Here is a 72,089-nt window from a genome sequence, read left to right as displayed (position 1 = left end):
TAAGTAATGTGAGTCCCAGGGAAGAGAGGTAACAAATGGAGGCAAACATAATTTAACATGAAGTGATCGGCTTTTTGTAATTTTCAGCTCAGAGCTGAATCGTTTGGGCTGGAGAGGTTCCTTAGCTTGTGCTGTCAGATGGGATAAATCTTTGTGCTTACAAAAATGAGCAGTGTGGGGTTTATGTGAGCATCGGCCGTTTCAAAGCTAGCACACCCATTCCACACTTCTAATTCTGCAAGAGCTCTCATTGATTGTAATAAGGATGTCCAGAGACAGTTTGTCATACCTGGTCGAGAACTGGCCACATACAGGGTGCTTGACATGGGCGGATTTTTGCAGCAGGTAGGGTAACAGCAATCACCTTTAGGGGAGTAATTGGCTTAACTCTTGCTGTTGGTCATTAATCATCTCTTCCGAAATGAGAAGATTTGGTGAGTCTGTCCCATAGTTCTGTAATCTCATCTGACTTTAGCTGGCTAGAGACCCAAAGTGATTTTTGACTTCTTTATTCTTCTCAAAATATAGCCAGCTATGAAACTGTATATAAGTGTTCATGGTGGGTGTCGGGGGATGTCTAACAAATGCAGCGTTGAGGGCTCAGTAAGTCATTTGTGCATATTCTCTGCAGAGTGGGTTTTGGAATATTTTATTTATTTATTTTTGTTTTATAGGACTGTGACATTCATGGTGACTTATTTCTCGTGGGTTTCTGCAGTTCTCACCTTTGGATTCACCTGATCTCACCTGCAAAGCAAACTAGTCAGACCTCGCAAGTCTCTTAGCCAGTCCCTGGCTTCCTGCTTAGTTCATTATTATTTTTTAATGGTAGTTGTAGTTGACATGAAAGAAAAATCACTGGAAGATGTTATATTAAGTTTAGCACTGATGGGGGTGATTTAAGACAGGAGTCTTTCATGAACAGAAATAATGACAGCTGATTTCAGAAGGCATCAGAAAGCATCAGCGGGGGAAAGTACTGTCCTATTATCTAAAATACACATGATGGTCTGTCTTTAAGCATGTCTAATGTTAAAGCATTTCCTTCAATAAGAAAACCTGAAGGTTGCTATTTTAATATCTGCAATTTTTGGGGTTCTATTTTTCTTAGATATTCTTTACTTTTTAAAAATTTGCTACAATACCAGGCTTTTTCTGTAACAAGAAAAAGCAATTATTGCTCTGTTCATTTTTTTAAACTAGCCTTTTATTACTTTTAATACATGTCCCAAATAATCAAATACAGAATTCTTTTCTGTATCAAAAATCTGGTATATTATTTTTTGGAAAACAAAAGTCAGTGTAATTATTAAGATGTAAATTTCTTTTCATTTTCTGGAGGTGAGTAAACTTCTGGTTTTTGAGAAAGAGAATTTATAAAGCCTATTGATTGCCTAGAATAGTGACTTGTATTGAAGATGCTAGATTACGCAACAAACTTTGTTTTGTTTTAGACATTTTAACTGTGGGTTGAAATTCTATCCAGGCTCCAAGAAGGCAATTTTCTTATATTTTTAAAAACTCATTGGAAGAAGCTTAAAGATTCTCCTCCATGGGACTGCAATTTATAAAACATTTTTAATGTTACATTTATTAATTAGCTATAGATTAGGGCATTTTTGTGTGTGGAGGTTTCTTTAAATAGGAAGGTAATTTACATAGTATTCTGGTTGAAAACAAGCATTCTCTATGCTTATTTTAAACCAAATCTATTCTAAATAATTCAGTTTCAACCTTAGGTCTTCTCTATGTGTATTTCTTCAGTGTTTTGCCCAGTCAGGGCTTGTTACTACATAGGAAATTTGATTAGAAACACGGATGTAAAGTCCAGTTCTTAGTGGGGAAAAATGTTCCTATATATCAAGAAAGTTACAATGATTTACCGCATTGAATAGAACAATAAACAAGCTTTGTTTCAGTAAGTTCTGGTGTAAAGATATTGTTGCAATTATTAAAATATATAACTTGTCCTCTCTTTTCCTTCCCTACAGGAAAAATGAAAACAGTCCAAACAAATGGTGAAATATTAAGTTGAGATGATTTTTTTTCTATTCCAATTTTAAATGTGCTCAAGGAAAATTAAATGATGCGGAGTGCAGTTCCCAGTTCCCATTGTGCTGCGGTGCTAAATAATAAAAATGAAATATATTTTTATAACCCCATAGTGCAACAGAGCAGTCGTTGGCTGGACCACATATAAAAAAAAAGCCTTGTTTTGCTGGATTTTGCTGAAGATGCTGTCTCTATTTATAACCCCAGTGAAGCCTTTTGGGGAAATCACTCCTTGGTGCAGCTATGCTTCTGTTGAAGGATTAAAAAAAACAAAAGAAAGAGAAACCTATGGTATATATAGAACATACCGATCAATATGTAATGAGAGGGCTAGATCAATGACTTCTAATTTTCTTGGTTTTGCAAAATGTCAAGTGTATGGATGTATTGGCAGATTTCAAAGAAGTTTCTAACTCCAATAAATACCAGATTCAAAAGGGTGTTATTATTTACTTTATGAGTATAAATTTTTTTTTATTGTGAAAATACTGTACAGAGGAGTTACAATTACATGGTCAAGATAATGAGTACATTTTTTATCAAGCATTGTAGCCTCCACTTTTTTTTCTGGCTAAGCTCATAATCAACAAGCGCCTTCAGTGTGCAAAAAGGAGAAAACTGACTATGTTTTTCTTTTCCAGCAGTGAAAGTGCTGACGGCTCTTCTGGAAGTGCTATTCATGCACATGGTATAACATTTCTGAGTCAATGAGTGTAAAATGGTGGTGGTGCAACCATCTTTTCCTAGACAATAAGGAAGCCAACCAACCTTTTTTTTTTATATTTTCAAGAGTCAAATAGAAATAAAAGTCCATCTACATTAAATCCTTTCAAATGGATTACATCTGAGATTCTACTTCTAGTGCATTGTGGGTTGTGTGCTTTGCTCCGTGTGTTGTCTGCGACATGGTTCTCTTTCAATAGACGTCAACCAGCCTACCCTTTCTCTTCCCCTTTTTCCCTCCTCCATTCTCTCTACCTTCCCTCCTCCTTTTCCACCATCTTTCTTTTTTGAGCATTAAAAATGTCATACAATCAATTTTTGCTTCCCCTGAAAAGTTTGACCAAGTAGGACACATAGACAATTTAAAAAATAACTTCTTCAAATTTCCCCATTTACCTTCTTGTATAGTTTCTTCCACTTTTTCCTTCATTGGACAGTTTTCTTTCACAAAGTTGACATAAGACCATATAGTTAACTTGACTTCTTTTTCACTTAGTGGATGTCAAGTATCGTATGGTCTTAGTAAATAGTTTAAAACATGTTCCTCAAATGATTTATCTACCCAGAAGTGTGACAGCTGTTCAAAGCAGAGTGAAAGTGGCCTTGTATCAGTACTTGCTCCCTTTTTAACTTTACAATGCTATTCTTGCCCTCTCAATCACTTCAACCTGTCCCGTGGAAGCTGGCCTTCTTCTGGATCTCCTTAAACATCCTTTCTAATGGCCTTCACTTCTCCATGGAGTCAGTGTTTCCCACTCATCTCATGAAAACCATTCTGCTCAGACTTCTGTCTTGCTCAGTGTACACAACCTGCTCTGGAAGTCGCAGCCCCCACCAAACAGCTGGGGAATGGCTCCCCAACAGTGGGGTTGTGGAGTCCCAGGGTGTGAAATGTATTCCTGGAGGGGTATTTCCTCTGACTTCCTCTTTTGAGCCTTCTGCCTTCCTTGGCTCTGCCCTGTTCCTCTGTTCCCTTCTCCCATGCTCACTGGCCCTGGCTTCCACTGCGCATGTGCCTGTGATCTTCATACGCAAACTTTTGTTTGCTGGGGTAACCTAGATGCTCCTTAGACAGTCCCAGCTCTGAATGGTTCCCAAACCCACTCTGCAGAGAATGTGCACAAACTGCTCCCTTCTCTCTGTTCCGTTTGCTCCTGACTCCTTTTCTCACCATCCTGGTTTCAAAATCAGAATTTTGGGAATCTTCTCATTCCTTCATCCTCATCGCCCTTCCAGCGTTCTGACAAAGAGAAGTCTGCCTTCCTCTTCTCTCCAGAGTTACTGCCTTTACTTCAGACTTTCTTGCTTTAACTCAGAGTTCTCCTAACATCCACTCTTCTGTTCTCTGTTCTCCTCAGTGCTAGTGATCTTCAGCCGGTGGTCAAATTCTACTGAGGGGTTAAGACTTCAATTAAATGTCACCGTCAATTTGAACACTCTTTCCTCTGTTATTCTCTGCCTGCCATGACGAGTCACTCAGATTTCCACTAGATTTTAACCAGCACAAAGTAGGGGTGACATGTATGAGCATATGTCTCATTTGTCTCTGTATTTGTTGTGCCTGAAATAGGGAAGATGTTTAGTAAAGGGGAAATGGATAAATTGCTGGTCTTATCACATTTGATCTATTTGATTAAGTCATCCAAGTATTTCTAACTTACTGCTTGCATCTCTTCCTGTCAGACCTGCCCTGGATCATCATTTAGATGTAGTGTTTCCTAAATCCCAGAAGTGAAACTATTGGATAAAAAAGAATGTGTTTTTTTTTGATAAAAAAGAATGCATTTTTAATTGATATATCTCTATCTCTATCTATCTGTCTATCTATCTATCTATCTATCTATCTATCTATCTATCTATCTATCTATCTATCTTATCTATCTCTAGCTATCTATCTTTGCCTGAATGTACATCAGAATGTTTGCTATTTTCAATAGTTCAACCTAAGTTTGAATAAGTTTTTGTTTTTGTTTTTAAAGAATAGAATAACGCCATCATCATTTCTTTCCAATTTCCCAACTGGGCAACTTTTGCATTGGGTAATAGCAAGTTTCTATTTACCAATTGACATGGAACCCTGTAGAAGTTTGTGACATTCAGTCATCCCGTGCCCCCCAAATGCTATTGGAGATACAGAAGAGAGCATTCAATACGAGCCACATAGGTGGTGGAGAAAAGTTCATTTTTCTTTCTTTCTTTTCCTTTTGTCACAGCCTAATAAATTCCTACTGGACTTTGATTATTAAGACACAGTGCAAAGCCTACCTTTTTAACCTTCCTTTCTGAATAGACTATTGATTCAACTTAAACTGCTTTTTAAAAATTCAATATGCGCATCTAGGGAGTTCGCTACCCCAGTGCTTTACAGGAAGGTTGTGAAGATTAATACGTTTATAGAGCATTATGTGCTTCCTGGATGAAAGGTTTGGTATAAAATACAACTCCAGTATTGTTATTTAAAAGCAAAACTTTCTTTGGGGAAAGAAAAAAGGCTTTCGCAGTAACTTTTGATTAAAAGTTATGTACTCCAGTCCTGTTTTCCGAAGGCGATCTCCAAGGAAGGCTCGCAAACTGTCCACCCCACCTTCTGCCGATTCCATGCCACAGAAAGGAAAATTAGGAGGACTCATTTCTGTGCTCCTATTTCAAGCCAATGCGGCCTTGAGTGTGCTTCAGCTTGTCTTACTGGCCCTGCCTGTGTTGTGGTGCTTTACTTACGTTGGGAAGCGGTTCTTGCCTTGTTCTAATTATATAATTGGACCTGAATTCAAGCAGATCGTCCTATTACAACCTTCCCTTCTTTCTCTTTCTCTGTTTCTCACTTCTTTCCTGCCATCCTCCATCCTTCTCTTCCTTCCTTCCTTGTCTCCCTTCCTTCCTCTTTCTCTCTCCCTCAAGAGATCCCAGGTGATCAGGAATGCATGGGGTTTTGGTAGCCATGGTAACTGCATCATAAACTTTGATGGATGGCAGGTGCTTTGGGCGCCTCCACTATTAGAACCTTATGGACACTGGAGGTGTTCAGCCAAGAATGACATTTGCCCATAGGGATCATAAAACAAAAAGAACCTTTACTCTTGATTTGGCAGTGAGGAGATAACAGACATGAACTAACGAGGATGTAATGAAACTGGATAAAGATGACTCTGATTAATACTGCTGAAAGGGAGAAACACAAGCCAAGGCAGAGAGTATAATTTCAAAGGTAAGGCAGTATAGTTATTCTCTACCCTGTAGAGGTATCTGATAACTGACACTTCATTAGTATATGATTATCTATCACTCTTGATATCCTGAGTTGTATGTGGGTCAAAAAGAAAATTTCAAGGAGTAGTGCTAAGTCCAGAACTTTTAGTAATTGTATTTTCATTTGACAGAAAACATCTTGGTTATGTTTTTAGATGACTTGAGAGTGTGACTGAGGAGATAGTAGCTGTCCTGTTAGATGAGAGAATAAGGATTCAATACATTAAATTGGATATAACCCATGTACTTATACTGGACAGAATGGTTTAAAGGGATGGGCTAGTGGTCACAAGCTAGGAGACATATTATAGAAAGATGTTCAATATGTGAAGGAAAACATACCAGCGTTAAAAATACTGTATTTAGGAGATTGAGCGCTACTTAATGAATCAGGAAATTCAGAACTGGTAGGTTTGGATTGAAAAACCAAACAACGTACCCTGTTGTTTTGGAGTAATGGAAAAATACAGAATTGAAGGAAACATGAACAAAGCAACCTTAACTCTGTCTTTTGAAACTGTGTTTTTGTCACTCACAGCTCCTGACCAGTTGTTCCTGGGTTAAAAAAAAATAAAATGGAGAATAAAGGTTTAGAAAAGCTGCAAAGACATTTTGAAGCAGTGAATTCTGGGAGGTGTTAGGGAAGCAGGGTGTTAATTTCGAAGACAGGCAGAATAATGACTGAAACTACCTGGAGCTTCAATAAACTTTAGGGCATGTTTCTCTTTCTGACTCATAGAACATAGCATTCTGGTGTGACAGGGTACAGTGGCCTACCATAAGGACTGCATATCTCAGAATGTTTCATCATAAAGAAATGACCCATGTTTGAGGAAATCATATATTTAGCCTGAATTAAGCATTTTTATAGAGTATTACATGCATTGAAATGTCATTTGGTACCTCATTAGTATGTATAATTTTTAATGTGTCAGCTAAAAATAAATTTAATTTAAAAAAGCCCATGCCTCCTAAGACCCTCAATTTTCGCTGTGGGATTTGTCTATAAAATTTCATGCAATGCATATCTATGAAATTAGTTTAATCCGTAATTTACTAAAAAAATTGAGCTCCCGTGAGATTTCAATTGGGCCCAGCCTTTGTGATCAAATGCTTGTGCTGGCCTTAATCCACCTGAGTTAATTTTTTCCTTTTATTTCTCTCCGTACCGACTTTTATCTTCTTTAGTTGAGGCATCCACACAAGAAATGCATCGGACTGTCGAGCTCTGTCATCATATGAGTGATTAGAATAGTTTCCCTGACAATTTAGCGTTTTATGGAAGAATCTAAAGTTGCTCGGAGCCAATATCGCATTTTATTGAACTTAGAGAGTGTTCTCCTTTTATCGCAAGCCATTATTTGGAGCATTTCGATCTCAATCAGGGCTAGGTTGGCTCATAGAACATGAAGCCCCCTAAAGCAGTGGGAGTGAAAAGCAGTAACTGTAGACAGTGAGAGGATCTGAATGAAATCAAGGTACAGAGGTACTGAAGATAGTGAGCATCCAAAAAAGTCCTCTAATCTTCATGTACCAGGTGTCAAAAGGAGGATTGCTCTTCATGACCAAGGTAAATGGATGGAATGAATACTTTGAGCCCCAGGGCCAGAAATCTCCTGAGAGACATCCTGGTCAGAGCACTCTGAACAAACTGTGCAACCAGTTTATGGAAGGGGCATACTGGCATGTGGGTGGATTTGAAGCCTGTGCTTTTGGGACTTCTCAGCATCTGCTCCCTGGAGTCAGTCTTTTAAACCAGAACTCTATCCAAGGCTTACTTCTTGCTTCTTGGGCAAGTTGGGTACAGGTGCTCAGAGAAGGGGGGGAGGGAAGGTTTTCTTCCTGTTTTTTTTTTTTTTTTTAATTGTGAAAATGCCATACAGAGGGGTTACAGTTACATGGGTAAGGTAATGAGTACATTTCTTATCAAGCATTGTTGCCTCCTCCTTTGTTTCCCCTTCCCATCCCCCTGTCAAAATTGTAAAGTTTGATTTTTGACCTAACGTCTTGTACATCTCATTGTTGCAGTGGGTCCACCTGTATCCCTAGTTAAACAATTTTTTTTCCCTTCCCCTCCACATATACCAACATCAAATACAGTGAAAACAGGGGTTATACCGTGGGGGAGGGACATACAAAACAACAAAAAAATCATCTTATAAATATGTTAGAAACAATCACAAGAAAGAAAACAAAATTGAGTCCTTATCTTGGAGTTCATTTCGCCTAATATCAACTTATCTGACTGTTTCTGCCTGACTCAGACATATATTAGTAATTGCAAATAAGGGAAACCATGGGACCTATGTTTCTTTGGACCTGGCTTATTTGGAAGAAGGTTTTCCTAGAAGATAATGCTACAGTGGTCGAATAATATGTATGAATTTGTATATGAAGCAACTCTTTCTGATTTGAATTTCTTTGTGCAATCACCCTGCCTCAACCCACCTCACTCCCCCATCTAACTGAAGAAAACTAAATTACTCATTAAACACTGGTCTCTAAGATATCCTGAAACTCCCAATATCTTCTCTTATCCTTTTAGTGTTCTACCATGGTGAGCACCCGGAGGCCTCATAGAAGCTTCTAGGGTGGTTTTGTGGTTGCTAGCTCCAAAACTTAAAGAAGAAAAAAAAAATCACTGAATTTAACCTCATCATGAATAACAGAGAGTTACAGCCCCTCTCGTTTTGGAAACACAAGGTCACAGCAATGTGTTTGTAAATAAGTTTTAATTTCTGAGAATCAGTGTTTCCCACATTGTAGAGCTCGAGCGAGCCAGGGCATGTTCTGCTGCTACGTTCGCCATTATTGAACTCACTCTGGGGACAGGTAACATTTTAATGTTTGTTCTTTCCAGAAGTCTGAGACTCAAGGGACTTATCATTCTACGTTAAATCAAAAAAAACCTCCAACCACATTCATGGTAATGAAAAAATCTTTCACAATGGACAGTTTGAAAGATGTAAAAGTTATTCTCTGTCACAGAGATTTTATGGGGGAGACTGGTTTTAGCTGTGCCTTCTAAGCGTTCCAGTAAATCAACAGTATTGAACATGCTTAAAAGTGCTGGTGCGGCATAGAAATTATATTCACCTAGAATTATGATTTTTTTTATTTTTTATTTCTTCAAGAACACTTTACAATATTGCTAAGACTCCTCCATGCCCTGCAATAGAGGCGAGCATATTCTTATATCGGAAAACATCCATAAGACATTCTTATGGAACAGAATGGGTGAACACTTGCTGGCTGCATTGGGATTTATAACACATCACCGAGAATCACGTTTGAAAGAGGTTTAGAATCTTCATACTTGAAGGAGAAGCGTGTGGGAGATTTATACAGTTTTCAATCTAGTTTATACTGGACATGGTATAATACTGTGGAGTATCATTATTAAGCAGAGGCTTTCCCGAGTAAAACTTTAAATGCTATGTAAGGAATAAAACTTGCTGTGAGGTTGTATTCCATCAAGGCGGCTGGCTGATGATGTACTGTAATTTATTTATTTATTTTGTAATTTGAAAGGCCCATTGAGGGGAGGGTTTGGGTTGGGAGATTTTGGGGGAGAATGACGGAAGGAGTGATGTTGTTCAAGATGCATTGTGTTCATAGACTGAACCTCTTTGCACCACCTCGTAAAGATCGTAAAGATAAGATGAAAAATAAAAGAGGCTTTTGGGGGAAGTTTTATGTATGAGTTAATCCTGGAGCAAACAGAGATTGGTAGGAAGAGCCAGACCAACTTCTGAAATAGTTTTTTGCATAAACATCGCCCAGGAAGGCATAATTTGAACATTTCTGAAATCTTTCAATAAAATGACATTTCTTGGAGAAAAGCTAGTCTCAATTTTTTTTAAGTGCTTTTAATGATGTACTTGATTCCCAGCTAAGACCTGCGAGGAACTTTCTTACCTTGCCATTTAAATTATAAGGTTGGCAGAGAATTTAGGCCATTAAGTCCAAGTTCTTAATTTTACACATGAGAGAACGGGAGCCCTTACCTGCCTAAGGTTCCAGGGTTCCACTCGCTTCATGGAGAAAACACTGAGGGTTAAAACTGACTGAGCTGAAAGTGACCTACGTGACTTTCCCCAGAGCCTGGCCTAAAATAAGGAAGTTTATGTACTTATTCCCTTATATAACTGTAAACCCTCTGTGCATCACTGTCACAAGAACATTAAATAAAAAATAAAAAAGAAAGTTTAGCTTGGAGAAAAGAGACTCCAGAATTTAATGATGTCATACACATACATGCATGTCTATGTTAAATGTATACATACATGCGTACATGTATCTGTGAATATGATAGGATCATGTCAGATAGGTGTACAGGAACTAACCTCTATCCTTTATCTTCATGACTGCTTGCTGGAAGATGATTTAAAAAATTTAAATGTCAATTTCTATGTATTAAATAACTTAGAACTTAGTTGTTCTGAAGTTTTCCAAATTCAAGTATGTGCTTTTAGCCCAGTTTGAGCGTAGTTGACTGTCATGCTTGTTCCCAGAACTCTTCCGTTGAAAAGTCTCTTTCCTCTCTCTGTCTCTGTCTCATCTCTGTCTCTGTCTCTCTCTTTCTCTGTCTTTCCGTCTCTGTCTCTGTCTCGTTCTCTCTCTTTCCACTCTTTCTCACTCTCCCGCAGCACTAGTGATACCTAGGGTAAAGGACCTGCAGCACAGGGCTGGGCTGGGTGTGCTTATCAAATCCTGGCTTATTTTGGGGACAGATCATAAATCTCATCACTGTGTCTTGGACATTGACTGTCTTGATTATCCAGTGCAGTGGGCTGGTAGTGCTGGGATGCCTGGATGCCCATTCCTTGCAGAACCCTAGACAAATCCATGCTACCAGCAATTTCTTCACCTTCTTGTGTATATTCTCAGTTCCTTTTCACTGTGATTTTCTGGAAGAGAGGAGAGGAGAGGAGCAAGAAGAGAGAGATAGAGAGAGACAGACAGAGACAGAGATAGAAGGAGAGGAGAGAGAGTGGAGAGAGAAAGAAGAAGAGGAGAAGGAGAAGAAGAAAAAGAATCAAAGGAGGAAGAAGAACAGGAGGGTAAGGGAGGAGAGGGAGAGAAGAGAAGACAGAAGACAGACAGAGAGAGAGAAAGAGAAAGAGAGAGAAGAGAAGAGAAAGAGAGAGAGAGAGCGCACAAGAGCGAGAAAGAGCCAGTCTTTTGTCACCCTATTAAAATGGAGAAACTAGACCAGACAGCATCTATGTGCTTCCTTCCTGCTCTGCCTTCTGGTAGCTGTGCTTCTTTGCTCTTTACGTATGATTCTCCGCCCTTAGTGGCTCTCACCAATGGGTGTATGTGAACATTCTGTCTCTAGTCAATTCCTTTGGGAACAAGGAACTAGAACTTCCAAACCTTTGCTATCAAATCTCCCTGCTCCCTGAACCAAACCTCACCCTCAGTCTTCCAAATGTTCTGTTGAGGTAATTGTCTAAGGAACACCGTCCTTCTCCAAAACTCCAGGTCAAAAATCCTTGCACTTTCATGTTCTCAAAAGTTGACAAAAGCCAAAGGATTAGTACTGACTCACCAAATCTTTGCTGGATTTAGGCTTTCATACCAAGTGGTAAGAATCTCTTTTCAACTCAGTCATTTTGAAATAAGATTTTTTTTTAATTTTAATTTTGACAGCAGTTTCTTTCATGATCTATGCTCTTTTAGTCTAGTTAGCCACAAGAGGAGGAGGAGGAATCAGCAGGGAACCTAAGAGAATAAAAAATGAAAGTTTTATTGATGTTTTATATCCCATCTTCCCGTGGCTTTGGATAATCTAGTATACAACAGAGAGAGACAGTAACCATATTAAACAATTGCAAAGATTTTTTATGGTCGGTGTGCTTAATACCAGCCATGGATCAAGCAGTTTAGAAACCAATGGGAGAAACAAAGAAGTTTTATTACATTCATGGAAAAGCTTTGGAAGACAAAGCAAGCCATGTTTAGATACCTAGGGAGAATCTTTCAAACATGAGCCAAAGCTGACTTCAAAGTGGATCACACCACAATAGAGGGAGGCTGACAGACCAAAGCAATGTCTCCTTCAAGTCGTAGCTCACAATTAGTGGGCACTGATTTACCCAACAAATATCTCTCTTAGTATTTTGTGTGTCTGGAAGAGGGAAATTCACCCAGAATTCTCTGAAGTTCATTTACTGAGGTTATGGGACCCACAGGAACACTCAGGGGTAGAGAACGTTCAGCAAACGGCAGAGCTGGGATTACAAAGCCAGGTGTCTGGGTTCAGAGTCTGCTAGCTGGCTTCTGGAAGCATCCTTGTATTCTTTGCTATGCCTCACACTGCTCCTGTCTCAGAAGGGATATTGGGCATATTATTTTGGGCATATTGATTTAGGACCTACACAAAATTGATTCTGGATCTGCTTACTTTTGATAGTGGTTCCATGAATATCTTGAAAGATGTCAACCTTTTTTTTTTTTTTTTTAAATCTGGAGCTTCTTGTTATTGCTGCTGTTGTTTCTCAGACTGACTGCTGAGTCTCGGGTTCTGACTGCTGAGCCTTACACACACATCCTGGGCAGAAGCACAGCAGTACAGGGCCCCAGAGGAGGAGTGGAAATAGGGTTCACCTGTTTAAAGATCATGACAATACCACTGGTACTCAGTGAGAATGGGGAGAAAACCAATTCTAAGGTCAGACTCTGTAGGGCCTGAAGGCTGTAGTATGGGGTTTGCACTCAGCTCTAAATCAGGTAGAGTAGCATGTAGGGGATGATGCTGTCAAAATCAATATCTTTCCCTCACAGGAAATTTAGGAAAGTGTTTCATAATAAACCATCCTTCTTAGGCCTCTCATCTGAGGAAAGATAGGCAGCAGGGCTACCTTTCTAAAGATGCTTAAATTTCTTTAGCTTAATTCACACACACACACACACACACACACACACACACACACACACACACACACACACAGAGACATATTATTTCCACTCCTGAGGCTTGAACTCAGGGCCGGAGCTATTTTTGGTTCAGAGTTAGCACTTTACCATTTGAGCTGAAGCTCCACTTTGGGCTTTTTCATGGTTCATTGGAGATGAGTCTCATGGATTTTCCTGCCTGGGCTGGCTTTGAACCGTGATCCTCAGATCTCAGTTGCTAGGATGACAGGTGTGAGTCACTGGTGCCTGGCAAAAACTTTAATTTTTTTTTTAGTCTCATATTTTCCATGCACTATGGATCGGTTGCTTGGCTATGTAATTGTGTTACTTTACAATTCTTTTTACTTTCTTAAAGAAGAAAAAAAAAACTTTGAAGAAGTTATGGTTTGAATTCATGCTGCTTTCGGGCTGAAGGGTAGCATGTTTCCCGAGCACATGCAAGGTCCCAAAGTTACCGGTCACCACAGCAGTAGAGAAAAACAAAGGAACAACACTACTGTTGAAAAATATATTCTGGGCTAGCCTGTGTGTTTCCGTGCTCTATTTCTGCTGTTCCAAATCACCACACACCAGGCATTTAACACTCAAAAGCCTGCAAATGTACTTGCTTCTAGTTCTGTATGTTAGGTCTTGCTAGGCTAGGTCAAGGTGTCAATAGCATGGTTTTCTTTTCTGGAGAGTGGAAGAAACTTCTTTCTGTGTCCTTCCCATTTTCTAGAGCTAATCTGAGTTCCTTGGCCTCCTGCCTTCCCTCCTTGTATTAAGCTAAGTTGTTATGTCTGATCTTTGGCCTTGTGAGGTCATACCTCCTGTTAACTCCAGCAGGCAAAGGTTCTCTGCTTTGAGCATGTATATAATTAGAAGAGTCCATGCAGGTGAGCCATAATACCCATCCATATCTCAAGATCCTTGAGATGCTTGACTCTTATTGGCCAAGTCCCTTCGGCTGCATAAGGGACTGGCATGGTCAATGGCCATGTCCACGGAATGTGGTCATCTGTGGGGGGGCACTACCGCTGTCGCCATATTGTGGACGGAGACTTTATAAAGAGCTCCGTGGAAGGTAAAGTTAAGGCACTGGCAGACTTCTAATTGGCTTCTCCAGATCCAGTGATTTCAATGTAATCTGTCTGTTGAAATTCTATTTGTGTATATATTGCTAACTAATCTGTAAATTGTAATAAATATATTTGCAATTATAGGAAAAAAGGGCTCCATGGAATGTAGAAATGTGGAGCTGTATTGAATATGGTATTCTGAATGGTGATTTTTTTTTTGGGGTCCAGTCGTGGGGCCTGAACTCTGGGCCTGGGCGCTGTCCCTCAGCTCTTCAGCTCAAGGCTAGTGCTCTACCACTTGAGCCACAGCGCCACTTCCGTTTTTTTCTTTTTTCTTTGGTGGTGCTGAGGAATTGAACCCAGGGCCTCAGGCATGCAAGGCAAGTGCTCTACCACTGAGCCACCTTCCCAGCCCTGAATGATGATTTTTTTCACCCAGGTTTTCTTTCTTTAAAAAAAAATTCTCTCTCTATGAGATCAATAAAATATTTCATGCTTTTCTGAAATCTTGTCCTACCTTGTTAGGCCTTAAATGTGTACAGAAACTCTGTATTACACATACATTGTTTTTTCTTTCAATTGTTTTCTCTCTCTAAGTATTCGTTCCCTCTATTTGTGCATTATCTTTATGTCAAAGCATTTCTCAACTTGATATTTTCTTTCCAAGGTTTCAGCCTCCCATTGTATGGAGGCTTTATGGCTGCAGAGGAGAGAGTCATCACAAAGCTCTTTTTATTTACTTCCTGATTACCTTACATTCTGACACACAAGCACCATTTTAAACATTAAAAAATTATGCATGTGAGGGCTGGGAAGGTGGCTCAGTGGGAGAGTGGTTGCCTTGTATTCATGAGGTCCTGGGTTCGATTCCTCAGCACCACATAAAACAGAAAAAGCTGGAAGTGATGCTGTGGCTCACGTGGTAGAGTTCTAGCCTTCAGCTGAAGAGCTGAGAGACAGCTCCCAGGCCCAGAGTTCAGGCTCCACAGCCAGAAAAAAAAATATATGCATGTGAAAGATGCACAAGGTATGTTATTCATTACATTTATTAGAAAGAGATTGTAAATGAAGATAATGAACAATCAATTGGTGTTTTTGCATGAATTTATAATTTATCTGATTTAAATATATCACTGGAGGTCTTGCTCAATAATAGAGTATTTGCCTACTGTATACAAGACTCATAGTTTAAATTTTTTTTATTGTAAAGATACTGTACAGAAGGGTTACAGTTACATGAGTAAGGTAATGAGCACATTTCTTATTGAGCATTGTTACCCCCTCCTTTGTTTTTCTACTACTATCCTTTCCTTCCCCACCTCCCCAACTCCTCCCTCCTCCCAACTCAAGTTGTAAAGTTAATTTTCAACATAGTGTCTTGTATATCTCGTTGTTACAATGGGTCAGCCTGTATCCTTATTTCAGCATTTTGTTATTTCCCTTCCCCTCCCCAAATTAGAAAAATGTATACACAAGATGCAGGGACTGGAATCAAATACAGTGAAAACAGGGGTTATACCATGGGGGAAGAACATACAAAAGAAACAAAAAAATCACACAATATATTATAAGTACATTAAAAACAACAGCAACAAAGATAAAACCTCTTGTGTCTCTATCTTGGGGTTCATTTCACTTAGCATTATCTTATATGGTCATATGCACATAGCTTTTGACCTTTTCTGCTTGTCAGGTAAGATTATCCTAGACATATACTAGTTATTGCTAATAAGGGAAACCATGGAATCTATGTTTCTTTGGGCCTGGCTTACTTTGCTTAATATAATTTTTTTCCAAGTCTTTCCATTTTCTAACAAATGGGTCAGTGTCATTCTGATGGAGGCATAGAATTCCACTATATATCTATATCTATATCTCACATTTTCTTGATCTATTCATCTACTGAAGGACAACTGGGAAGTTTCCATATCTTAGCTATGGTAAATAATGCTGTGATAAACATAGTTGTGCTGGTAGCTTTAGTATTGCCTTGTTTGTGATTGGGTAAATGCCCCAAAGTGGGATATAGGGGAGCTCTATGTGGAGTCTTTAGGAACCTCCATACTGTTTCCAAAGTGGTTGAACAAGTTTACCCTCCCACCAACAATGCAGTAGGGTTCCCTTCTGGCCACATCCCCTCCTGCATCCGTAGTTATTAGATTTCTTGATTATAGCCATTCTAACTGGGGTGAGGTGGAATCTCAATGTTATTTTGATTTGCATTTCTTTTATGGCTAGAGAAGTTGAGCATTTCTTCATGTGTCTATTGGACGTTCTTATTTCTTCTTCAGAGAAGTCTCTCTTTAAATCTTTAGCCCACTTATTAATCAGGCAGTTGTTTCTTTGAGGATTTGTTGTTGGGGATTTAATTTTTTGAGTTCCAGGTATATTTTAGATATGAGACCCTTGTCTGTTGTATGGCTAGTGAAGATCTTCTCCCAATCCATGGGCTTTGTATTGACTTTGCTAGCTACGTCCTTTGCTATGCAGAAGCTCTACAATTTCATGCAATCCCATTTGTCCAACCTTTGTTTGATTTGTTATGTTTCTGAAGACCCATGTTTTGTGCCTAGTAAACCCAACATGTTCATAAATATGTATACCTATTCACATAAAATATGTATACCTATTCACATAAATGTATGCATTGATTTATATGTGAGTATATATGTATACATATGCGTATGAACTTTCACTTGTGACTTTTTTCCGCATGACCTTATGACCTGGTGGTGATATTGGCTTGTAGAGTTCTCCTGAGAGCATAAATACAGGTAGAAAGGCTTTGAAATGCACAACCATTGGCCAATTAGAGAATGCACAGCCATTGGTAGATTAAAAGCCCGCCTGTCACTTAAGAGTTGCTCTTAACTCCTTCACACAGAGATTGGGATTTAGAGTTTAAGCTCTTTAAGTGAGTCTTTAACTTGAAAAATTACATGACAGCTCATTTGTGTGTCAATTCCAGTTAGCTGGGAAGGACTCAAAAACTTCTCCAGGGTTTTGTCATTTAATTTGCTCCGTCCCCACATTTCTGTAAACGTTATGGCTGTTCTTTGACAAGTCTCTAATTTTTCAAGTAGAATGGCTGTTCATGGGAGGATTTCAATTTTCAGCACTTGCCTCTTTCTCCCTGTATTTTTTTCTTTCTCCTTAAATATGCAGCTTAAATTGTGAAAATGCCAGTTTGAACTTCAGCTACGCAAATTCAAATATCAACCGAAGTCTCTTTAACGCCTGTGATATTTCACTGGTACGCAAATCCTTCCTCTTTGAATGGCAACTTCCCGGAACTCTGGCCTCCAACTCTTCAATGGGAGGCTGGGAGATGCTAATGTTTTAGCACACCACAATTCTATTATTCCTTTTTATTCCTCCTCCTCCTCCTCCTCCTCCTCTTCCTCCTCCTCCTCCTCCTCCTTCTCCTCCTCCTCCTCCTCCTTCTATTTCCAAGCTGATTATAATTGAAATTCCTTGTGGATTGCCGATGCATTTTACATCTCCCAGTTTCCAAACGTGCATGCAAGCAAGATAGGACAGTTGGGAAATGAACGTAAAATGGCTGTCACCATCTGTGGGGCCACATTATGAGAGCAGCTTTGAGAAAATCTTGTCTCTTAATCTAGGAATCAAAGCATATGAATCTTTGGAAAATTATATCTCAGTATCAACTAACCCACATTGGAAAAATATCCTGGATATTAAAAAATGGTTAGCTGGGCCAATTTGAAATGATACTACTCATCGGATTGTGACACTATTCAGGTCAACTCAATACCAATTCAAAGATATTGTCTTTGTAAACTGAGGGCGCAAATCTATCACAGTCTTAAAATTGATTTAGGAAACAATGTAAGCAGAGTTGAGATATTTTAAGGATGAGTAGGAAGGAGGTGGGCCATCATTTCTTGGGAAAATAAAGAATTCAGTGCTAGGAGAACTGATGTTTTGCTAGATAGCTGTCTATGGAAAGCTTGTATATAAACTGGACAGGATAGGAAAGTCATCTGTGCCAGACAGGACTCCACGTATTGTATTAAACACCAAAGTTCACATCCTAATGAGTGTAGCTCAACATTTTAATTCTGCCATTAAAAAATCTCTTAGGCTAAGGAGTTCTTAAATACTTGTGTATCAATTGAATGGAAGATGGTGTCATTTGCTGTGGAATATTCAGAGTAGAAGCTAACATGGCTTGTGCCTTTGTGGCTATTTAGTTGGAGAGAAAAATTACATATGAAAATAATTACTGACTTTAGTGGAGTGTTTAACGCCCTAAGAAAAACAAGTGATGAGTTCAAATATTATGAGACTTCAAAGCACAGCTGGCCACATTTGACAGGTTTGGGAAAGGATTAGTAGAATCAGAATGTGAGCTGTTCCTTCAAGTTTGTCTACATGTCCAAGCATTTGGAAGGAAGAACACAGAGGCAGTCGGAAGGGGACAGCAGACACGGTGGTTCAGCTGCAGGAGTGGAAGGACAGATGGAGTCAGGACTCACAGCCCAGATGGAGGCTTCCCGTGCCTCATTTCATCTTAGGATGTGTTTTACTGGCTTCAGAAGAAGTACCAACTGGAAGCTGGGGGCATGGCTCAAGTGGTAGGGAGTCAAGAGCAACCCTGTGTTCAAAGCCTGGAACTAAGGGAGAGGGAGAGGGAAAGAGAGATAGATAGATAGATAGATAGATAGATAGGTAGATAGAGAGAGAGAGAGAGAGATTCTTATGCAGTGTGCTGAGAGCTCACCCTTGTCAATCCTGGCTGCTTGGGAGACTGAGATGCAGAGGATTGCTGAAAAGTTTGACATACTCCATCTGCCAAACACCCAACAAAAACCCAAGCTGGAGTTGTGGCTCAAGAGGTAGAGCATCAACCACCGGCGGGTGAGTTGAGGGGGAAGTTCCAGGTCTTGATTCCGTGCCTCAGAACAGAAGCAACCAAAGAGAAATGCCAAATGTGAACTTGTCTTGGGAGTTGGGTCACTCTATTTACACGTGCAGCTCTCTCCTTTCTCTGACAACAACAGCCGGTGGCAGCCCTTCACAGGACTCTGTTCTCTGCATCAAAACCACTTCCCATCTTCGGGTCCCCGCCCCCCCTGGGCTGGGGTTTGTGGTCTCAACCACTGAGCGAGGGCGGTACCATGATGGGTTTTGCATGAACAAGCTCACACATTTCCTTATTTTATTATAAATCATTTTTTTAAAGAAAAAGGATGACATAGCCTTAAGCATGTGCCAGAAACACCTAAATCCTGCATACCTGTATCTAGTGCAGTCCTATTTACATAAGCTCAGCTCTGGTCCTCATCAGTAGACAGATGATGACAAAAGAAATTGGGGCAAAAATGCACTGTGGATATTAGTTAGGCCTAAAGAAGAAGGAAATAATGCCAATTGTAAGGGGGGAAAAAAAAGATGAAACCAGAGGTCATCAAGACAAACTCAGAAGGACTAATTGTGCTTGTTTCCTCTCAGACGGGGGAAGTCTGGAAATTAAAAAAAGTACATGAACATAAAAGGGGTGGGGCCAGCAGGGGTGGGAGGAGGAGCAGAGATCGTAGGAGATCGACCCAATGTCTTCCAACCCACACTTGCAATGGTCACAGTAAAACCCATTTAAGACATTGCTAGAAAGTTAAAAATGGGGAAAGGGAAACAAGAAAGGGTCAGAGAGGGCAACTATGGTTAAAGTGCATTTTATGCAGGTAGGGAAATACCACAACAAAACCCCTCACTTCTTACAATTAACATACGATAATCAAGATATTTAAAATCATCTAGGAGCTTGTGTTTCAGATGGGTTAGGACAGGTGATAATAAAAAATACTACCAAAATAAGCCAGGTGACAAACGGGTGATAAATTATAAAAATGGAATGTATATGATTTTGCGGCTCTAAACTGCTCGCAAGGATTTTGAGAAGGAATATATATTTTTAAGTCTTCTATATGTGCTGGCCCCATTCTTAGTTTGTACTTGATACCAAGGGGACAATTCTATGAAACTTTTGGCTTAATTTATTATAAGAATGCCAAGAACATTTTCCATATACTCTAGATAGGATGACCCATGAAAAAAATATTTTTCATGGTTCTGGTACTATGTCTCTGTGTATAAAACTGTTTATTTTTAAAAATTCTTATGAATTTCTACCCAGCTCAGAGCTACTTACATGGCATGTTGATTCTATGGTGTGCCCTTTATGTATTAAAACTTTATTCTTTTTTTATTTGTTGGTGGTGGGGCTTGAGCCCCTCAGCTCTTCAGCTCAAGGCGACTGCTCTACCACTTGAGCCACAGCGCTACTTCCAAAACTTGATTCTTGACTCCATTGAAGCTGCTCATTCAAAAACATCTTTGCCTTTTCTTGTGTTTGTTATTCATTTAAAAAGATATTTATGTAATTTTTGGTATTTAAAAAGTTGCTTTACATCTTTTTGAAAATAATATAAGGAATATATCATTATCATACTAATTTTGCATTTGCATTAAGCTAGCCATTTCTTCTTCCTTTTTATTTGACATTACTTACCTCTGGCTGAAACAAGCACTTTTTTATTTTTTATTGTGAAAATACTGTACAGAGGGGTTACAATTACATGGACAAGGTAATGAGTACATTTCTTATCAAGCATTGTAGCCTCCTCCTTTGTTTCCCCTTCCCATCCCTTCCCATCCTCCGCACCAAAGTTGTAAAGTTCATTTTCAACATAACGTCTTGTACATCTCATTGTTGCAATGGGTCCACTTGTATCCCTATTTAAATGATTTGTTTTTCCCCTTCCCCTCCACAAATTATATCAACATCAAATACAGAGAAAGCAGAGGTTATACTGTGGGGGAGGGACATACAAAGCAACAAAGAAATAATCTTTTTTTTTAAAAAAAATTATTTATTTATTTTTATTGTGAAAATACTGTACAGAGGGATTACATTTACATGGGCAAGATAATGAATACATTTCTTATCAAGCATTGTAGCCTCCTCCTTTGTTTCCCCTTCCCATCCCTTCCCATCCTTCCCCTGTCCCCTACCCAATCCTCCCCGCTCCCCCTCCCTTCTTCCCCCCCCCACCAAAGTTGTAAAGTTCGCTTTTGACATAACGACTTGTACATCTTATTGTTGCAATGGGTCCACCTGTATCCCTATTTAAACGATTTGTTTTTCCCCCTCCCCTCCACAAATTATACTGACATCAAATACAGTGAAAGCAGAGGTTATACTGTGGGAGGGACATACAAAGCAACAAAGAAATAATCTTATAAATGTGTTAGAAGCAATCGCATGAAAGAAAAAAAACATTTGAATACATATCTTAGGGTTCATTTCCCTAACATCACCTTATCTGACCTTTTCTTCTTGACTCAGACATATACTAGATATTGCAGATAAGGGAAACCATGGGACCTATGTTTCTTTGGACCTATGTTTCACTTAATATAATTTTTTCCATGTCTTTCCATTTCCTAACAAATGGGGCAATGTCATTCTTTCTGATGGAGGCATAGAATTCCATTGTGTATATATACCACATTTTCTTGATCCATTCATCTACTGAGGGGCATCTTAGCTATAGTAAATAATGCTGCAACAAACATAGTCGTGCTGGTAGCTTTAGTGTGGTCTTGTTTGTGATCATTTGGGTAAATGCTCAAAAGTGGGATTATTGGGTCATAGGGGAGCTCTATCTGGAGTCTTTTGAGGAACCTCCATACTGTGAAACAAGCACTTTTTTTTAAAACACCTGTTAGTTTTATTTCCTGTTCATTTGGCTTGGACTGTCAAATTATATTTACTTGTCATCCTTTTCACATTCTGTAAATACTGAAATTATTAGCATGAGACTCTTCCTGCCCTTGTAATGGGAAGAAACCTATCCTTAGACTAGGATGAAAACATGTACTGCTAAACTTTAAGCAAAAAGATATAATTCAAAATGCATTTATTATTGCTCATATGAGGTAGGTAATATGATCTTCAAGGTCTAGGGAGAGAGTGTGTTGTCTATTTTATTTGAACTTGACATTTATGCTCTTATGGCAGGTTAGAGAAATGAATTACTCTAGATTGGTCACCAATTGACTCAATGACTCTGGGCAAATGGATTAATTGCTTTGCAATTTCTCTTCTTCCTTTCTGAAACGGCACAAATGTCTTCGAACCAGGCAACCTTCAAGGTCCCTTCCCATGGTATCATTAGATGATTTTCTTCTCAATGATGGATACACGGCAAAAAAGAAAGGATTTCCTCTGTGCATTCATAAAGAGTTCTGTTCGGTTTGAGACGTCAGTCTTTTATAAGTTTCTCTTTTGGTTTTACATCTTTCCTTTGCTTTGTGTCTATTTTAAGTTTGAGTGTCTTATTGAAGGCTTCATAAACTGCACAGAAGTTATCTGGCTGAGCAGAAGGAAGGCTGATGAATGCAGAAGATGAATAAGGCTAAAGAAGAGCAAGAGGCACACGTAAAGGCTGAGAAAATAGTTAATCAAGAGCACAGGAAGGGTAGGCTGAGAACACAGCCTCTGATATGTGTTGACTTGGAGACATTTGTGACACTTTACTGCTTTATTCAGAATGAACTCTGCACATCAAAATGTTCAGAGCATTTCTACCTTCCAAGGGTCACAGGTCCAAGGTATTTTTCTTATCAAGTTACATTTCCTTATTTTTTATTTTGCCTCTTATTAATATCAGAGTGAAAATTTGGTAGTCTCTAGTTGGCCAATCGGTTTGTGTTCACACATAGCTTTGTTAAATTTTTAGTGCTTAATCCATGTTAAGAATCATGATTAAAATCTTTCTAGCTTCTGGGTCTATGTTGTCATTTCTTTTTTCAGACTGCTTGTCTGACTCATTTCTAGCTCCTTCTGGGTCTTTCCCCATCCCCTTCCATTCTTTTCTGCACTGGTATTTAAGAGATCTAAGCTAGCCGTGCTGGGTACCCTCATCCAAATGCTGAGAAACCCCTATGCCATAGTTTTGGCACAGAGACCCTGAAGGAAACTTGGTCATCAAATATATCAAGTTAATTGAATGTCTTTTCTTTGAGGTATTTTTTTTCCTTCCATTGTCCCCAAAATAACAAGATTTCATTTTTTTCCTTTATGGACGTGTCATATTCAGCGGTATAAGAAGTACTATGTCTCTTCTGTCCATTCCTCTATGGTTGGGCTGGCATTTGGCTACAGCAAGGAGTACATGGGTACACAGGAATCTTTCTTGTTTATTGTATCTTGGTATTTATATTCTCTAGAATATCTGGCCAATAGCGAAATGGCAGGGTCATAGGTAGGACTGGTTTCCATTTCTGAGCATCCTCAGTATAGAGTTGTAGCAGTTGATGTTCTCTTGATGTCTGAGAGTCTCTTTTCCTCACGTTCTCACGAGCATTTATTGTCCTTTCCTGGATGCTGTCATTCTGACCAGGGCGAGGTGGAATCTTCCTGTGGTTTTGACTGGCATTTCCTTTATGTCGAAGGACAGTTTTGTCCTGGATCTATTAGCCACTTGTATTTCTTCCTCGGAGAAGTGTCTTTTCATTGGCTTACCAGCTTATGAATTGCATTATTGGTTCCCTATGTATTGTTCATTCCCACCAACCATGTACAAAGGTTTATTCTCCCCACACCCTTACTAATTTACGTTATCTTTTCCTTTTTGGTTATAACAGGGGTGAGGTAAAAGCTGACTGTGGCTGCGAATTGCATTTCTCTGATGGTTAACGTTGTCAACTATTTTTTTGCATGTCTATGGCTTTCTGTAAATCTTGATTCTTTCTGATACTGTCTCTTTTGGTCTTACTCTAGCACTGTGTTTCTGAGTCTGGAAATTCTCTCTCTGTAAATTCACTACTCCTCTATAAACGAACGCACCATTAAGTGTTAAGTTTTGTGTGTATAATTTGTATTAAGAATTTGACTAATGATATATCATAGTGAGCATAGTTGAACTATCACCCAGTGCTTTTTTTTTTTTTTTTGGGTCCGGTCGTGGGGCCTGAACTCTGGGCCTGAGCTCTGTCCCTCAGCTCTTCAGCTCAAGGCTAGCGCTCTACCACTTGAGCCACAGCCCCACTTCCGGCTTTTCTTTTCTGCTTATGTGGTGCTGAGGAATCGAACCCAGGGCCTCATGCATGCAAGGCAAGCGCTCTACCACTGAGCCACCTTCCCAGCCCCTCACCCAGTGCTTTGATTAATATGTGTGTGGGTATGTGTGTGTGTGTCTATTTTTTTTAATTTTTAATTTACTTTTTATTGTGAAAATACTGTACAGAGGGGTTACAATTACATGGTCAAGATAATGAGTACATTTCTTATCAAGCATGTAGCCTCCTCCTTTGTTTCCCCTTCCCATCCCATCCTCCTCCCCCCACCAAAGTTGTAAAGTTTGTTTTTGACATAACGACTTGTACGTCTCATTGTTGCAATGGGTCCACCTGTATCCCTATTTAAACGATTTGTTTTTTCCCTTCCCCTCCACAAATTATACCAACATCAAATACAGTGAAAGCAGGGGTTATACCGTAGGGGAGGGACATACAAAGCAACAAAGAAATCATCTTATAAAGGTGTTAGAAACAATCTCATGAAAGAAAAAAAACATTTGAATACATATCTTAGGGTTCATTTCCCTAACATCAACTTATCTGACTTTTTCTGCTCGAGTGTGTGTCTATTTTTAAGGCACTGTACACTCTTAAATTTTTGCTGCATGCTGACAGATATTTCACTAAGAAATTAATGTAATTTTATATCACCATAAAGCACATAATCTTTCTCTCTCTCTCTCTCTCTCTCTGTCTCTCTCTCTCTCTCTCACACACACACACACACAGATTTCATCACCCTGGTGCCAACATTGGGCATTTTCCCAGTTTCTTTAATGTCTTTTAGATGGTGGAAAAATAATATGTCATTGAAAATTTTAATTTACATTTAAATAATTTTTGTGTCTCTTGTTTTTACACATACCTATTTATGGCCTTTACCTGTCAATAATACATCATTAATATGAGAACGTTTCAAATGGACTATCTTTTTCCTAGTAAAACATATATATTAAATAAATGTCCCACATTCACATATACACATATATTTTATAGATATTGCCAATGTATATATGCTTTATAGATGTCACATATATGTACCTATGCCCCTAGTTTATCTTCTGCCTTTGAAGTTTTAGTTCTATGTTCTATGTGTTCTATGTCCTACGTGGTGAAACCCGTGGAAGCATTTCTAAGTGTTTGCTGTAGGCTTCTTTCTTCTTTTTTCTGTGCTATTTTGCTATAGGAGATGCATGGTTAATATTTATGCTGATGTTGGGATAAGGAAACTCTTTACTCTTGGGCAGAGTCAAAGTCCTTGGAACTCTAGCTGGGCCTGAGGAGGTGACTTTGCTTCTTTCCCTTAATTTCTGGAATGACATACAGATCATAGAGCTGTTATGTTTTCAAATTATAAATACAATGTCTCCAGAGCACTGTGGGGCTCTAGTTGGGCTCCTTAACCACAGAAGCTTAGCCACAACCAGTGTGCTTTGCAAATTTAAAGATGTATTATTTGCTGATCCCAACCATATTTCATCCAAAACCATTAAAAAATTCTTTATTGAAAGGCAATACAGTCTTTCGACAGCTCCGATGGTCTGTCTGCTTCTCGGTGAAATTCTGTGGTTGCTTTAGAGGGGAGAATGGAGGAGCTGGAATGGGAGGAGACGGGCGTCTCCCTCTTCAGTCTCAGGAGAACTGGTGGTAGTGAGATGGCTGCCGCAGGCTGGAGTCAGGGCACAGAGGCGTCTTTCTGCCACACAAGGCTCACCTACCTCTTGCCTGGGCCCTGCGGAGACGTGCATGGAAGTGCTTCCAGTCTTGGAGCATGGAAGTGCTTCCAGCCTTGGTCTTTTGAGTGGTAAGATTGAACTGGCTGTAACCTTGGTGCCTTTTGCTTCAACTTCATCCATCCAGATATTTGAGAAGATGCTACTTGAGTCGAAGTTACTGAAACCACTTGTTAAATCTTTTCATCCCTGCTGTTCGCATACTTTTTTTCATATGCATCTTTTGACATAGAATTCTGGATGACAACCTTACTTACTTACTAAATTATTCATCTCTTTATATAAATACATACATATATATGTGTGTACTGCAAAATATACATGTACAGTATATATATATATGTACTGCAGTGTATATAATTATATAATATATAATATCTAATGTATATAATATAGGCAATAAATTGCCTATATTATATATTTACATATTATATAGATTATATTATATAATTAATATACAATTTCCTTGAGTTCTTATCAAAGTTTGAATACTTGCAACTTGTCATTTGACATTTTCTCCAACATGAGCCTTATTACGTGACTGTGAGGGTTAAGTGCTTTTGTGTGACCCATGTAGAGCCTTGGATTTTTCATGACTTGCTCCAGTGCAGACAGAAAACTTGCAAGGAAAGCAAACCAAAGAACATCATATTTCTCTTGTCAGTTGAGATACACCAAAATCCTTGACAATGGTTCCAGGGTCCAAAGGGGCAAAAATGACTGATATGGTGACGGAATGAAGTTCACTCCCCAGGAGGAGCACTGAATTTCAAGCTGATAAAAAATTCTTACTTGAAGTAGTCATAGCTTACAAGTTATTAAAGTTAAACCATTGCCTTTTATTATCTACTCAAAATTTTATTATCTCTTCAATATACTGCATTAGGGCTTGTGGTAAGAGTGGATACATTTTATAGTTTCATAAATTCTCCTGGTTTTATTTGTCAATATTTACTATTTTGAGATGTAATATTTTTTATTAGTCTAGTGCAATTGGTTTCCAACAGAGTCCTTAAATTATAACGTGTACTGCAATAAAAATGTAAGATTGTATTGTTGCTTTCTACTCTATTAGACTTTTCAACACTTAAGTATACAGAATGTATAGATTTTTTTTTTCCTAGAAAACAAACCCCAACAAAAACTTCACTTATACTTCCGTGAATATGATAAGTAATTCATGACACGTGAATTGTGCATTTATATATAATTTGCTATCAGGGACTATTCATTTCTGTTTGTGAAATCTGAGAATTATCTTTTATACTTCACTAACAAGGGGTTAGAGACTTGTACAGGAAGCAAAAGCATCGTCTATGACAAGAACACGGGAGTGAAGGGAAGGGCTCAGTGGACTTTGATGAGGGCTGACCAGCCCACGGCCTGTCCGCACACTGTCTGGAGCAGCCATACCCATCTGCTACTGTGCTTCCTGTGGTTGCTTTTAGGCCAGTTTCTTTGGGCCAGTTGGGTCGATGTTCCTGAAGTCTATGGCCCACAAAGTATAAAGTGCTATGTGGGCCTATAGGAACACATTTGCCTCTCTTGGAGTTCCAGTGCTTTTTTGGAATGTGGTTCACATGGCCACCAAAGAGTGTATGTTCCATGTGCTGTCTTCTCTTCATGGCTGATTTCATTGATCATTGTTTCTCTGGATTTGAAACCAGGCATCCTGTTCACTTGGTGTGAATGCAGGACAGTGAAGATTAAAGTTTTCCTACCTGCTCTTGGTCCTGTCCGGCAACACCACTATTCCTTTCTTGTGTGTCTTTCTATTAAATCTGACATGATCATAACTCAGACATTTTTTACACAGAGTTTCACTTAGAAACACCATCTGGAAGTTGGGTGCTGGTGGCTCCTGCCTGTAATCCTAGCTACTCAGGAGGCTGAGATCTGAGGATTGTGGTTCAAAGCCAGCTCGGGTAGGAAAGTTTGTGAGACTCTTTCTAAAGTTAACCACCAGAAAACTGGAAGTGGAGCTGAGGCTTAAAGTGGTAGAATTCTAGCCTTGAGCTGAAGAGCTTCAAGGGACAGTACCCAGGCCCAGAGTTCAAGCCCCACAACTGAAAAAAGAAAAAAAAAGAAAACTCATCTGGAGGTATGCACTTTTGAATATCGAGCTGCACGGAATTAAATAAAAACTAATATAGTTTTATTATATTTTATTCAAATTCATTTAGCACCTCATTAATGAACTTTTGCAACCATTCTTGTCATAAATTTCTACATCTTATTTTTGGGGGGAATGTGTTTATGTTTTTGTGGTCATATGCAGACGTATCGGTATGAAAATTTCCTAGTAATGACTTCTACATTTGAAGGCTGTATTGAAAGATATATGTGCTTTAAATTTATTGATTGCTGTTGTCAAACTGTCCTACATAGAGTAGTAAGAAACATCTCTGCCAAGGTACATGAATACCTGCAATCACATATGCACACCAGCAGAGTATTTTATGTTGTTTTCATTTTTTAAAATATTTTTTCTGTTCGAGAAAGAAAAATGTATCTCATTGTGGTCTGATGTATCCTTGACTAGTTAAGAGTGAGTTTAGAATGTCCTCCCTACCTCCTTTCCTTCCTTCCTTCCTTCCTTCCTTCCTTCCTTCCTTCCTTCCTTCCTTCCTTCCTTCCTTCATTTTCCTTCCTTCCTTCATTTTCCTTCCTTCCTTCCTTTTCCTTCCTTCCTTCCATTTCCTTTCTTCCTTCCTTCCTTCCTTCCTGAGATGAGTGATGAATCCACATACTAGACAAGAGCTCAACTACTGAACTGAACTGACATAGTTTATGTATAATAATGTATAGGGGCTGGGAAGGTGACTCAGTAGTAGAGCGTTGCCTTGCATGCATGAGGCCCTGGGTTTGATTCCCCAGAACCACATAAGCAAAAAGAAAAAAAGCCGGAAGTGGTGCTGTGGCTCAAGTGGTAGAGCGCTAGCCTTGAGCTGAAGAGCTGAGGAACAGCGCCCAGGCTTAGAGTTCAGGCCCCACGGCTGGACTTCCCCCCCCCCCCCAAATATATAAATATATAATGAGATATGATTAATTACTAAAAAGAAAATGCAGCTCTACATATGTAATTGTGGGCCTCTAGAACAGTATTTTTGAAAAAGCATAAGTCAAGTATGCTTAGTCTCCTTTGTCTATTCCACATGTGTTTTTAGATCTTCAGAGAATACTTGAAACCCTGAACAGTAACAAACCCTGAATATGATCTATTTAGCCATACCTATGATAATGTTTATGTGGTAAACTAGCCACAGTGTTAATAATAATTAACATTAAAACACAACTTTAAGCCAGGCGCCAGTGACTCATTCCTGCCATCTTAGCTACTCAAGAGGCTGAGATCAGAAGATTGTGGTTCAAATCTGGCAGGAAAGCCCGTGAAACTCTTACCTCCAATTAGCCACCAAAAAGCCAGAAGTGGAGCTGAGGCTCAAGTGGTAGAGTGGTAGCCTTAAGCACAAATGCTAAGGGACAGTGTTCAGGCCCTGATTTCAAGCTCCAAGACCAGCGCATGCGTGCGCACACACACACACACACACACACACACACACACACACACACACACACACTACAGCTATTATGAATTTTACAATGACAGTTATTTAATGCATGAATTGCTTGTTTCTGAACTATTTTTATTTGGTATTTTCAAATCATAGTGGCCTATGGGAAACTGAAACAGGAAAATAGAATTGAAGGAGGGAGAGGGGAGGGGATATGATTTCATTTCATCTTCTGTGTGGAGTGTATTAGGCTGCTTAATTTGTTATAATTCAGAAGACATTTTCATGTTGACAAACAAATGCACATATTGGCTTTTACAAGTCAGACTCAGGGGGCGGGGAAGGTGGCTCAGTGGTAGAGCGCTTGCCTTGCATGCCTGAGGTCCTGGGTTTGATTCCTCAGCACCACATAAACAAAAAGAAAAAAGCCGGAAGTGGCGCTGTGGCTCAAGTGGTAGAGCGCTAGCCTTGAGCTGAAGAGCTGAGGGACAGCGCCCAGGCCCAGAGTTCAGGTCCCACGACCGGACCCCGCCCCCCCCCCCCCCCCCAAAAAATAAAAGTCAGACTCAGTTGGCCACTCCCATATCTGTCCCTTTAAGGAGATTGTTTGTGAGCTTCAGAATTGAGACTGATTATCTCTCACTTCCTGTCACAATTTTATTCTCCTGTAAAAACATAACCTTCTTTCTGGAGACTTGCAATTCAGTATATTCCTATCCACAGTCATTAGAGAGGAGAGGACAGCTTTCGATAGATGGCAGGAAATTTAAAGATATTTCTCATCCTAGAAATAGCTCTTCAGACAAAAACCTTATGTACATATCAAAAATCTATCAAGCAAATTTGTTTTAAAAATGGATTTTGGAAGAAACCACTTAAGATGTTGTCAAGCTGAGTATCATAAACTCCTCATCCCTCCCCCCACCCTCCAAAGCTCATAAGAGTCCTTGCAGGAGGGAGGATGGGGCTGGGCTGAGCTGAGATCAGGGTTGCAGGCTCTGCCCCTGGAGACTGCATGGGGTTCCTGGCAGGTAACTTCACTGGGCCGAGGTAGAGGAGGATGAGGAAGGCGTCTATAAAGACCACTCATCTCACTTGAATTACCACAGAACAATACCAAGCATTTTAGAACTGAGGTAAACCCTGATTTTTTACTGATAAGTGATTACTTTTTGTCCCCGCCTCCAATAGTGTGATCGAATCTACCAATTTACGACTCAGGCAGTGTCTGTATGTTAGTTCTCGTCATTCAGTTAGACACATGCATTTGTTGGCACCAATTTGTAAGGCAGGACTCAATATAGACACTCTGCTTAAAGTCAGAGTATTTATGAGTTGAGTCTAATGGAGAGGGTAGGTCTTCAATTGCAGTGAGTGTGTCCTCAAGCTGGTAATTAATAGTCCTTTTTTTTGAGGGATGCCAATTTCTCTTGAAAAAATTAAAAAATAGAAACGTTAAAAATAAATATATGCACTGATCAACTATCTTTATTAATTGATTTACTGCTGGTACTGGGGCTTGAACTCAGGTCCCGGACATTATCCATTAGCTTTTTCAGCTCAAAGCTAATGCTCCACCATTTGAGTCACAGCTTCATTTCTTGCTTTCTAGTGGTTTGTTAAGAGATTGAAATCTCATGGGCTTTTCCTGCCCAGGCTGGCTTTGAACTGTGATCCTCAGATCTCAGCCTCCTGAGGATTATAGGCCACTGGTGAATGGATATTAAATATACATTTATATGCCTATAAACTTAATCCATGTACATATAAAATGTATATACATATTCAATCTCTTTCTCTCTCTCTCTCTCTCTACACACACACACACACACACACACACACACACACACTAAGGAAGAAAATGGCAGGAAAAACATTAACAACTGTTTTATCTAGGTCATAGATTCTCCTGGACTAATGTTACTAACAGAATGGGAAAGTCTTTGGAGGCAAAACTTCATTGTATGTGTTTGCTGTAGTGTTGTAGCAGCTTTCCTGAAGGTCTGAAATGGGAGGTTCTGCTCAGGGGATAAATTCATTCCCACTTTGCTTCCTTGCTGGCAGTACTGGATAGGACCAGATAATATGGGTGTCATCAGACATGTGTAGATGTTGTGAAGATTGGCTTCATCCTAAGCAAGATAGCACAGTCTTTTTGGACCAGCCTGGTTGCTAGCTGCTTTGATAGTGCAGCAAAAAGGAAAACACAAAGCAAGGGTGAGGAGCTGGAACACCGGTGCTGCTGTGGAGCCCAGATAACCTGAGTTGCACCTGCTGGATGATGGGGAAGAAGAAAGAAGAAGAAGAAGAAGAAGAAGAAGAAGAAGAAGAGGAGGAGGAGGAGGAGGAGGAGGAGGAGGAGGAGGAGGAGGAGGAGGAGGAGGAGGAGGAGGAGGAGGAGGAGGAGGAGGAGGAGGAGGAGGAGGAGGAGGAGGAGGAGGAGGAGGAGGAGGAGGAGGAGGAGGAGAAGAAGAAGAAGGAGGAGGAGGAGAAGGAGAAGAAGAAGAAGAAGAAGAAGAAGAAGAAGAAGAAGAAGAAGAAGAAGAAGAAGAAGAAGAAGAAGAAGAAGAAGAAGAAGAAGAAGAAGAAGAAGAAGAAGAAGAAGAAGAAGAAGAAGAAGAAGAAGAAGAAGCAGCAGCTGAGGAGGAGGAGGAGGAAGAGGAGGAGGAGGAGGAAGAGGAGGAGGAGGAGGAGCAGAAAGAGGAGGGAAAAAGAAGAGGAAGAAGAATAACATGAAAGAGCTGAACATCATTATGTCTTCTGAAATCAAAGTTTTATTCTCTTCAAACCAGATGTTTTACACATTTGAATATATGCATACAGAAAAGTTGATTCCTACAGATTATTCCCGCTTCCTCTGACACTGTACAGTCAGATGCTGCAAGGTCTGGGGGCGGCCTCTTACTGTGGCTACTCTACATTGATAATTATATATTCTAAATCCCATATTTGTGAGTGTGGGTGCTGTGCACTTGAAACGATTCTTTTATTCACTTCATTAATGGGTATTGTTTAAAACTCTATTGCTAACAATAATTAAGGAAGTAAGGTAAATATTTTAAGGTCTAGGTTAAAATATTTAAAGATGTGACACAATGGAAGAAAATTCACTGGTTATAGGGAATCTACGTGGGTGGGAAGGATTAGAGTTGTTGATGGAAGTCTTCATAATGAGCTAAAAATGGTAACAGAATATGTTAGTACCCGGCCAGCTATAACTTCAGAATAAAAATATCAGATAGCCCAAAGCGCAACATATTAAAAATATAAGCACAAGATGATCACATAGATGTGTAAGTGAACTCATGCTCTGGACCTCTTATGTATAATAAAGGTGACATTTTTATAAATTCATAAAATTTATACTTATAAAATGTCTTAAATGTATACTCATTTATAAAAAGCTGTGACTCTCACCCTTGCAGCACTTACAAATCATGAAGAATGTGAAGGAAAACAGCTTCTAGAAGGAGAAATGCCTTTGTGCAAAAGAGTACCAAAGAAAACCCAAATAGTGAAATGAAGGTGGTTGTTATTTATTTATTTATTTTTTAAAGTCCCCACGGTCAGTTTTAGCATCACCTTGAAAGATAACACTCCTGTGACAAGAATCACAGTGTGATTGAGATGCCTCTATCTATTTTGGAACAAAACAAGGCAGCCAGACTAAAAAATGTTCTCTTAGGCAGCGCCACCTATTCTAGTGTGCACAAAAAGCATGTTGCTACCCCGACTGAGAGCCCTGAGCTCATGTGGTTGGATAAAAGCATGGATAATAATAGTTTGGCTTCTTTTGAAAATTTGGCTCTGAAGGGAGGTTATTTTGCAAAGTGCTTTGTGGACAGATAAATTTCCAGTAGAGGAATTTTAATAAACACTGCCCAGACATGTGCACAGATGGGTCACAGTTATTAAAGCCAGGATACACTGAGTACACTGGCAGCAATCTCATCTTGAACCCGTGTACCCCACCCCAGCCTGCCTGCTGCTCTTGTCATTGTGAACCAGAATGGAGGGTCGGTAGGGAGGATGATCATTTCAGATCCTGGAGGAAGTTATTTGCATGCTGAGCTTTGTGACATACTTTACAGTCAATGAAGTCACATGGAAGGAACTTCTTAAAACAAAAGGTTTGCTGCTTCTGTGGAAATCATATATTAGGATCGGAAAACAATGGGTTAAACAAATTAAGTCAGAATCAGACAGATAAAGGGCACGTGTTTTCCTCAGACATGTACAAGGTGGTTCTAAATTACATACATACCTGACAATATATGCAGGGCCATATGCATGCTTGCACAATGTGACTGAAATATTATATATGCAGGGGATAATTACAATGGTGTAAGTCCAGGGAACAATGAACCTACAGTTTAAGAAAAGGAATATAGGGAGCCAGAATGTGTTTTGTCAGGGAGGGGTGGGGTCAGGAAGAGGAGGTGCAGATGATTAGGGTGGGTGAAAACAGTCATAATATTCAATATACTTATGTCTCTTGAGGGTGGGGTTGGGAGAGATGGGGAGAAGGATAGAAGGGCTCACATTGTATGCATTGTACTCACAAACTGACATGGTGGACTTTAATCCTTTTGTACAACTACTTAAAAATAATAAATAATAATAACAAAAGACAAACTAAGAGACAAAAAAGTGTAACTCTGCTATTTCTTTAATTAAATGCGGATGAAAACACTCAACCAACAATTATTAAGAATTTTTTTTTTTCCCCGAAAGAATCAAGGAAGCTTGAGAGTTAGATGCAGACAGTTAATTATAGGAACTTGGAGTCGTTTGAGATCCTCGAGCTGCCGTGAGAATTAATGGAGCTAATGAATATAAAATTAGAAACCCAGTACAAAGTAGACATTCAACAAAGGTAGGTTGTTCATGTTAGGCATGTTGAAAAACAAAGCTTTAGTGAACTAGGGGACATAATTTTTCATCTTCAACAAAGACATCTTAGCATGAGTACTTTCTTTGGAGGCAAAAGAACATTCAATCTAAGTGATCTGGCTCCTTGGCAGATAAAAATAATCACAAATTAGGTAAGTCTAGAATTTGCCATGGGATTATAAGCAGCGGGGTACTAAAAAGTGTTTAACACCTGGTTCTATATGAGAAAAGAGGGAAAAATCCAGCCCCTTGAACCTGACTTGCTGGTTACTTCATATAACTAACAAACAAACAGGATGCTACTGAGAGGGCCAAATCAACCCACAAAAAAACACACACACAGGAAAATTAAGGATGTGATTGAATTTAAGGAATTTCTACAGTGATAGTGTTCATTAGTAAAACATATCTGAAAAAAGGAAGGAACAGGGCATGGGGTTTTACATGAGCAAGGTTTCATGTGGTGGTCATCTCTCACTGTGTCTGTCTGTCTGTCTGCCTATCATCGATCTATTTTTAGCCTCCTCGCTAATGTTTTCATTTAGAAAATCTGGTTGCTACCCATTCAAGAATTTGCCTTCTGGACTCTCTCTCTGTCTCTGTCTCTCTCTTCCATCCAAGTCTATTTTTCTACTGTGATCTCCACTCCTGTGGTATGCAGCACTGCAGAACAGCTCCACTGGAGAGAAAAGCTGGGTGATCTGTGCCAGGCCTTGTACTCGGTAGAGCATTCAGCTGTTGGGCAGACATGAGAAAGCCCAGTTTGGCTTTGGGTCCATGTGGTTTTCTTCAACTGTGCTTTACCCATAGGACTGATCCTCTCCCGTAGCTGGCAAGCTCAGAGGTGATGGATGGAGGATATGCCCCTGCATCCTTAACCTTTCTCCTGACCATTTCTTTACCTGCAATGTTCACTAGTCTTTTCTTCTTGTTTTACCAACTGCTTGTGTGAATCCACCAAACCTTGGAAATCACAACCTGGAGAAATATTTATTCTGCTCCCTTGTTGCTATTTCAGTCAGTTATTTTCTCAAATTATCTTTTACCTCTGCTGCTGAACTCATTAGTTAATGATAGCTGTATGCAAGTAAACATAGTAGTGTAAGGCTTTGAGTTTAAACCCTGGTGAAGAGGTGAAGGAGGGAAAGAGAGAGAGAGAGAGAGAGAGAGAGAGAGAGAGAGAGAGAGAGAGAGAGAGAGAGAGAGAGAGAGAGAGACAATGTGTCTTGGTACCATCGTATCTGATTTGTACATAATCATAAAACTTTATTCTTCAAAATAATAAAATGCATATACATTTATCTGGACCAGTAAGGGAAGGGGAACAACAAAATGCTGAGACAAAGGACAAAGAGGGAACCTATGCAACAGCGATACTCACAAGACAATGTGTTGGAAATGAACTTTATAACTTGGAGGGGATGGGGGAGGGAAAGAGGGAGAAAAATGAGGGAGGGGGTAACAAGTTGGACAAGAAATGTAATCACTACCTTACGTTTGTACCTGTAACACCTCTGTACATCACTTTGACAATAAGATTGAAATAAAATTATAAAATGCTCAACTAACAAAAAAATAGCTGAGCATTCACTGAGTATCACCATGGTAACCAGACAACGCCCACCATGATCAGCTTACATTAATGTTAGAAACTGGTTTAATATAAGGTAATGGAGCTTAGTATCTTGTTACCAGAAGAGTTTTCAAAACAGAAAAAAACAAAACCTGGCTCATTGTAAAAGAAAGTATATCTCACTAAAAGTACACAATATGATAAACGTGCAATACTATATGTCGTGAGTACTGTTAATGACTTTTGAGCACTTAGGATACCAGCAGCATGTTGTGGTATCAGTTCCAGTGTAGAAAACAAGGTAGTAGTGTTCAGAGATCATGCATTAAGTAATAAGTAAATAATTAAATAAATCAAATAACTCCCCAAGGCCACCAAGTAGCTCACTCCTCTCAGACAGTGTGTCTCAACTCCAAAGTCCTTTATATTTGTTCTCCACTGCAGGAAAGGATTCAATTCCAGGTGTCTCCTGTTGGCCATTACATCCACATTTCTTTGTTTCTCCCTCGCTTGTGAGAAGTTGAAAAGTGCTATGGACTGCCTGTTCCTATTTTCCTTCAGTTTTATACGGCTTTGGCGATGGGGCCATCTGAACACAATTAGGATGGGGTTGGCAGACAAGCAGGTAGAGAGGCGAAACCAGGCTGCTCCGGTAAGGAAGAAGAGCTGCCCTCACCAGACAGGTGTCCCACAGTGTTGATCTTGGGCTGCCGGACCACTAGTACTGGGAGACAGAAGCCACTGGGCCCGTAGATTAAATTACTGAAGTATTTCGAAAATTATAACCCCTGTTTTCACTGTATTTGATGTTGGTATAATTTGGGAAGCAGAAGGGAAAAAACAAATTGTTTAAATGGGATACAGGTTGACCCATTGCAACAATGAGATGTATAAGACTCTATGTCGAAAAATGATCTTTACAATTTAGGTGGGGGTGGGTGGGGTGGGTGGGGGGGGTGAGGGGTGGGAAGGGAAGAATATAGTTGTGGAGATGGGAGGGAAGGGATGGTAGGGGAAAAACAAAGGAGGAGGCAACAATGCTTGATAAGAAATGTACTCATTACCTTGCTCATGTGATTGTAACCCCTCTGTACAGTATTTTCACAATAAAAAAACTTTTTAAAAAAGGAGTTTCCATTCAACAAAGCAGCGTATGAATACAGTGCACTCGATCAATGCTATCCCTTTCAACATTTGTCCCTCTCAGTCCCATCCCTTCCTTCAATTTTCTTAATGTTGTAAGATACGCATTAAATTTTATCAATGCGTTCTCCCTCACCCATTTCCTCTTTTCCACTTTTTAAAAGAAGACAAAAAGAGAATGGAAACTGTTATAAGATGTGGAAAGATACCATCCATGTGGATAAAATAAATGGTCGTAAGCACTTAAGCCCCTTTGAGAATTTGCTCTAATGCTTTGCAGGGAACTCCTCGCGATGTTTCCTAAGCCTTAATGCAGAGACAAATCTTTTGGGAGCCTGTTAAAATGCAGACAGATTGGGATTCAATAGAGCTGATGCAAGGCTCTTGTGAGTCTTCTTTTTCCTCATAGATTATGTTGATGCTGCTGTTGCAGGTGTGCAGGTTGAGTTGCGAAGCTCAGCAGGGCATGGATTCTGGAGAGAGGGTTTGAGTGCATCTTTTCTTCAGCTCCCTGTGCGATGATGCGTGTTAACAATTGGATGCTGTGTACATTTCCAGAGATTCCTGGATCGCTAGCATACTGACGCTCTTACAGCAGTGAGGAGTGGAGGAACAGCTGACTTGCAGCTGTGTCCCAGGAGGCAAAGTTAATAACCCCCACAGAAGGGGGTGATGCCTTCCAAGGCTATCTTATAATAGAGAGAATCAGTCAATAGGAGAAGTGAGATCTCCACGCGATCAGCCTGGTGTAATACATCACATACATTGATATCGCACAAATGCTAAGTTTTAAAGGCAGTACGTTTAGTGGCTGTCTTTGCAGAGTTCTTAAAAGCAAGATGTTTAATGCTGTGTTTCCTGAACAATGACAAAAGTATTTGTTTAAGCTTTCTTGTTCCCTTAAAATCAGGTATGAAGGATTGGCTTTTGTGGTATGGTCACCGAAAATGGTTGGTATTAATATTTGAACAATTCTTTCTGCACGTGTAAACATTAGATTGTCTTGCAAATACAACATCATCCTGCTGTCTGGTATATGGATGACAATCTAAATGCAGATTTCTGTTTTTTTTTTTCCCCAGTTAGACCTTGCTCCATTCAGTTATATAGCCAGGCAGCAGATAACTGTACTTCTCCAGCTAAATTCCCATCAGAGAGTATGAGATGGAATTTACAGTAGGCTTGAGCCTTTCTAACTGATTACACTTTTTCCAGCATTCTGTTTCACCAGAGAAGACGGAATCATATATGCAGTACCACACATCAGTTCCCTCTGGTGCCCCACTGCTTGTAGACCTAGGAAATTCACACCCAACATGTACTTTAGCATTAACCTTGATGCAAACACATTTCCTGAAGACTAGATTCCAAGGAGCTCAGGGAGAGAGTCAGATGGACAAATCCAGTTCACAAAATTGAGTTTGGGATACACCCATCCTCTATCATTATTGTGAAATTATTGCCCTAGTGAATTTAGCCATATGCTCCCTATTTTCAAATAGCAGAGAAAGTGGTATTACTGTTATACCATTTACCAAGATGTGCTTGAATTACAGTGTACTGCAAGGGCAGAAAGAGATCGGACATGCTTAAATAATTTTAGTAGGCTAATGAGATGAAGGCAATGAGTGCATTTAATTGGATGGTTAGCAGCAAGTTCATTACCTTTAATAGTAGGTGTGTGTGGGGGAGTGTGGATCCCCAGATAAGGTCAACGTATAACTGAAATGATAGGGAATAGTCTTTTAAAACTTAACTATGATCCTGAAAAGTAGAATCACAAACAATCAAGGACACTATGTAGACATTTCTACTTACACATTTACAAGGAAGTCTTTGCTGAGTGAGTGCCAATGGCTCATGCCTGTCATCCAAGCTACAAAGGAGGCTGACACCTGAGGATTGTGGTTCAAAGCCAGCTCAGGCAGGAAAGTCCGTGACACTCTTGTTTCCAATTAGCCACCAAAAAACTGAAAGTGGAGCAATGGCTCAAGTGGTAGAATGCCTGCTGATCTTTATCTATTTGGTCCCCAGTATAAGGGTCACATTGTAAGAACTCAGTGAAGTACCCAGTGCTATTTACTAGCTGAAGACAGTGTTCCATAAATCTGTGCCCCAAAATAGACAAAAATAATCAAGGAAGAGATACAGATGCGACATTTTACTTTTTGGTGCTAATTTGGCAAAGTCACGCAGACAGATAATGACAAAGTGAATCAATGCTTATGATACTTGTTTAACTCTCTAATTACCACCATCTTGTGTGTGTGTGTGTGTGTGTGTGTGTGTGTGTGTGTGTGTGTCCTAGCGTGAACTCAGGGCCTAGACTCTATCCCTGAGTTCTGTTTTGCTCAAGGCAAGCGCTCTGTACTGGTTCCACAAACTTTCAAGTCCCTTCTTGAATTCCAAGAGATACTTAACACATACTTTTTTTTTTTTTTTTTGTAGGTCATGGTGCCTGAACTCTGGGCCTGGGCACTGTCCCTCAGCTATTCAGCTCAAAGCGAGCACTCTTATCACTTGAGCCACAGTGCCACCTCTGGTTTTTTCCTGTGTATGTGGTGTTGAGGATCAAACTCAGGTCCTCATGCATGCAAGGTAAGCACTCTACCACTGAGCCACCTTCCCAGCCCAACATACACGTTTTTAACTGATATGTCCCCAATCCACAGGAAATAGCAGTCAGGAAGGCACTTGGCTTCAACGTTTTGTAGCTACATTGCTCTTACCTTCTCTTCAGTGATGTCAGTAAAAGACAAATCTCCCTATTCAAGGCTCATAGTTTTAAGTCCCTTTTCTCCCAGTTTGATTTAGAGGAAAACAATTATTCAGCCCCCTGCCCCAATATAACAATTCTACCTTCCATTTCAATGTTTATACCTCTTAAACTATTCATGGATATAATCTTCATGAGAAGTTGAATAATGTTATTTCTGAATTTAATGCATCTTCCTTTAATATTATTTCACCATTAAGTATGATGCTTTCTCTAAGCTACACTTTTTGTACTTTATTTATTTTTATATGACTTTTCTTTTGTCTAGTTTTTTGAATGCTGTTTGGCATATTAGTTTTTTTCTTTCTTATTTTCAACTAAATACATTTTATTACATAATCTCCTTTGTGTCTTACTTTAGCTATATCTGATAAGTTTTGATACAAAGTGCTCTTATCAGCATTCATTTTTATAAAATGCACATCTGCATTCAGGATGAAGTTTTATCCTTTCCTGGTGGATGGGACATAAGGGAAAAGGACAGGACACTTTTGTCAGAGTATATAACACGAATGACTGTTCGATGATAGATATTAAGATTTGTTTGTACACACACATACACATACAACCTTTTTTGTGTGGTTCATGGAAGATGACAATACTTGTTATAGTTTTAAAGTTATCATTTAACTTGATTCTTTTTTTTTTTTTTGTTTTGAGTTACTGGGGATTGAACTCAGGGCCTTGTAATTACTTGGTGGATGCTCTACCACTTGAGCTATGCTTTAGTTATTTTTCAGATCAACGCATGTGTTTTTGCCTAAGGCCCAAATTAGACTGAACCCTCCCCCCTCCCTTTGCTATTCCCCCAGAGTAGTTGGAATCACAGGTTTATGCTACCATACCTGGCCTGATTGTTTCATGATCATAACTTTATGTAGGGGAGGTGAAAAGTCTTCCCTCGAGCCTTCTAAGATTTTTTTTTTTTTTGTTGGGACCACTTAAAACAAAAGACAGACTAAGAAGGAAAAAGCAAATAATGTTTCATATGCAACATGGGAGCAGGGAAAAATAGGTAGCTCTCAAAGAGAAGGCTTAGAATTCAGGCATGTTCAGTGAGACGCAAAGAAGCTCAAGGGGGAAACTCATTCATGAGGACACAAGGAGGAAAGGTGTAGGAAACAAGAGTCAGTGTTGGGTGGATTTAAGCCAGTGGTTTCCCCAACAGTGTCTCTAGTGATTTCATCATCTGTGTCTTCTTGCAACAGAGGAGATAGCTCCCTCATACATGAGCATCTCCTCTGTAGATGGAAGGAAATTTCCCTTCCAGAAAGGTAACTTTGACTCTGTTTTGGAGCTTCTTCTGTGCTGTTCCCCAAATTAACAGCTCAAAAATAATCCTTATGTTAAAAAGGCGTATTTTGGGAGTGCTGTATTCTGGTCTCTTAAGAGTCATGTTTGGTGTGGCCTATTTTAATCTGGTACCATGTTGATCTGTTTTCTAGGATTTAGGGATCTTCTTCTAGGTAGGCGATACCTCCATACCAGCTCCCTCCTTCACATTGTCTATCGGAAGGAGTGCCCAGAGAGCGACCCACTAACTCCAGCTTGTTCCTCTCTCACTTCATTTGTAGCCCTCCCATGTCTTCTGCCTTCTGAACTCTCCTGAGTCCTTCTCTCCTGCGGCTCCCTTGGACTCCATGTTAAATGTGTGACTCCAAGATAAGTGCATGATGAGTGTATTTGATAGCGCTGGACATCTCCAGGTGAAGGGGTGGAGACTACCCCTCAGCAACGATGGATTTTACGAACAGATCACCTGTGATGGATTGCTCCCCCTCTAGTTGGGACCAATTGCCCCCTGGCTGGAAAGGAGGCTGAATCCTCATCAAGAGGACCAATTACATCACCATGGGAACCACACTGTCCCTCTAGGCATGGATCATTGCCGAGGGCTTCACAGAACAAGTGAAAAGAGGATCACAGTCTGACTAAGGCTGCCAGCTCTGTGAAGTAGGTCAAAATCACAGCTATGCAGATGCCCACATCTCTCCCAGCCCCTTTGGAAGACAGATTTTGCAGCCACACTTCCTTTCCTCTTGTCCCAGGGTGGCCTCACTGGCTAGATCTCCTTTCCCATTCTTCAGTGCTTTTGGCATATCAGGCCTCATGGTGGAGCTTAATCTACTGGAACTTCTTCACCCCAATACTCCAGAAAACATGCTTTTGAAAGAATGATCACTTATTGAGTCTACTTCCATATGTTCTATTTGCTTTGGCATTTTTTACAACCTGCCTTTCCTTTCTAGAAGACACTTCCAGATAGGAACTGTTCCCTGAGTGCTTAATCTAACGGGCCTTTCTCAATGCATCTCTCTGCCCTTGGCTTAGCATGAAGCCACACTTTGGAGAGTGAAGCGTTAGCATTGGTTATCCCAGCTAAGGATACATGTCTTTTTCTCTTTTTTTTAAAATTAAAACTCATTTTGGACAAAGATTAATTTTCATAAAGTTGCAAAGAACACTGAAGTAAAAGGAAAAGGAGACAAGTTGGAGCAATGACGTTTAGCAGTGTTTAAACTTACATACAGTCCAACATGTAATCAAAGTCACTGTAAAATCCCAGCTGCTCAAAGTCACTGTAAAATCCCAGCTGCTTCGATCACGTCTTCATAGAAGGAGGGGAAGACCACTCTGGCTCTCTGTGTCTCCTTTCTTTCTCCTAGCATCTCGGCAGGGATTGTCTAGAAAGATGTAAGCTTGGAACTTTGGGCTAAGATTCCAACCTTGTATCCATCCCCTTCCTCTGTTCATGGTTCCTTCATTTCCTCAGCTTCTGTGATGGCATCATTTGTGCTCTAGGATCTCTACCTGTGATCCTCTCTTGAAGTCAGGTTTTTCAGTATCAGCAATGAGGTTGGAGGGTTGATGCAGAGCACAGAACATCTTTTGTGCGGGGCTCAGCCTTCACACCTGACTGATGCTTTGGAATTAGAACATGACCATGAGGAAGGCACTGATAGTCGAGAAGCTATCTGAGCACAGATTCATGAAAAGATACCATCCTACTTACACAGTTTGGTAAGTAGGTAGTTAGAAGAATAGGTAGCAAAATGAGGAAATCTTCCATTCTCCAGCAAATTTTTTCTCTAGCCAGGAGCTTCTGATATATTCTCCTACTTAGATAGAAAAGAGAAGACATCTATACAGAATAGGCAGAGTATAGAAGGTAAGGGAGCAAGAAGGAGGAACCCATGTACATCAAGAACTCCACATAATGTTTATGAGTTTGCTTGGAGAGAAACCTTTCTTCTTCTATTCTTTTTCTCATGACCCTTGAAGCCACAAAGGTCACTTTTACATAAATTTCTTTCTTTTCAAATGCAGAAATGTTGACGCAACTTTTGAAGATGTTAGTTTTAAATGTTTCACATCCCCAAATAGAATAAACAACACATGAATTGGATTACCACATAGAAAATGACTAGTTTTTTCTCCTTCTTACATTAAAGTCAACAGGATGCAGAAAATCTATTGTTACTTTGTTACTGCTGCTTTGTATATGAAAAATAATAGAGATAAATGAAGCTGGGGTCAAGTTGAGCTTCTGTTTTTCACTCTTTCCTTTTTTCAAGGTTGCTATGTCTCTCTTTCAGGGTGCACTTGAAATGTATCTGCTGGCATTAAAAAAATGAGATTCTTTGTTATAAATCTTATTAGCACAGTGCTTCTTTTTCTTTCTTTCCAGAAGTGAGAAAACAGAAAATTTCCAGGTTAGAATAGGATTTAAAAAACTGATAATTACTGGGGTCAGTGTTTATGGATCATAAGGTTTTGCTTCTTTTCTCTCTGAGAAAGTTGTCATCAACCTCTAAGCTGGAACACAAGTCAGAAGGTGAGGCCAGATTCCTGGCTGGGTCACATCGTTAGCATGCATGTTAATGAAATCCATGCATAGATGCTTCTATTCTCATTATATATTTCCATTCCAATCTTTTGTGATCCATACAGGTGTATGTATCTATATGCACATAATTACTGTTCCTCCCTCTCTTTTTCCATTCTTTCCTTCAACTTCTCTCAGCTGACAGTGGTGACCTTGATCCTGGCGCTGAGAGGAATTCCAGCAGGGCCGCCTGGCAGCCTGGATGGAAGAGGTTCTGGGAATACACACATTTTGTTTTGTGGCTTGTCATACCTCAGGTTCAAAACCATCTCCTCGAAGACTGATCCTTGTTCTTCCTCCCCACTCCCCCAGGATTGTTTATAGTCTGTTTTACAAAAGGAATCCTATTTACCCATGAAAACAAGAATTTACTGATGGTCAACTGCGAGCCTGACATGTATGTGAAAGGTGAATTGTATGAGGAGACATCGTCTCTTTCATTTGTTTTAATTTAGTTCTGAGTATTGAACCTAGGGCTTCATGCATGCTACGCAACTACTTTATAACAGATGCTGAAATACACCCCTCGTCCCACAATACCTTCCTTCCTTCCTTCCTTCTTTCTTTCTTTCTTTCTTTCTTTCTTTCTTTCTTTCTTTCTTTCTTTCTTTTTTCTTTCTTTCTTTCTTTCTTTCTCTCTCTCTCCTTCCTTCCCTCCCTCCCTCCCTCCTTTCTTTCTCTTTCTTTCTTCCTTCCTTCCTTCCTTCCTTTCTTTCTTTCTTTCTTTCTTTCTTTCTTTCTTTCTTTCTTTCTTTCTTTCTTTCTTTCTTTCTTTCTTTCTTTCTTTCTTTCTTTCTTTCTTTCTTTCTTTCTTTTCTCTCTCTCCAGGGTTTATTTGGTTATAAGGGATTATTTGGGTTTCTTGCACAAAACCATCTGGAGTTGTTCCACATAGTAGACACTGGCTGCTTATAGTTAAGAGACTTGGGGAATGTGTGTGGCCAATCAGAAGTGACTTCATTTACATTTTCTCTAATGGAAATCCCTCAAATATGCTTGCCATTACCTCGCGGTCACATGGATTATAGCTTGCAAAGAAAATTCTATCAGTCTCTGTATTGATCTTTCTACATTGCATGATAAAGTTACATGGTATTCTTTTTTTCCTCTCTTTGGAGTTATGAGGGGGAGGAATTTACTTTATATATAGTAAGATGGAGTGGCATTTACAGGATAGTTTTCATTCATTGTATGCATTCTACTCTACTTCTGTGAGTTACTGAGTTCTAGGGAAATTGTTTTGAGGCTATAGGAAAGAATAATAGGTCCCAGCCCAAATTATGAGATGTTTTCCCAACTTTTGCATTGCAAGTTTGAAAATTGTGTTTATAAACATCATTTTTAAATTTTTTTGTTGTAAAGATACTACACAGAGGGGTTACAGTTACATGAGTAAGGTAATGAGTCCATTTCCTATCTAGCATTGTTACCCTCTTCTTTGTTTTTTTCCAACCCTCCCTTTCCTCCCCACCTCCCTAACTCCTCTCTCCCCCTCAAAGTTGTAAAGTTCATTTTCAACATAGTGTCTTGTACAACTCTTTGTTACAATGGGTCAGCCTGCATCCTTATTTCAGCATTTTGTTATTTCCCTTGTCCTCCCCAAATTAGAAAAATGTGTATATAATATGCAGGGCACCAACATCAAATACAGTGAAAACAGGGGTTATACCATGGGGGAAGAACATACAAAGAAACAAAAAAATCACATAGTACATTCTAAGCACATTAACAAGAACAGCGAGAAAAATAAAATAACTTGTGTCCCTCTCTTGGGGTTCATTTCACTTAGCATCATCTTATATGGTCATATGTACATAGCTTTTGACCTTTTCTGCTTGTTCAAGACATATACTAGTTATTGCAGATAGGGGAAACCATGGGACCTATGTTTCTTTGGATTTGGCTTACTTCCCTTAAGATATTTTTTTCCAAGTCTTTCCATTTCCTAACAAATACAGCAATGTCATTCTTTCTGATGGAGGCATAGAATTCCATTGTGTATATATATATATATATATATATATATATATACCATATATATATATATACCATATATATATAATATATATACAATTATTATAAATGCCCCAAAGTGGGATTGCTGGGTCATAGGGGAGCTCTATGTGGAGTCTTTTGAGGAACCTCCATACTGCTTTCCAAAGTGGTTGAACATGATTACACTCCCACCAACAATACAGTAGGGTTTCCTTTTGGCCACATCCCCTACAGCATCTGTTGTTATTAGAGTTCTTGATTATAGCCATTCTGACTGGGGTAAGGTGGAATCTCAATGTTGTTTTGATTTGCATTTCTTTTATGGCCAGAGAAGTTGAGCATTTCTTCATGTGTCTATTGGCCATCCTTCTTTCCTCTTCAGAGAAGTCTCTCTTTAAGTCTTTAGCCCACTTATTAATGGGGTAGTTGTTTCTTTGAGGATTTGTTGTTGGGGGATTTCATTTTTTGAGTTCCAAGTGTATTTTAGATTATGAGACCCTTGTCCATTGTATGGCTAATGAAGATCTTCTCCCAATCCATGGGCTTTCTATTGATCTTGCTAGCTATGTCCTTTGCTATGCAGAAGCTCTGCAGTTTCATGTAATCCCATCTGTCCAACCTTTCTTTGATTTGTTGTGTTTTGGGGTCTTTATTAAGAAAATTTCAGCCAATGCCAAGGAGCCCTAGAGTTTCTCCTATTCCATCCTGTAATGTTTTCAAGGTGTCTGCTTTGACTTTGAGGTCTTTGATCCATTTGGAGTTGATTCTGGTGCAGGGTGACATATAAGGATCTAGCTTTAATTTTCTACAGGTGTTTAACCAATTTTGCCAGCACCATTTACTGAAGAGGCTGTCTTTCTTCCATTCTACTTTTTTAGCTCCCTTATCAAAGATTATGTGGCTATAGGTCTGTTGGTACATTTCTGGGTCTTTAGTTCTGTTTTATTGGTCCTCAGGTCTGTTCTTGTGCCAAGCTGTTTTGATTACTATGGCTTTGTGGTAGAGTTTGAAATTTGGTATTGATATTCCTCCAGCACTGTTCTTTCTGCTAAGGATAGTTTTTGCTATTCTGGGTCTTTTATTGTTCCATATGAATTTTTGGGTTGCTTCGTCTATTTCCTTGAGGTTGGGATGTTGATGGGTATCACACTGAATTTATAGATAGCTTTTGGCAGTATTGCTATTTTCATGATGTTAAAACAGTATTTCTTTTGTCTTTTTTTTTTTTTTTTTTCGTACTGAGGATCCAACCCCGGATATTGTACTTGCTAGGCAAGCACTTTGCTACTGAGCTGCATGTATGGAATGTTGTTAGCACCAATTGAAATGGCTTCTGTGTTTTTAACTTTATTTATTTATTTATCTATCTACTTATTTATGTTTGTTGGTCATGCGGATTGAACTCTGGGCCTGGGCACTGTCCCTCAGCTCTTCAGCTCAAAGCTAGCGCTCTACCACTTAAGCCACAGAGCTATTTCCGGTTTTCTGGTGGTTTATTGGAGATAAGAATTCACGGACTTTCCTGCTCGGGTTAGCTTTGAACCAGATCTCAGCCTCCTGAGTAGCTTGGATTTTAGGTGTGAGCCACTGGCGCCAAGCCTTTTTTATTTTATTAGGAAAATCAAACTGTTCTTTATAAAGTAGTGAGTGTGAGTTTATGCTTTAGGAAAGGCTTTTTTCTTGATCTCCAGGGCATTATACTCTTCTTGTTTACTTCTATTTCTTGGATTGTTCATCCATTTTTTCCCCCTAGTTCCTTTGTCTTTCTTCAGCTGCAAATCTTGCATCCTCATGGGTCCAGCCTTGATTTTTTTCTTCCTTTCTCTGTCTCTGTCATCTCCTTTGGTGTTCTCTTGTAGTCATCTGTTTTCAATACATCTGTGCAGAGATGACTCTTAAGTTCATTTCTTTTAAGTTCTCAGTTTAGAAATCTACTTAGATTTTCCATAGATATCTGAAATGAAGAAATTCAAAAGAACTCTCTTGAATTTTCTCTTTTCTACCCTGGTATCGTCCCAGCTTTTCTATCTCCAGTGAGAACTTGTTCACTGAGTTCTTCATGACAGACCTAGGGGACACTTTTAGTTCTTCATATTCTCCAGGTCTAAGTGATGAGGACTCTGGTGGCTAACATTCATCAACTACATTAATATTCACCTGACTACCATCTAAGAACTGTAATTCTGTGACGTACTCCCAATCCTCGTCTCCGGCTCACACATGAGTAAAAAGAGAGGTAAAGAGATTGTATGAGCATGCACAGCAAGTAGTGGAGGACAAACATGATCAGCAGAATGGCCTATTAATTCTAATTTTCTAGAAAGTTCCTGTTGACCTTCACATGGTCCATTAAGATCATGGCATCTATGTCACCATACCCACCTCTGCCCTACTCTTGCCCTAATCCAAATCATTTTGGAAGGGTATTACACAGACAAGTGAGCAACATGAAAGACAAAAACACCAAGAAGCTATTCTTCTCATAGGATGTCAGGGATTTTTTGAGAATCTATGTGGTCAAATCTCTAACTCCTCCAGATTCACCTCTGGAAACAAAAACAATTCTTGTCTTCTAAATGTTTGCACTGACTTGCCTTTTGGCTGCAATCTTCCCTTCGTTGGTTGAATTTCTGGCTGTTTCTCATTATTTAAATTTCATCCCAAACATTTCCCTTGACCACTTCTTCATCTCTACACTCACGCACTATCCATTCTCCTGTTTTCTTTCTGTCAGATCAATTATGAGTACCAGTATTACCTTTGGCTCTTGTCATTGTTGGTCTTTGTGTCCTTGGATTGTCAGCAGGTTATAAATTCATTTGTAGGAACTCAGTCAATTGGCTTGCAAATGTATGATCAGTTTTACAATTCTGTCTGGGAAGAAACACACACGCACGCACACACACACACGCACATGCACACACATGCACACGCACATGCACATACACGCACACACACAAACGCACACACGCACACGCACACACACAAATGCACACACACAATATGTCAACACACACATACACACACACACACACACACACACACATACAATATGTTATTGCGTATATTTTCTTTCCCTGAGAAGCTGCCTGAAGATCTGCTACTGTTGTTGTTGATGAGTTTTTGTGGTCTGGAAAAACTGATATTTTTGATGTATTATGTCCTAAGGAACTTTCATGCACCATTGGACAATTTAGAATTTGACCTTTTTAAAAAATGTAGCTCATCCGGGCCAGGAATAGGGCAAGATAAGTGAGGTGTGAGTATCAGGCACCCTGAAACCTTAATGAAATTTAGCTTCTTTTTGATGAAATGTTGAAAATATCAAAGGTTGGGAAGATGGCTCAAGTAGTAAAAGTGTTTGCCTAGAAAGTACAAGGCCTTGGCTTCAAATCCCAGCACCAACAAAAACAAATAGACAAGTTTAAAAATATCAGATTGGCAATGACTTCTCTCCCCTCAAGACTTTAAGCTTTTGAAAATAACACTTGGAGTTTACACGGAATGAGGGCAGAGACCTTGCTGAGTTCAACACTCTTTTATCAGTGCCTGCCAATAGCAAAATTGAACACATTAAGCTTTCAGAAAACATTCAGTAACTTACTGAATAAGTAATTCTTGTCCCAAAAGAAAAAAAAAATTGACTATTTACTGGAGGTAAAGATAGATTTTTTTTTTTTTTTTTTGCTGTGAAATAAAACAAAGTTTGAGGTAATGGCTTCTATCCTTATGATAAGCCTGAAGATCAGAGGAGTAATTCAAGATTATTTGATACCAATTAAGACTAATGTGGGGCTGGGAAGGTGGCTCAGTGGTAGAGCGCTTACCTTGCATGCCTGAGGCCCTGGGTTCGATTCCTCAGCACCACATAAGCAAAAAGAAAAAAGCTGGAAGTGGTGCTGTGGCTCAAGTGGTAGAGTGCCAGCCTTGAGCTGAAGAGCTGAGGGACAGTACCCAGGTCCAGAGTTCAGGCCCCACGACCGGACACCCCCCCCCCCCAAAAAAAAAAAAAAGACTAATGTGATATTCTGCATTCTCTGCCACACAGTCTCTTTGTCTCAGCATTTAAAAAAAAAATCTCCATTCTCTTGTTTTTCTTTTCCAAGTCTCTTCCTTTTCTTAGGGCCACATTACTTCAGTCAAAGTTATAGCATGAGAGGGAGTAGGAATAGGAATGGAAGCCAGAATGCTGATTCTTTGTAGCTTTATAGGTAAAACTACCCACACCCTGGCCTGCAGAGATGGCTCATTTCTTAACGGATTCCTGCCTGATTCTTAGCATTCATTCTGTTTCCACAGACACAGTCCAACTCTGGACAATGTCATTGAGAATGGGCCATATTTGTGCCAGTACACATATCAAAAGGCAATACACACAGGGATGTATTATTTCCTTTTTTTCAATACTAGGGCTTTAACTCAAGGCCTTGTTTAGCTTTTCTGCCTAAGATGTAGATGAATGACACCTTCCTTATTGGCTTTTTGCTGATTAATTGGAGATAAGAATCTCTTAGAATTGTCTGCCCAGGCTGGCCGGCTTTGAATTCAGCTCCCAGCCTCCTGAGTAACTAAGATTATAAGTGTGAACGACCAGTGTTGGCAATCGGTTGCTTTTTAAAATTTCATATACATGAAGCTGGATATAAAATTATAAATGATTTTTACTTATTTGAATATATCTAGCATTTTTTTTAGTTATATGAAGTTTAAATTGTTATGTAAAAAGAGAAGTTAAGGCAGAATAGAGCAGTATTTTCTAGAACTCTTTTATTAGAACTCTTAATTTTCAGGATTCATTTCAAGAAAGGATTTTTTTTTTAATCAATGGAAGGGTACATTATTCCTAATAAGTGTGTGTACTGGAATTCCTTTTCTTGTCATCTCCTGAGATGGAAAAGATAAGACAAATAAACATACTTATATGTAATATTACTAGTAGGATTGATGATAAAATTACCAGGCAGTGAATTGATTGGGAAAGGTAAATTGACACAATGACTTTCCAAAACTTTTTTTTTTTTTTTTTACAATATTCATAGTTTCAGGCAATACAAATAATTATTTTAGAATTTTGCTTTGGCAGAAAAGGTCAGATAAGATGATGTTAAGCAAAACGAACCTCAAGATAAGGACACAAGTGATTTTTTTCTTTCTTGCTATTGTTTCTAACATATTTATAAGGCACCATGTGATTTTTTTTTGTTGTTGTTGCTTTGTATGTCCCTCTCCCACAGTATAACCCCTGTTTTCATGTTGGTATAATTTGTGGAGGGAAAGGGAAAAAACAAATTGTTTAAATGGGATACAGGTTGACCCATTGCAACAATGAGATGTACAAGACGCTATGTCGAAAAATGAACTTTACAATTTAGGTGGGGGAGGTGGAGGGGTGGGGTTGGGGATGAAGGGTGGGAAGGGAGGAATGTAGTTGTGGAGATGGGAGGGAAGGGATGGTAGGGGAAAAACAAAGGAGGAGGCAGCAATGCTTGATAAGAAATGTACTCATTAACTTGCTCATGTGATGGTAATCCCTCTGTACATTATTTTCACAATAAAAAACTTATTTTAAAAAAAGAACTTCACTTTGGTGATTATATTCCATGTAAACCCAAAAAGTAAATATCTCTTCATGGAGGAAATTACTGTTGAATTATATAAAATGGTGAAAAATTAGTAGCACAGTAACATGGATAGCTAAAAATGAAATAAATAATTTGGAGGATTAAAAATAAAGTAAAAACTGGCGACCACTAAGTTACTGTATGAACGAATCCATTTTGGTTACTATAATGAAATCCTGGATACAAGGTAAGTTTATAAAAGAGGCTTTTTAGCATCCAGACCCGTGGGGATACACAGAGCATATTGAAGTCATAGCAAGTACACATAGAAATAAGGCTTCAAACTATTTAACCACACAAAAGCCACACCACAAGTAAATAAGAAATAAGCAGGGCACTGGTGGCCCAAGCCTGAAATCCTTGCTACTCAGGAGGCTGAGACTTGAAGATTGAAGTTCGAAGCCAGCCTGGGCAAGAAAGTCAATAAAATTCTTTAAAAACTTTTTGTATATTTTTTATTATAAAAATACTGTACAGAGGGGTTACAGTTACATGAGAAAGGTAATCAGTACACTTCCTTTCGAGAATTGTCTCCAATTAACCAGTAAAAAGTCAGATGTGGAACTGTGGTTCAAGTGGTAGAGCAGTAGCCTTGAGCCAAAAAAAGCAAGTGAGCAAGCAAGCAAGCTCAAGGACAATGCCAAGCTTGGTCTGGGGTTCAACCCTCTGGATCAGCAAAACAAACAAGCAAGCAAACAAATAAACAAAAACCCAGGAATTATGTAGACCAATTTCACTTCAAGGAATCTGAGGCACCATTCATCGTTATAACATCTGGATGATGAATTCTTAGGTAAGATTCTTTACTTACGCTTTTCCCTGTATCTTTTCATTTTGTTTGTTTATTTGGCAGTAGGAGGTTTGAACTCTGGTCTTGGGCTTGCTGGACCAGCACTTTTCCCATGAAACCATGCCTCCAGCACTGATTTTGGCTTATTTTTCAGGTAGGATCTTTTATTCCTGTCCCAGTGCAACCCTGGACATAACCCACTTGTGTCAGTCTTCCTGGAAGCTAGGATAACAGGTAGGTGCCACTGCACTGGGCTCTTCTTTGAGAATGAGTCTCCTGAACTGCTGGTGGAGGCTGGCTTTGAATCATGATGCCAACAGTCAGATCTCAGCCTTCCAAGTAGCTAGGATTATAGGTGTGAACCATCCGCTCTGCATCTTTCAATGGTAAGTGTAGGACACTGCTAATTGGGAGAAGCCTCTAGTTCTTAACTTAGTTCTTTGGCTGCAGTGGTTTCTCCAGCGTGGTCCCTGCAGTCCTGCTCCAGCTGAGATTACATCCAGAGCCTTAGGATTCCTCAGCTGCAGCTCACACGATTCATCCAGGGCTTGTTGGAGCGTCTGCATGCATCTCGGGTCCTCCTGCCCTGCGCAGTGGTTGGTGGGGTTCGTGATTCCAGGGCAGGGGAGAGAGAGCCAGCCCGGATCTCAGCCACACAGATGTGGCTCTCATTGATTTTTATGGGAGATTTGTGCACATAATGGAGAGGAAAATGTCACTGATTTGTTTTAATTTAGCTTGGGCAGTAACCCTTTACTAATGTGACTCCCTCTGGAACAGTAGATCTAGTCTCACTTTTTTTTTCTTTCCTCTTTTCAGTCACGGAAAGTATTGGCGTGGATTCCCAGAAGCCAGTGAGTCCCCAAAGCGACTCTAGAGTCGTTCCCCCATCAAGCTGTGGTTTACTTTGCATTGGCTCTAGTTCATAATCATCTCAGTTATAATTTAATGAAACCTAAACTATTTCATGTTGTTCTCTCTAGTTTCTTCACAATCCAGATGGGGCCATACCCCAGGGGCTCTCTGTCTTGGCGCTGTGCATGTTTTGGGATGTTAATTCTCTGTTGGGGTGACTGTCTTGGGTACCATGTTTAGCAGCTTCCTTGAGCTTCATCACTTGATGTGAATAGCATCCCTTGCCTCACCTGAAAACATACAAATGCTCCCAGATGCTCGCCTAGGGATAAAAAAAAGTCCTTCCTGAAGGAGTATTGTTACTAGACAGAACATAAAGCTCAAGCTGAAAAGCCTGTAATAATTTCCATGTATAAACAGATCCTTGAGAGAATTAATATGCATAGTTCTTTAGCTAATCATTTATGACAGCTGGGAAAACTCAACACACTTTTTCAGGAGAATTTAATGAAAACAAAGGAAATAATACCCAGAAAAACATACTGAAGTTTTGAGTTATTTCAATGGGTAGAGACTCCAGGGTTTGGGCTGACTTCAACTGGATATGTGATAAAAATGAGACGTGAAGTTTTGTTATTCGTTGACTGTGTTTTGGGATTCTTCTTTGGAGGGGTAGAAGTTCTACAGTCTATCTTGACTGATGCAGAAATTTATAACTAAAAGTTGGCACTACCCATAGCCAAGGTAGATATGCCTCCAGGACATGAATAGATGAATGGACCAAGAAAATGTATATGCACATATACAATAGAATTTCACTCATTCATCAGGGAGGATTGTATCACATCATTTGCAAGGGTATGATGGACTTAGAAAATACTATGTTAAATGAAATAAGTCAGGCCCAGGGAGACCAAAGACATGTTTTCTCTCATTTGTGGAAGTTAATTCTAATTAAAAAAATAAATAAAACACAGATATAGGGTCATATACACATGTACACAAGTGCATTAACTAAAATATGTCATAGGTGGGGTATATGTCTCTTTTGAACAACTGTCTTACAGACTAAGGAAATGAGTACCAGGAAGCTGGACCTAGAGGTGCCAGGAGGGGGCTTAAGGTCAAGGGAAGAGGGGTAGAAGAAGGAAGAGAGGAAGGGTGGGAGAATGTAGTCGTAATACTCAATGGACATATGTGAAAATGGAGGGAGGAAAATTGTGGGGGTGAGTGGGGTTGGGAGAGGTGGTGAGGATAACGAAGAGTGACCTTGATCAAGAAGCATTGTCTGCATAAGCATTGTCTGTTAAATTGGAACTGCTTTGTGTAAGTGCTTAAAGACAAAGTTAATGCTACTGCATCCAGTCCCTCGGTTATTTCATATTGGTTTAATGGTTAATTGATTGTAAGAAAACAGAAGCTAGAAAGATAAGTGATATATCCAGCTTTGGGAAGGAAATATTGCTTAAAAACCCTCACCTAACAAGCAGATCCTGTAAGGCCAGCAGAAGGAGGCAGACAGCAGAATGCGAACTCTGCATATGAAGGAAGGGTAAGGAAAGAATGGATGGCCGCTTTGAGGTTCCCAGTCCAGGTCCAGGGACGGCTTCCGTCCCAGAGCAGAGCGAGCCCCAGTGCTGCGTACCAGACTTCCCGGAATTGTACTCTGGGGAATTTCTTCTGGCTATAGAACCTGGAAGATTGACCTCATGCCTCTTGTGAGAGTTATATAATGCCTGCTCATCCTCATTTCTGCTTCTACTTGCTTCTCTATAGTTTGCTGTTGGCTATGAAACATCTGGATTAGCATAGAAAGTATTTATATGTTTACCTTCATAAGAGCATTCTTATAAAGTACTTGTTGCTTGCAGATACTGAGGTTATCAGCGTGAGAACTGTAGACTGACTTTAAGAGGACTACACTGACATTCCACACTTAAAAATGAATTTGTTTTATTATTATTATAAAGGTTATTACAGAGGGATTATAATTACATGAGTCAGGTAATGCATTTCTTAATTTATATCTAATACATACCAGCAAGTCAATCATATATACATATATATATTTTGATTGAAAAAGTAGTTCATAAATGATAGTTCTGTTATGATGTGACATTTAATAATGTACTATTTTCTTGTTGACTCAAAAAAAAAACTGGGACCAAAAGTAATCAGGAAGATGTCTTTGTACTCCGAGCACTTTCTAATGGTTTTTAATGCTATTTCTAATATTTTTGATTATACTTATCAGATGATATTACTTCTTTTTGAAGTGCTATTTACCAGGCATCAGTAAAATAATGTCTTTAAAAAATTAGACTTTATTCTTCATTGTGACACAACATGTCTCATTTAGAGGCAAGCATAAGACCAGAATAGAAAATTCTATCCTTTAAATATACCTCCCTTTAGCTGTTTTCTTCTTGCATTATGCATTTTATTTTACTTAAGGAGGTAAAAAATTTAGACTCTCTATTTCAACTGGAAACTTTGTTTATATACAGCTACAACTTAGAGTTGACCAAAATAGAAATTAGCATTCCATACCCAGCTATGTTTTGCAAACAAACACATACTTTTTCTGTATATATTTTAGCTAAAATTTAGTCTTTTTCCTATAAATTTGCAAATATGCTTAAGAGAAAATTAAAAGGAAATTATTTACCTAAGTTAAAAATTTTGGATAAATGTGATTTCAAGTTCCTGGGGGCTGGATTTTGATCACTAGAATTAATTTATTTCTTACTATGTGTCTTTGTGTGTCCTCCTCCCAAGAAATATTAACTTTGGCTTATTGAATGTGGACTATGGAGGTAAGCTTTCAAGGTGAAGGGATGAGAAGGGTTGGGAAGGGGAAACAAAGGAGGAGGCTACAATGCTTGATAAGAAATGTACTCATTGTCTTGCCCATGTAATTGTAACCCCTCTGTACAGTAATTTCACAATAAAAAAAAAAAAACATGGGGTTTGGTTTAATTGAGAAGAGTTCCCAAGGCAAGGGAAAAAATCCACCCCATTCAGATAAATAAGTAAGCAGACCATAGATGAAAATCAATTCTTGATTTTAAGAGAGATTTACTTCTGAAGCATTGATTTTGTAAATGAAGCTACTACTCTCTTTCACTTTATTTGAACAGGAGGTTGCTAAGGGACGTGTCTCAGCCTAGAGTGAAAAGTGACAAATTAAGGTTTGTATCTTAACACACCTGTTTATAAGGCTGCTCATAATTTGTTTTGGGTGGAATTTTGTGACTTGATGGTTACACCATGTGATCACACACTGAAGACAAACCATTTCTTTTTATGAGAAATACAGGATGTGTTCTGTGTTTGTCTAGATGGTTACAATGAATGCATATTTTCCCGCCAACCTTGCCATACTCAGAACTAACTGTCCATCTGTCTTTCCCTCTCTTATTAGACTGCTCCAGCTGTGGGATCTTGAATCCTGATCCATTCTCTGCCACCAGGATACAGTTTTCTCTTAGGCATCACTTGTTAGCTTTCAAACCCACTGTGCCCCTGAGATCATGGTACATGGTGTCTTTTGAGAGGTAAAGCATTGAAATTGGGGGGACCTTACGCCAGGGTTCTCATTATGTCTGCCTACTGCACCTGGCTGTCTTGTTTTTAAGCTCTTTGAATGCAATCTTTTCTGTTGCCATTCCAGGGTTTTTGTGGATGTCTGATCTATAGTAATGCAGGTCTTAATGTCTCGTTTTACAAGTGAGAAATGAGAAGCATGTTGGTCGATGTGGATCCAAGGGTCCTCCAGTGAGGACCTTCATCTACAGGCTCCCCCTGGGTCTGTGCAGTGGGACTTCAGGTGAGCTGACAGGAAAAGCATGTCTGTCCAGCTCACCATGGAACTCAGCCTTTCTAAAGCCTGTACAGACGTTCACCAGTGAAGTGCTTTTGGCTTTTTAGCATCAGGGAATAGAAATATATTCAATATTATGACACTACTGAGTGACATGCCTAATTCACATATTGGTGATTATTAATTAGTCTTACACAATCAAGTGTGTGTGTGTGTGTGTGTGTGGATAATGTATTTAAGATTACACTCTCCTGTAAAAGTGGAAAATGAAAAATTAACCTACAGGCCATTTGCATGATTAGCAAATCAAATTCAAATAATCTGAACTCCCTCTTCGTAAGACTTTCTGCTCTGTACCGTAACATCAGAGAGGCAAATACACATTGCCTTAGAGTGCCTTGAAGTGTATAGACTTAGGGATGGAGTGGAACAGGATAAGAATAGAATAAAAGCATTTGTTTCAAGCTTGTATAAATAAGTATGACCATGTCAACAGAGCACCAAGGAGAGTCGATAACGATGCAGTGATAGGCAGGTGTAGGATTTAGGGAGTTTTCCAAAGTGTGTGTATTTTTAACAGGTCAAAAATAGAGCTCCAGGTGGCAGCATATTACATAAGGAATTATTCATTCTCATTCACTCATTCATACATTCATTCATTCTCATTCTTTCATTCATTGCTTCACAGCATTGTCAAACAGCTGCTCTGCCGGGGTTAAGGAAATGGCATTCTAAAGAAAATTCTGCTTTCTGACTCATATAAACTTCTAGTCTGGGCCAACTTAAAACTCTCCCAGGAAGGGCTGTGGATCTCACTGTACATGCCATTCTGTAATCTCAGTGAGGGAAACTCTTCCTCTTCCTCTTCCTCCTCCTCTTTCCCCGAGAGCACTGGAAAATCTCAGCTTTTCTCTCTAGAGATGAACTTGCTTAGTGGGAAGGCGATGCTTCGGATGTAGAACTTGTACAGAAGTGCGATGCCTGTGTGGTGTTCTGTGTCCCCCTCTTCTCCACTGCCCCTCCCTTCCCCAGACGGCCTGTTCCAGGCCGCCCCTCAGAAAGCTTCCTTTCTTACTGAAGGTGAAGGCTCTGCCTCTTTTAGTGGATTGCCACCAAAAGTCTGGCATACTCTTTTCATAGTCATAATTTGGTGACTCCAAAGTCTGAGCAGGGTGGCGATTCTAAGTCAGAGTCCTGGGTGAGGCATAGAATTCCATTGTGTATATATACCACATTTTCTTGATCCATTCATCTACTGAGGGGCATCTGGGTTGGTTCCATATCTTAGCTATGGTAAATAATGCTGCAATAAACATAGTTGTGCTGGTAGCTTTAGTGTGGTCTTGTTTGTAAACATTTGGGTAAATGCCCAAAAGTGGGATTGCTGGTCATAGGGGAGCTCTATGTGAAGTCTTTTGAGGAACCTCCATACTGCTTTCCAAAGTGGTTGAACAAGTTTACATTCCCACCAACAATGAAGTAAGAAAGAATGACATTGCCCCATTTGTTAGGAAATGGAAAAACTTGGAAAAAATTATATTAAGTGAAGTAAGCCAGGCCCAAAGAAACATAGGTCCCATGGTTTCCCTTATTTGCAATATCTAGTATATGTATGAGTCAAGTGGAAAAGGTCAGATAATGTGATGTTAGGAAAATGAACTCTTAGATATGTATTTTAATGTTTTTTTCTTTCATGCTTTTGTTTCTAACGCATTTATAAGATTATTTCTTTGTTGCTTTGTATGTCCCTCCCCCACAGTATAACCCCTGCTTTCACTATATTTGATGTCAGTATAACTTGTGGAGGAGATGGGGAAAATCAAGTTGTTTAAGGATACAGGTGGACCTGTTGCAACAATGGGAAGTACAAGTTGTCATGTTGAAAATGAGCTTTACAATGTTGGTGGGGGGGGGAGGGGGGAGGATTGGGTGAGGGGGTTGGGGGGGAGGCTGGGAAGGGATGTGAAGTGTAAACAAAGGAGGAGGCTGCAATGCTTGATAAGAAATGTATGCATTATCCTGCTCATGTAATTGTAACTCCTCTGTACAGTATGTTCACAAAAAAAAAAAAAAAAAAAAAAGAGTCCTGGGTGAGGCCTTTAGCTGTGGCCTTTGGTGGAAATCACATTTCCTTCCAGCCACCTGGAGACAGTATACATTTTCAGTCTGAGCATCCGATGTCTTTTCAGGAAGAGCCTGTCTTCTCGAATATCTGGAAAGGTTATTTTCCTTGTTGTCATGAGTTTAGTGCTGTGCTAGAAATATTGTGATGGACAAATTGGTCTACGGAGTGTCCCATGTGTTATCAGAGTCAAGATTCTATCTCTACTAGGCTTTCAGCCATGTAGGGGTAGAGGGTCTTAGCTGCAAGTATGTATTAGTATGTTTCATTCCTGCTTCTTACAGACAGAATGATATCTGTACTTGGATGCACGAATGAATGAGATCAACTTCCTTTTCACAAACTTGATATACTGGAAGTGTTACAAGAAAGCTGAGGTAAGAGGTCATGGTGACTCATGCCTGCAATCCCAGATCCCAGGGAGCCAGAGGCAGAAGACTAACAAATTCAAATAGCCTAGACAGCAGACACTGGATTCCAAAATAAATTTAGAAAAATTGGACATGGCTTGGGCTAGAAATAAGCTTGTTTATCAAGAGACTAAAGTGGATTTGTCATGGGGTAAGTATCTGTTGAGAGATGGCAGGTCATAGACTACTCAGTAGATGCACAGATTGCACAATTCATGGGAAGACTGAATGGTATGGTGCCGGAGGAGGACTGAGGGATGAGCACACCGCGGCCACTCAAGAGATATTCCCCTGCCGTCCAGGTTGCGAACATGCCCAGTGCAAAGCATGGAGAGGAATTTTCCTGAAAAAGGAGCTCTAAATGGTGGCCTCTAAATATAGTTCCACACCATTTTACTTCCCCCGGGGAAGAAGATGACATTTGTTTTAGAGAGGTAGATTTGAATAAATTTGCCTCTTTGGGCAGCTCATCAGTATGCAGAGTCAGATCCAAGAAAAACCAAATTCTCTCCTCTAATTTTAACTCTCTTGGAAAATGTTGGGGTTTATACTTCAATTGCTCAGGTAGCCACCGCCTCCTCCTCCCCCTCCTTCCCCTCTTCCCCCTCCGCCCCCTCCTCCTCCTCCTCCTTTTTCTGGGGTGTTGAATAAATGCTAGCTTTTTTTTTTTATTGTTAGAGGCGCAGGCCCACTCTTTGGCTCAATGTGAATTCCAAGGAGGGCTGGAGTTCTGCTTTTTAAGGGGGTGCCCCTGTGTGACCCCCAGTGAATCTCCTGACTCCACAAAGGTGACTCCACTCTTTCCTGACCCCTTAGTGGAGGGCTCCTCTCATTCTGCCATTCTGTGCTTGTTTCTCATCTCTCTGATTCCCCTCCTCCTAACCCCCAACCAGGCCAACAAGACATTCTGCTGTTTGCTAGAAGGGTTCACAGATTTCGGCGTTACACTCACAGTTAGGACTTGTTCCAGCAGCCCAGTAAAATCACACAACAGATCAGAAAGTGGGAGAGTGAACCACTAGATTTCTCAAGCAAAGGGAGGAGAAATCCACGCATAGGCCTCCTGTATTCTTCTCCTCCTGTGAGAACTATGTGTGCATGCTTGCCCTGTAGTAGTGAAAAATGTGTGCACATGCATCCAATGTACCTTCACAGGTATGCTGAGTGTGCCTTAGGGTTGAGGGTTTGCACTGGGAGCAGATCACCAAAATTTTGATGCTAAAAGAGGCGGGTGTTCACCCTAAGCAAAACATTCCTATAGCCTAGGCTAGGTGGCATAACTATCAAATCATACCAGTTAGAGAATATTCCAGAAACCAAGTTCCCAGACACCAGCCAAGGGCCAGATTCTACAGCAGGACCAATTGAAGGCAGTGGCCTCAGGCAGCTATGTTAATCTTTTCTTTCTTTTTTTTTTCTGGGCAAACTTTCCACTTTAGTTATGGCTGCTTTGAAACAAATATAGTTATGCATCTTGGTGATACTTTTCATGATTGTGCATTAGTCTCCCTGTGGCTCAGTTTCCCCATCTGGAAGATGGGTATGAAATCTGCCTCCCAACTCGCCTCATGACTGCAAGCTGCCACTCCCTCCCAACTGCACCATCCACTCGTGCTGAGTCCTTCACACGGGAGATTTGTGTTGACACTGAAGACTTAATCCTTTGTCAGTGCTCGTGTGAGTGTGAATAAAGAAGAGATAAACAAATAAGCCACAGCAAGCACAATGTAAGATCATAGAGTAATCAGTAAAATGGAGGAAAAGGCATAGGTAAGATGGCAGAGCTGGTTGACGCTGGAGGAGAGCGATGATGGATGGGAGAGAGGGATGGGAGAGGGAGGAGAGTCAGGCAGCTGAGGTGGTAACCAGGGAAGGGAGCATTTGTGTGCAGACTGGACTAAGGAGAGTCAGAGAGGCTGTGAGACCTGCGCAAGAGAATGTTCTAGGCAGAGACAAGAGCAAGAGCAAAGGCACCAAGGTAGGAAGGAACTGTCATATCTGAAGAGTAGCTTCAAGAGTGCTGAGCTTGGGGTAGAACTGGGTTGAGAGAGATGGGCAGGGAAGGCACAGCAGGGGTCTTGTCACTCCAGGGAGAAATCTCTCCCCTCCCTACCCCCCACCCCACCCCAGTAAGGAGTAAGATATAAGCAAATGAAACACAATTAGATCGACACTTCATAACTCAATGTGGGAGCCAGGCACTGGTGGTTCACACCTGTAATCCTGACTACTCAGGAGGCTGAGATCTGAGGATCACAGTTCTAAGCCAGCCCAAGCAGAGAAGTTCATGAAACTCTTATCTCCAATTAACTACCCCAAAGCCAGAAGCTGTGGCTCAAGTGGTAGAGTGCTAACTTTGAGCACATAAAAAAGCTCAGGGGACAATGTTCAGTCTCTGAGTTCAAACCCAAGGACTGGCACAAACCAACATGCAAACCCAACCCAATCCAGGGCAGAGCCAGGGTGAAACCAAGAACAGGTATGAATCTTTTGCAGAAACGGAGGTAATTTGATGATGGCAGCCAGGATAGCATGATGGCTGAGAAGATGCTGAGAATGTATAATTAGCAACGCTATTACCAACATCACGTTTAGTTCTTTTATGTTTCCTAATGTTGTTAGCGTAAAATAACTCTCATTTCACATACAGCAACACAAATGCAAGTTAACCTTTGCCAAGTTAATATTTTTGAAGAGGTTCTCTGGTATTTTTGAAAAGGAGGTATCATAAAAGAGACGTTTTATGAAGTGGCCTTATTTTATTCTCCTCACAGCTATCTGGGAATGAAGTTTATTGCTTTTGTGATTTCTCATATTTCCTCATTATAAGCCTCTCCAACAACTTAGAGGAGGAAGGAGCGAGTGCATCTCAGGTGTCCTGCGCAGACATGATGCTGATAGAAAATGTCTCATCCATTTGTCTTGGCTGGTTATAGAGTTTTTCTTCCAGAAGTCTGTATCCTGGCTCTCTAATGGTGTGTGGATTTTCCTCAGGGTAGGTATGAAATCTCCCTTGTCAGGGCGGTTGTGGTGTTTTATGCAGGTTGTTGCTAACCATCCAGCTCAGATGTTTTTCTTTTGTCGGTATTTGATTGCATTCTTTCATTGGTGATTCAGTGTCTGCATTAAACTCCATTTGATTCTCGGTTCCTCCTCAAGACTTTATCATGCGCATGAGTGTTTGTGTGTGTGTGTGTGTGTGTGAGCACCTATGTGTTTTGCTTCCCATTTTCTGGTTGTTGTGGGAGGCACATTCTAGCAGCACTGTGTCATGAAGACTATTTAGGCTTGATTAACATGTTCTGGATCATCGCGGAAAAGGTTGATCAGGAAAACGGTTCATCATGCTTGCCATGGTGAATGAAGTTCAAGGAGACCTTTAAACACACAAACAGGTCACTGGGAGTAATAATATAAAATCATTCTCTAAGGTCATATGTTTACCCCGCAGGTTGGGAACTATGGAAGCAGAAACCTTGTTTCTGAACATGTGTGCAGTTCACAAAAGTCTTAGAATGCAACTCGATGAAATCATTTTTCTTTATGAAGAAAGGGATTCCTTTCTAGTCAGAAGAGGGGAAAGGCAGAGCTTTCTTCCTCCTCCTCCTCCTCTTCCTTCTCCTTCTCCTCCTTCTCCTCCTCCTCTTCCTCCCCTTCCTCCTCCTCCACTTTTTTCTTTTCCTTTCTTTAACCAACTTTCTGTGATGTATTTGGCAAGTTACTTTCCCTATGAGTCTCATCTGTCATACAAAGGGTTGGATGTCAATAGCCTAACCACCTCGTTCATCCTAGCCCCTGAGATTGGATGATGGTTTTTCTATATTTACATATATATATATATATATGTAAATATATATATATATAAGAATATATATATATATATGTATATATACATATATGATCTTGGTGTGGTTTTTAAAAAAGTACTCTTCCAAGAAATCCATCTTAGTCTATTGTTTTCTTCAAACCTCTTAGAAACGTTTAAATATTTTTCTAGGTAGACTCAGGTTTTAATAAACACTGTAAAAACACAGTTTTGTATAACAAGCCTGTGTGTACATGTCCACAGGTGGCCTAGAAAAAGAAGAGTTTACTGAATTCTGCTAAAATTTTTCAGAACAATCTTTACAATAAATATTTCCACCAGTTTGTGTTCATATGAGCCCACTAATAGAAGGCTTTTTGAAACATTTATTTAGGAAATAACAACAATTACCCTCATTTCATCTCCCAAATTACATGGAAATATATTTTGATATCTTCCTTTTCAGGGGATGTAACTGAAGCAAAAATTCAAGCATTTTGCCTAAAATGTTGTTTCCACCAATGAATTTAAATATGAGTCTGTCTTCCACAATGCCGAACCAGGCAATAAGTGATAAGGGACAGAAAAAGAAAACGAAATGTCTTCAGACACAGATGCACCAATATGGAGGCTGATAGAGTTCAGGCACCAAGACCTTATGTCTCCTCCTGTCCCAGACACACTGTACACCTGTTATACTAAATATATGTGTACATGGAAGCGTGCATACATGCATGTGCCTTTTTTCATGCATCCATTCATTCATTTTCAGTTGCCAGAGTTTGAACTCAAGATTGGGTGCTTGCCTTCTTTGCTTGCTTGACTGGCATTTTGCTATTTGACCCACCATTCCAGACTGGCTATTTGTTAGTTATTTGAATATAGGATCTTTTCTGCTCTAATTGGCTTTTAACTGTGATCCTCCAGATCTCAGCCTTATGAAGAGTCGTCAGCATTACAGGCCTGAGTCAAAAGTTCCTGATCTAAATTACCATTATTTTTTTAGTTATCTATCTCTGTCCACTAGAAGTGAGCATGATGAAGGCCAAAAACATGTACTATTCTTGTTGTTTGCCGTTCTTGTTACTGAAATCTCTGAACAAACTGGCCACACGGTAGGCACCCCAACTACAGTCATGGAGTTAAAGAAATGGATGAATTGTCAATAATGTGGAGCATCGTGACAATCGGCACAACGGGGTTTTTGGGGATGCTCTGTAGGACACTGTACGGTGGGATATTGGTTGTGACTTCCCGGAGGAGGAGCCATTTGGATTGGGTCTAAAGGTTGTGCAGGGTTTCATTGAGGAAAATTTTCGAGAAGCTTCTTTGGTTTCCTACTATTGGTTATGTAGCAGCATGGGAGTAGAAAGGCCTTCTAAAGCATATGTGGTAGCAAGGGGCAGAATGGGACCAAGGAAGGTGCAGTTTCCTGTATTTTAGCAAAATAGAGAAGTAAGAACAATCCCAAATCTGGAGCCACGTACCTTCCCAACTGCAGTGGTCACAGTTCTCTGCTTGAGTGATGTTGTCATGTGTCGAAGCCATTCTTTGACCTTCTCCCTGGTACATTAAAGCATAATTCCAGTACTTGTGCGAATTCTTGTTCTGTAGCCCAAAGCAACTTACAATATTTTTGTGGAAACGCAACCTTCAGTGGTATTTCTAAGAAGCCCCTCTGTTTTATGTACGGGAAGACAGTTAATGAGTAGAGTAAAATGTGAAATAGAGTTTCAGGTCAACTTCTGGCTAGATATCTGTCTGATTCCTTAATTGGCCCTAAAAACAAAGACATTTTATTATCTGGAACTTCTTTTGCCTTCATTGGAAGTGTATGCTGATGAAAGTGCTGGATCAACTGGAAAGGTCTTGCACGGATAGCCACCAATCACCTGCCCTGAAAACACACAAGTCATGGCCAGGAGAGAGGCCTCTGCCCCTCTGCTTGCCAGCATGGGTGGTAGGTGTATGAATCCTGACTCTGGAAAGTAGCTTGGATTTTGAGCACCAGGAATGCTCTAGAATTTCTAGAAAATTCTTTGGTATATCTTTTTCTTTATTAATTTTTTTTTGTTTTACTGTTAGGATAAAGCTTAAAAAGATCCAAGTGTTCAATTTCTACCTTCAAAATTCTCTTCTTTATTCCTAGCTTTTCTTCCAAGGATCCAGACATCTAGTAGTAGATATCATTATTGATATTATTTAAAAAGTGTGAACACAGAAGATGATAGATGCTGTGTGAGAGTTCTCCCCTCTCTTCCTATCTTCCTTTTGTAAAAAAGGAAAATGGGTGGAATTTTTTTATTGGTAAAAGGCTAGAAAATGAGAGAGAATCTGCGGAGCAGGTTCACCATTTTGGTCTTGACGCATCCAGGAGGGTTTTGTGGTGTGGAAGCTTGTGGCGACATTTAGGTTTGGGTCCTGGTCCTGCCCACACTTTTCTATGTTCATTTGGAATGTCCTCTAGGAAATAGGCTTCATTTCCTGTGATAATTTAGGCGTGAGTACTCCCATCCCCCCAAAATAAAAACCACCTCACATGCTGAAGGTTTTGTCTTTAGGTGGTGACAAGGTTGGGAAATGTTTTGGGCAATTCAGGAGGTAGAGTCTATCTGAAGGAAGTAGCTCACTCGGGCAAGGCTCTGGGGGTTCTATCTTGTCCAGGGCCTTTCTCTGTCTCTCTGTGACTTCATTTTTGTTCCAGTCTCCCTTTCTGTCGTTCTTGCTCTCTCTTCTCTTGGTGCCTGTCTCTTCCTCCTTTCTGTCCATCATGATGGTCACCCTGGAGAAGACATATCCCTCTACCATGGTGTCTATGTCACCAAAAGCCTAGACTTGATGGAACTCAAGACTACAGCCCCGCACTACTGAAAGCATGAGGTAAATGAAATTCTTCCCTTGATTTGTTTTCTCAGGTATTGTCACAGTGATTAGGACTTTCCTAAAGTGCATTTATCTTTTTTGATGCTTCTGGAGGCTGAGTGCTTGCTTACACTGACTGAGATAACATTGGTGGGGGAATGAAATGTGCTCTTAACCTGAGAGTTCAACCAGAAAAGAAAGAAAGGAATAAAAGAAAGGAAAAGGAAAGGAAGGTAGGAAGGAAGGAGGAAAGATCTCAGGATGTAAGTCTTGGTACTTGTGAGGGCTGTGTTTATCTGAATGGAAGATGTTTTATTTAATCTCTTCTTGTGCTGTTGGACACATAATTTAGTATTTCTGGCACTGCCTATGAGTATGACAGTAAAAAATAGAACCAGACAAAAATAATAGGCCTAGCTGGATGCCTGTGGTTCACATCTGTAACCTGGTTACTCAGGGGGTGGAGATTTGCTTTGAAGTCAGCCTGGGTGGGAAATCCCATAAGATTCTTATCTACAATAATCACCAAAAAAACAAAAAACCAAAAACTAGAAGTGAAGCTGTTGCTTGAGGGTAGAGTGTAAGCCTTGGATACAAAAGCTCATGGACAGTGCCAGGCCCTGAGTTCAAGCCCCAGGACTGGTACACACACATACACACAAAAAAGAGTCATGTATGCCTAATAGAGTAGTTACATTTCTCTTCTAGGCCTTAAATTTAGATATACACTATAGAGAAATTCCAGATGGACTCAAAGAATTAACAAGGTCACCTCCACAGTTACTCATCTTCCTAAGGGAAGAGAAAAAGGAAGTCACTTCAATTGTCAAAATTAGCTGGGCTGTCCACCAAACATTCATAGATTTTTGAGATAATTCTGCATTTAAACTCCCATTACTTCCCACAGGGGGCCACTAACCTCCTAGGAGGCATCATTTGACTGTCTAAAGAAACAGCAGAAAACATATGGGTGGGCTCTGGTATGGTATGAAAAGTGTCACAGCCCTCACAGAAAATAAATGAGCTTCCAGAGATCTTCAACTAAGCCTTCTGTTTAGTGAGTCTGTAAGAGCTTGGGCGCAGCTGGAAGGAATTGATCTTTTCTAGAGTCATCTTTATATTATTCTTTGTTGCTTGTAAATCATGATTTGAGCACTGAGGACTCAGAAGAGTCAGAATCTATTCAGAGAGATGTTTAAAAAGCTTTGGATCACAAGTGAAACTTTTGATACCCCTAAAGAAATGCTACTTTGTCTTTATACCTTGTGCAAAATTCAATAAATCAAATATGCATTAAGCACTTCTTACGTAGTGTTCAGGGAATACAGAGATAAATAAGACACAATGTTTACCCTCAAGAACCTTCATGAAAGTGGCATATACAGACACAGTCCATTGCAGTAAATGTTAGATTGTGGTGAGCAATAAAGAAATAGATAAATGCAGGAGTGATGAGTTCTGCCTGTGAGGGCTTGGCTGAAATGTCTCTCGTAATTGGACTTTGCAGATACACTACTGACACAGGACAGCCCCATCTCAAAACCTGGGTCAGACGGAAAGTGATCAGAGCATGCATATACACAAAGTATACAAAAAGGTTTATTATTTATATAACCAAGAGTTCTTTTTTTGAGTACAGGGTCGAGTTCTCAAGCTGGTCAGAAAATGACTTGTGAGAGCAAGGAATGGGAAAGTTGCTTGCGTTTTCCTTGTGGTCTGGAGGTGGATACTGGTGGATACTGGAGGTGATACTGGTACATGGAAACAGGGAGTTGTTTTGACTTCATGTGCTAGAGTGGTAATGAAAACCTCCTTGATAAAGGTGAGATTTGGGCAGAGACTTGAAGAAGATTAGGGCATGAGCAATGCATATCTTGAAAGAAGCACTGTCTAGAAATAATGAGAGAAAGACCCTGCTGTATACGCCAAGGCTTGTATCAGAAGGAATGCAAGCTGGAATATGCTATCCACACACTCACAATGACAGCAACACTATTCACGATTGCTAAACTATGGAATCTGCTTAGTGCCCATTGTCAGAAGAATGGATAATGTGGTATATATATATATATATACACACAATGGATATGAATCTGTATACACAATAGATATGAACGCATATACACAATGGATATGAATGTATATACACAATGGATTATTATCCAGCCACAAAGAAGAATGTGAGCATGGCCTTTTCAAGGGAATGGATGGAATTAGCTACCATGGATACCACAAGTTATGGAATCTAGACTTAAAAGTGACAAATTCAACATGATTTAAATGTCGGGCTGTTTGTGGGGGATTCAGGGAGAGAAGGGGAGGTAAAGGAGAGGGTGACAAGAGGAGAATACAATTGAAATGCATTACATCGATGTATGAAAAATAACACAATGAAACCCTCCAAAATCCTTAAAAGAGGAGGCAGGGAAGATGGAGGCTTAAAAAATATATAGGAACAGAGGGGATGAATTTGATCAAAGTACAATATACAAATGTATAGAAACCCCACAATGAAAGATGTTGCATCATTGATATATGCTAATCCCAGTAAAAGAATGGACCCCAGAGATCCGGCTCAGAGCTGGAGTGTGCTTGGCCTGTTGGTGATGAGCAAGGACCAAAGGAGGGTCATCATCCTGGAGGTAGCTGGTCATGAGCCGTGTGGGATGATGCAGGTTATGGGAAAGCTAGACCTGATTCCTGTTGCCATCTTTGTTTTCTTGTTTCCTGTTTTGGTTTTACTCATCTTTTATTGTCTTGAATGCATCTTCCTTTCAGCGGACAGAAGTTTCTCTCATATCAAATAAAAAAAACACGAAAATAGTAGCTACCACCTGAACTTTCTCTTCCCCTTGATAACAAAGGCTTTCTCCCTCTCTCTCTCTCAAAAGAAGTAGCAGTAATTCATTCCCACTTAACATCTTTTATTCATTCTTCAATCCATACGACTGGGTCTGCCGTTGTCAAGGTTGTTTCTAACTTCAAAGGACATATTTCAGTACTAATTTTCCTTTACCCACTCTCTGGGTATGAATTATTGACCACTCTGTTCTTCCAATTCTCCTCTGTTGATTTTCAAGGCCTGCTGTGTTCCCTAGGGCCCTAGTTATGGGCCTCTTGTCCCTTTTACGTTCTCTCGCCTTCATTCACTCTTCCAGCTGCAGTTGTCATCTATATGCTGATAAGTCTTTAACATATATTTCTAGGCCAAACTGCTGCTTTTGTAAAATTCAGTTCCAGCCCATATATCAAAGCTCCATCCTTGCTCCTTTGAATGTCTCAAAAGTACTTGAAACTCATTGTGCCCATAATGTATCTTCATCGTTATCTTCATCTACTTCCCCCCACCGTTTTTTTTAAAATCCTCAAGCTACTTTGTATGTCCTCTATTTCCCAAGTCAGTGCTAAAATCAGGACTCAACCAAGGTTTTCAAGTTTGTTTGAGCTTCTAGTTTCTAATTAACATATTCCTAGTCAAATTCTGTCCTTCCATCTTAACCTATTCCTAGGTCCTCAGTTTGTGTCCTTGGCTGGAATAAATAGCGCTCTTGCCAGTTCCCACCACTGGGTTTCCGTAGCTCTTTCAAATACTTGGTACATCTTCCATGACCTTGACGCATTGCCTTGGAAGGCTGTAAGCAATGTGAGGGTAAAGAATCCATAGGTCTTCGCCAGTTTTATGTCTGCAGTGTCTGTCATAAGGCCTGACCTGTGTAGATGCTGAGCTGATGTAAGTTGAATGAACAGACTTGACAGTTGACACTGGATAGGCTGAGTTTATGAGTTAGAGAACCCTGCATCAGCCCGAATTCTAATGGCGTCAAGTCACAGAAACTCACCGCCCTGCCAAGGTCATCCCAGGTCATTGCCAGGGTGCTCACTGTGAGTCTTCCCTTCTGCAAGGCAGTGCCGAGACAACTGTGGGGCCTGGAGAAGTGGACTCAGGGCTTTGAGTGCAGACAGCCCTGGAATGACTGACTGCTTTTTATTTTCTCTCTGTTGGCTTTGCTCTCTCAGGCAGGCTTTCCTCCTGAGCTTAAGCCATGTTAGCCTGGGGCTGTGGAGACACAACGCACTTTTGTCAATTTCTAGACTAGTGAAGAGATGCAGAGTGGTGGTGGATGATACTCTGCCCCATTTGGTACTTATTTCAGTTCCCGAACCAAGAATGTGTGACCTGGGAAGAATTTGGCTTTGTTTAGAAGAGGGCAGTTCTCAAGCAGATTAAGTAATTGAATAGGAAAGAGAGATTAATAAGGAGATTGATAGGACCAGAGGGAGAAAATTACTGAGAGAATATTATATACTTACTAACACTAGTAATATTAACCAACCTTTTCCTTGTGTCTATTTTGTAAGAGATATTGTGTTAAACACTTCCCTGTAAATTTCCTCATTAATATATATTTGCACTAGTAGGTATGCATTTCAGTTCAATTCCTAGAATAATATAAATTTCCACTAAGACTGGCATATTGAAGGGCTGGTTTGTTCACATGACTGCTTATACAGGATGAGAGACAGGTTCCAGTGTGGATCAAGCTGCTAAGAGGTTGACAGGTTGATGGCTGGCTTTTCTCCAGTTCTTTTGGATTTCCACTGCTGCTCACCAAACAGCTTTTACAGTTCCAAGTTCATATGTTCACATAACCTATTGGATTTTAGCCTTTTTCTGTGTATCTCTTTCAGGAAGGAGAAACTCTGAACCAGAAACACCCCCTGAAGTTTTCCCTGCAGAGAGATAGACAGGATGCCAGTTCATGCCATTATTGAGCTAGTGGAGAAAGGAAATGGAGTCTCTGCCTGTCTCTCCTCTTCAAAAGAAGGCAATAGGAGAATGCAATTGGCATTTTTCTGTTGTCATTGCATAGAGACAACAAAAAATATTGTGACAGGGTGTAATATCTGATTGGAATGTGTTGGTAATACAGAAAATATGACCAGCAATGATTTCAACCACAGGCCATTTCTTGTTAGTTTAACAGGAGTTGGAGTTAGGCAGTCTCATTTCGTTTCAGTGACTGACAGAGTGAGTTTATCAATGACCTGCCCTCTCTCTGACCTTTAGTCCCTGTTGGTGTTATGACTTCCTTCTGGTCATATCACTGCTGAATCTCCAAATGCTATCTGCTCAAGTGTCATCTTCTCAGTAAGTAAAGAAGAAGGATGAGAAAGGGCTTTGAACTTTAGTCTGTCTCTTACAAGGAAGGAAAATGTTTCTCAAAAATCCCCAGTATTTCTTCCTTAGATTTTATTGGCCAGAAGTGGGTTGTATACTCTTTCTAGACCTGTTCCTAGAACAGTAGGAATTAATAATTGATGTGATTTGTGTAGATTCCTCATTTAGAGATAATATAGACAAGAGCAAAAATGCATGCAAATGAACACCTTGCACCTCCAGAGCCTAATGGAATGATGGGTGTAGATTTGCCCTCTACAGAACCCTTTCTACCATGGCTTATTTGTCAGGGATAGTCAGAGCTTAGAATTCACAATTGCTAGTCCTTTCTGGTCAACATTTAGTTACTCACAGCACATATTTTTAGTTGCATGTAAGGAATTTTTGCAAAGCAATGTCGATACAAAGATGAAAACAGGATTTTGGCGTTGTAGACACTGTTTATAGTTGGTCTGTCATGTGTTTGAGTTCATCTGCTTCTTCTTTTAACTTGTATTTTCTGCTTTAAATTTGGGGTCTCAAACTTTTGCAAGTATTTGGAGGTGTGTGATGATTTATCTTCATTATTATAACCTGAAAAGAACTTGATCCAACCAGAATGGTATTCCAAAATACTTTCTTTTCTTTATTTCCTTGCTGTCTAAAACTGTGAAAATTTGGTGGCAAGTTTGTGGCACTAATTGGCACTTCCTTTGCCAATCTCTGCACAAGAAAGCATTAATTAGGAATGAAAAAGAGAGTTCTTTTATCATGGCTCTCGGTAGGTGGTTGCTACAGTTGTGCACAAGGATGGAGTTCTTGATACAAGTTGTTACCTTGCTAAATCATTTTATTTTAACCCAGAAAGTTGCATATCTTATTTGTTCGATTGGGAAACTTAATCAAAGATTAACCAGGGAGTCAATCAGTGTCTGCAAACTTCTACCATTCTTGTAGCTTCTCATTGGTATGTAAGGCATTACTGTGTCCCTCTCAACATTCACAGTCCCTGGCTACAC

The sequence above is a fragment of the Dipodomys spectabilis genome, unplaced genomic scaffold, assembly GCF_019054845.1.
Source record: "Dipodomys spectabilis isolate Male_0828 unplaced genomic scaffold, ASM1905484v1 ptg000050l, whole genome shotgun sequence".
NCBI classification, from domain to species: Eukaryota; Metazoa; Chordata; class Mammalia; order Rodentia; family Heteromyidae; genus Dipodomys; species Dipodomys spectabilis.
Note: the sequence above shows the minus strand (reverse complement) of the source record.